Source organism: Diadema setosum, chromosome 3 (assembly GCF_964275005.1).
Source record: "Diadema setosum chromosome 3, eeDiaSeto1, whole genome shotgun sequence".
Taxonomy (NCBI): Eukaryota; Metazoa; Echinodermata; class Echinoidea; order Diadematoida; family Diadematidae; genus Diadema; species Diadema setosum.
Window position 1 is genome coordinate 12740893 of NC_092687.1, and position 72089 is coordinate 12812981.

At 37.1% G+C, this 72089-nt stretch overlaps 2 protein-coding genes and 1 long non-coding RNA gene across 3 annotated transcripts; all 3 read right to left on the minus strand.

Annotated features, from left to right (window-relative positions):
• Nucleotides 1-15341: 15341 nt before the first annotated feature.
• Nucleotides 15342-39938, minus strand: LOC140247042 (transmembrane emp24 domain-containing protein 5-like). The gene is made up of 5 exons (XM_072326336.1): nucleotides 39377-39938; nucleotides 37973-38070; nucleotides 37406-37475; nucleotides 34262-34381; nucleotides 15342-15726 (listed from the first exon to the last, which is right to left on the minus strand). Exons 1-5 carry the CDS (start codon nucleotides 39536-39538, stop codon nucleotides 15508-15510), a joined length of 669 nt encoding a protein of 222 aa, XP_072182437.1. The 5' UTR covers nucleotides 39539-39938; the 3' UTR covers nucleotides 15342-15507.
• LOC140247041 (uncharacterized) lies at nucleotides 30899-33332 on the minus strand. Its single transcript, XR_011902585.1, has 3 exons — nucleotides 33208-33332; nucleotides 31247-31401; nucleotides 30899-30943 (listed from the first exon to the last, which is right to left on the minus strand). It is a non-coding gene; the product is annotated as an uncharacterized lncRNA (long non-coding RNA).
• A 4994-nt stretch (nucleotides 39939-44932) lies between the features above and the next one.
• Nucleotides 44933-47746, minus strand: LOC140247043 (histamine N-methyltransferase-like). The gene is made up of 3 exons (XM_072326338.1): nucleotides 47551-47746; nucleotides 46176-46496; nucleotides 44933-45324 (listed from the first exon to the last, which is right to left on the minus strand). Exons 1-3 carry the CDS (start codon nucleotides 47744-47746, stop codon nucleotides 44966-44968), a joined length of 876 nt encoding a protein of 291 aa, XP_072182439.1. The 3' UTR covers nucleotides 44933-44965.
• Between the last annotated feature and the right edge of the window lie 24343 nt (nucleotides 47747-72089).

Genomic DNA, 72089 nt, shown 5'->3' on the forward strand with positions numbered 1-72089 from the left:
TTCGCCTAGTCACCAATTTTGCACATCATTCTCCGTGTAACTTTTTTCCTTATGAGTATCATTATAGTTATCTACGTGTACATCTCTGATTTGATCAATTCATGATCCTGGACATCGGATTTTACTCATTTTTGTAACACAAGTTGAATTAATGCTCTGCGGATACCATGCCGACTCGCGGGCAGAACACAAAACTTCAAGCGGAAAACCCGGCGCCCCAGTGCTTGACGAGCACCGTACGCGAGGAATTACACAAAGCCATCGAAGACGACGAAACTATTAATAAACTGGTGAGTGCCATCAAAGAAGCAGTAATTTCTGAACTAACACCAATCATAACTGATAAAGTGGCTGAATCTTTTAACGCAACTCTCGAACATGAATTAAAGCTACGTGACGACCGAATTGCTGTTCTCGAAAACAAACTTAAATCAGTGAGCCAACAAAATGAGGAAGCAGAACAATATTCTAGGAGAAATTGCATAATTTTTCATGGAATACCCGAGACAGAAGGAGAAAATACTGATGAAACTATTATAAAGCTATGCAGGGAAAAGATGAATCTACAAGTTGATTGTAAAGATCTTGATAGGAGCCACAGACTAGGACGCCGAAATGGCGGAAAACCCAGGGGGATCATAGCTAAATTTGCGACCTACAACTCTCGTGACAGAATCTACCGGGCAAGGAAAGTGCTCCGGAATAGCCAAGGGACCCCTGTTTTCATTCATGAAAGCCTCACCAAAACGAGAAGTGAGCTTTTCTGGGCAGTCAAATCATCAGAAGCTGTAAAGGTCGCTTGGACCCAAGATGGCCGAATCTATGCACTGCTTAAACAGGGGGAGAGAAGGGTCGCCATTAAGAGCAAAGACGACCTCAGGAACCTAATGGGAAATTCCTAAGGCTGTGCAAGTCCGTTAAAGTTGAAATGAGAACGCAACTTGTCATTGATTCTGAGATGGAGCTCACTAAGCGATTCCCTTTTCACGTCATTGTCTATATATTGCAGCCTATCTTGGGTTATTGTTGGCATGGAAAGTCATCCTTAATTACGGTTCTTGCTCATCCACTGGGCCCTGCCAGTGAACCTTTTTCACATTTTTGTCCAGCCCAGGAGCTGTTACTTGCTCAGTCAACCATGTTCGCTCGTCAGTCCATGTATGGCTTGGATGCTAACAGCGGTGCACTCGAGTGGATCGCACCCCCCCCCCCCCTCATTCCGGTGTCACGGTCGATCCTTCGACGAGTTGTTCTCGTCCATTGAGCTCTGCCAGTGGAACCTTCTTCACATTATGTTCAAGCAAAAGCTATTACCCACTTAGTCAAGGGCATCAAGGATTTTTTTTTGTGTGTGTGTGTGTGTGTGCGTATATGTGTGTGGAGGACGCCAGATTACGCGGAACCCTTGGATGCCAGCGAAATGCCGCTTTTTGTGACCACGTGATCATAAACGCGCGGGCTTTCGCTCGTCAGCCTACTCCACATATGGTTACAGCAGTGCACTCGCCTGGATTGGAACCCCCCCCCCCCCCCCCTGCTGAGTACACGAAAACCTGGCCACTAAATGTTATATCATGCTATCATCTGTTCGGCAAGGAAATGCCTTCTCTTTATCCTCGGCGCTGCTGCATTTCCGACCTTAATTTACCTTGCCAACTCATCGCAGATATCTTAATCTACTTCTCCAGTGTACTTAATTGTGCAATTATGATACTCAATGCTCTAAATGCAATATCAACTTTTTACATAATTCTAAATGTAATTATTGGCGAACGTAGTATTTTTTTACAGAGCAAAGGTAAAAAAGTGACTGTTATAATTTTTACCCCTTCAATAGGATTTTTTTCTCCTTTTTAATCACGTGAATTGCTTAAAGTTTTTCGTTGTTGTTGTTCTAATTTGATTTTCGTTACATAGATGAGGCTTGATTCTGCCGAATGCAGATCTGTTATTTACGTTAAAGATAATTCATATTGTATTTTTTTTCTTTTTTGCAATTGGAAGTCTGAAATTGTTACTGCCTGGGAAGAAATAAGGCTACATTGCTGGGCACTATAACAGTTATCCCAGCATTCTTACAATTTGTTTCTCGTACCAGCTTGATAATATATATGTGTATACTTTAGTTAACAGTAGGTTTTTCTGTACGTGAATGTATGCGTGTGTGAATTGCAATGCTTCTTCCTCTACTCAGTCATGGTTGTGTGTAAACTGTGTTTCAGATGCCCTGCCATTTAACCATATTTCCGATGATAATGAATTCTCTCTATCTTTACGCAGCTTTTTTCACTTGTCTACTGAGATTGACATCAGCAAAATACAGTCATTAAAGATTAACCCTTTTACTATTAATTCCGTACATCATACAGACAATAATGAAACTGCTGACGCACAGAACTATTTTGAAAATAATTGTGAATATATGTTTATTGAAGACTTTCATACAAAATATGCAAATAAGTGTTCGGATTTTTCCCTTTTCCATATAAACGCAAGAAGCCTTCAGAAAAATTTTGATTCTTTTAACACACTTTTATCCTCCCTTGATTTTAATTTCAGTGTTATAGCAGTTTCTGAAACATGGTTTAACACAAAAGTGAATTTAGGTTTGTATGATATTGATAATTATTCTCTTGTTCATATTTGTAGACCAGCTGGAAAGGTTGCGGTGGTGTAGCTCTTTATGTAAGAAATGAATATCAGTTTGTATTACGAACCGACTTATCATGTATATCAAACAATTATGAAATGCTCTTTATAGAAGTTAGCCTTAATGACAAATCTATTGTTGTTGCATGTATTTATCGTCCACCAAACACTGACATATCAGATTTTACTTCCAGAATTAACGATATTTTTGAAATACTGGAAAATGAAAAGAAAGAAATCTATCTCCTGGGCGACTTCAATATCGACTTGCTAAATTCTGGTTCCCATCACAAAACAAATGAATTCTTAGACATGATGTATTCTTTTCATTTTTTTCCAATGATCACAAAACCAACTCGCATCTCAGCAAATAGAGCCTCTTTAATTGACAACATATATTCTAACACCCCTGAAAAAAAAAAATTACAGCGGAATCATCTATGATGACCTTTCTGATCACTTTCCAGTATGTGGCATAGTAAAAAACAGAACAAGTATTAAACATAACATTTCAAAGAAAAAAGAAGTACGTAAAAGAACTATTAATGATACAAACCTTTTGTCATTTCGTGAGAAACTAAAAAATGTCGATTGGTCAAATGTAAAAGAATGTATAAATGTTGACGAGTGTTATAACACATTTCTGGAAAAATTTTATGATATATATGATGATTGTTTTCCTTTTAAGATTATTCATGTGAATAAGGTGGATAAGTGTAAGAAACCTTGGATTACTAAAGGTATTCTTAAGTCTATAAATCGTAAAAACAGATTATATAAAGCAAGTTTAAAGAATCCAGATACAAAACATAAGACTGCTTATAAAGATTATAAAAATAAACTTACAAACACCATTCGTTATTCTAAATATAGATATTATAATGAATTGTTTTTGTCTGTAAAAGGTGACTTAAAGAAAACATGGTGTTATATAAATATTATCTTAGGTAAGAAAAAACATAATTTAATGCCAAATAATATGTATTTTGATAATTGTAAGTTTTCCTCAAAGCAAGACATTGTGAATTAATTTGAACTCTTATTTCATTAATGTTGGCCAAAAGTTGTCAAAATCGGTATGCAGCCCATCATATTCATTCCAAGAGTTTGTTTCATGTGAGAACGCTGAATCATTTTTTGTTAAACCCACCACTATTTATGAATTGTTAAAATTGTCTTCTTTTATAAAAATTTCAAAGGCAAGTGGGCCTGATGATATATCCCCTCGTGTTGTCAAGGATTGTATACATTACATAGTTGACCCCTTATGCGATATTTTTAATAAATCTTTAAGCACTGGCTTTGTACCCGAAAAATTAAAGACAGCGAAGATTGTACCTTTGCATGAAAGAGATGATCCAAAATATATTGATAATTATAGACCTGTTGCTCTTCTTTCAATTTTTTTCTAAACTTTTAAAAAGACTTATGTATGACAGGCTCTATGAGTTCCTTACTAAAAATAATATATTAATTTCTGAGCAATTCGGTTTTCGTAGAAATTATTCTACTTCACTCAGTGTTATTTGTTTTACTGACTACATTCTTCAAGAAATTGACAAAGGTAATTATTGCTGTGGTGTATTTATGGATCTCTCAAAGGCGTTCGACACCATCGACCACCACATTCTGCTAACGAAACTACATCTCTACGGAATAAGAGGCCTACCTCTACAATGGTTTGGTAGTTATTTATCAAATAGACGGCAATATATGGTGGTCGATGGTGTCGAATCCACTCAATTAGATGTAACTCTTGGCGTACCGCAAGGTTCTGTACTTGGGCCCCTTTTATTCCTTGTATATGTAAATGACATAATCAATTGTTCAAAAATTTTGAGATTTTCACTTTTTGCAGATGATACTGTGGTGTTTTACTCTCATGAAAATGTTACTTCACTTGTACTTACATTGGATAAAGAACTTTGTATGTTAAATGAGTGGTTTAAATGCAATAAATTGTTTTTGAATTTTAAGAAAACAAAGTATGTTTTGTTCCATTCCAAAAGAAAGAAAATACCACAAAATCTTTCTCCAATACAAATAGAAAGTGCTGTTATAGATAGAACTGAATCAATAAATTTTTTAGTTATTTTAATCCATGAGTCTCTCGATTGGAAGTGTCACATTACAAACATCACCGCTAAAATATCGAGAAGTATAGGAATTCTATCTAAACTTAAATCTTTTTTACCAAGAAAAATATTGCTTTCTATTTACAATGCTTTAATATTACCTCACCTTAACTATTGCAGTGAAATTTGGGGCAAGACATACAAAGTTCATATTGACAAACTGTTCAGATTACAAAAACGTGCGGTACGGCTTATAACAAAAAGTGATTTTCGAAGTCCGAGTCTACCTCTTTTCATTAAAAATAAAATCATTCCTATATTTGAACTTGTGCAACTTAATGTATTGGTATTCATGTTTAAGTATCATAAAGGGATACTCCCTTCCATTTTTCAAAACATGTTTAGAACAAATTCGTCATTCCATGCATACTCAACCCGTTCTAAAGATAATCTTCGAGTTCCAAGTTGTCGCTTAACAACAAGGTCTCATTCTATTCGATTCACAGGGGCGCATGAATGGAATTTAATTTCTTCTGATCTTAAATCCAGTACTACACTTACTCGTTTCAGAACCCTATTCAAACGTATTACATTAAAAAAACTATCATCCTTGACTGAGTAGACTTCAACAGCTGTACTTTTTCTTCTTTCTTTATCTTTGTTTCTTCACCCTCTTACCAATCTCTTGCATTGCATTTTTTACTGAGTGTATGCTTGCGTATGTCTATGTGTATATTGTAACGTAACTACTTATGACAGAAATTTCGATATATGCTTAATTGCATTTTTGTTATTGATTGCTTGATTGCTGCAAAGGGGCCCCATAACAAGCACTAGTTGCTTACAAGGGGTCCCGGCCTTTGAATGTTATGTCTTTTATAATGTGCACTTCTTTATGTTGTATCATACAGTTGAAATTGAAATTAATGTCTGGCGACTTTTAGTTGGTTTTGTGAGGCAGGGTCACATTTGTTGTTTTGTTTGTTGTTGTTGTTGTTGTGTGTTTTGTTTTGTTTTTTGTCCACTGATATATGGTGCTTAGTTTTCTCTTCAAAATGAGAATAAATTCAACGCAAATTCATTTCAATTCAATATCAATTATCATACTAAAATCAAAAGTCATTTCTTATATCCATGATTAAAGTCTGGTATTTTTGTAATCAGTAAAATAATCCAAATATTTCTTCAGATATGGTGTGATTTCATATTCTTTTTGACGAGGAATGTGTCGGATGCAAAATTATCCCTATCAACAAACCCATTAGGCAAGCAGTATCCTGCACCTCAGTGTAAAGAAAGTGTACCTTACCTTTGTCAGATTTAACAGGAACGTGTACAAACGAGCTACCAGAGGCAATCAACAAAAGTGACGATTAGGCGACCAATCAAACTTCAGCCGAGAGAGCCTTTGAGTCAATTGTCTGGACGCGGTCTTCCCTTCCACAGTTACAGAATTATTCATAATCCATATCGTGACCGATTCTTATTGACCCGTACCAGCATGTACCACCGCACATACTTGCCATACAAACCACAATTATCCTAATGATCCACTTGAACACATGGTAAGAAAAATTCAGCCAATAAGCGGAGGGTATAGTTCTAGTAGGCGGAGTACATTAGGTGTAATTTAAGGGGCTATCATCATCGCTATGGGTGTGGGAAGAGAGTAAACATTCAAAAACAACGGACATTCAATATCAGAGTACAGTAGGATAGGGAGACAATAGATAATTTAATATACCTGACTACAATATGAATTGTCCTCAGCTTTTGAAACGCGATTGAATTCCGAATCGGCACAAAAGAGATGGGAAATTCCTCACCAAAGGACGAGTAAGGTGATACGCATTGGGATGATTTGATATCGGTCGCCCGTCATAACACGTCTTAAAAGAAGACAGGCAAATCAAGGTAGTATAATATGTTACTATTAAGTCTAAAAGAAATTATTTATTTATAATGCTTCATTTTTGTGATGACAACCTAGGTGCTGTAATAAATCTGGGTTAATTCATTGAATGAATTAAGTGAAAGCAATCTAAGTGGTTGACTGAAATATGAATTGACCTCAGGATTTGAAACGCTATTAAATTGCGAATCGACACAAAAGAGATGTGAAACTCGTCACCATTTAGGACGATCTCGATGATACGCAGTGAGATGATTTCATATCGGTCGCCCGTCCTAGATAACTCTTAAAAAGAGACACTGCACGCAAATGAAGGCAGTACATTCAGTAAAGTATCTTGTTATTAATCTAAAAGTGATCACAACCTTAAGGTTACATTATTTTCGTTGTGGAATCTTTTTTTTTTTTCATCTACAGATTATGACATGAGATGGGATGTTGGAAAATGTCATTGTAATAGATCAAGTCATTGTTCCGATATTGGGTTAACAAAATATCTCAGGAAGAAAGAAGAATGGAACTCATCGGTTAGACGGTCTGTGTGTGTGTGTGTGGGGGGGGGGGGGGTCCTGAGATATTGCTCGCATATGATTGTCAACTTTAAACGTGGATGGTTTGGCAGAAATATGTTTTGTTTTGTTTTTATCACCGTACCTATTTTACAACTCGGTCGGCACTCCCCTCTAGCCAGGTATTGGGTAACACGGAAAAATGTTAAACAACTAACTCTTTTTTATCCAGTGGGCGTACAAATTCACATAAAGGAGGATTCTTTTGAGATGAAATCAAAGGCACCACTAATATGTAGCCCTACCGGTGATTACATCGTGCATCCATTTTCCTTTAAAAGGTACAAAGGAACCGTGTCATACCATATTGCCGTATTTCATTTGATCATCACTTATCGACTTATGAGACAATAGATAATTGTATATCAAATTGACCGCTTACCACGAACTGGGTGCACGTCACGAGACCACTACCCATGAATCATACAGCCCACAAGTCATACAGCTCACGAGTCACACAGTAACTCTCTAGTCATACAGCTCACAAGTCATACAACCCACAAATCATACAGCCCACTATACTTATACAGCCCTTGAGTTCGACATCACGTAAAATAGGCTCAAGAGTTATAGCACCTATTAGACATTCCAAGAGTTCTACCCTACGTAAAAAAAAAAAAAAAAAAAAAAAAAAAAAAAAAAAAAAAAATCACAGGACTGAACTACTTAAAACCCCACGAGTCCGTTACTTCGTTATAGGGCTCACACGGGTAAATAATTCCCCATAGAGACGTGTGTTAAAATTCAAATTTCAAAAAATTCTGTAAAATAGGTGGGAGAAATGAGGTATTTCATCTTCACTAACCTGAATAAGTGAGATATTACCTTTCATCCACCAGATTGCCAGGTTGGGTTGTTCTGCTCTAATTCTGTCCAGGGGTCCGCAAAGCCAGACTACGAGTTCTTGTCATTAAAAAAATCACCTATTTTCCGTACACGTACCCAATGAAATATAGTCCCCTCAAATTCCATCAGAAAAGCTTTCATCTTCCAACCAAAATGCAGTTTGTAGAGGAATTCATACTCAATATCTACAGCTATTCAGTTTTTTGCCAAACTACATCATTGATTTTTAATTAATTTTTTTCTTCATTTATTTTGGTATCTTTGGTACGAATTTGTGAAGGGGTCTGGGACAGTCCATTTTATTTACAGGTGTGAGCCCAATAGAGGCTCACGAGACCAATAGGATAAACAGCGCCATCTGTAAACCCACTTAGAGTGCGTAATAAGCCAGTTCGGACTAAATAGCTCATGGGCACATTGGTCCGAATGACCTTTCTTTTTTCTCAGTCGGTTAGGGGCACTTCACTCGCTTTCAGAGTGACATAATGCATAAGCTTTACGTAACGATTTATGGTATTCATCAATCCTGCTCAAACAAAGAATGAACTTGCAAAGACCAGAATGATCCGTCAAATCCGCATCAATTCATTACCTTGCACTGAATGTATTAACAACCTCTGTCTGTTGATTTGCCAAATACCACTTTTGCTGTAAGGTGGATGTGCTGGCAAGCAGCATTTATAAGGATTACATGAATAATCATTACATCACAGATGCTTATCCCTGTGAATTTAAAAAACCAACATGCCTGTTGGTCCGAATGACCTTTTTTCTGCTCATGCTCAAAGTGGAACTCCGAACTGGTCTATTAAATAGGGTGTACTGATAGTGGCATAAGGAAGATACGTGATGGGAAAGGGGAGTTGCTATAAGGTGTCACCGCATCAGTTGTCCCTCCCAATCCCCTGGAGTTCTCAACGTCTTTATTTGTGTACATGTGTACGTGTGTGGGCAAGTATATAATATATATATATATATATATATATATATATATATATATATATACAATGTATATATATGACGAGTTTGTTTGCAAAAACCGATAAGTCCATATTTGCCAAACGAATAGAGATATTTGCGATTAAAGGTAAAAATAAAAAAAATAAGGAGAATAATAAGAAAATTTTTGCTTCTTTTGACCATAACTTCAAAAATGTACCTTTACATGTAGTAACCAATATATCATTTAAAAGGTATTATTTTGTATTCTATGACAGAGACCGTACTTCAAAATCTTCAAAAATGGACTTATCGGTTTTTGCAAACAAACTCTTATATGTATATACATATATATATAAATATATATATATATATATATATATATATATATATATATATATATATATATATATATATATATATATATATATATATGTATATATACACACATACATATGTTTAAATGTGTGTGTGTGTGTGTGTGTGTGTGACCATACATCACAAAACCAACAAAAAGTCGCACGCACTGATTTTGTGTAAGTACTAAAAGTAGGTGAAATGGGTCAAACTACAGTGTAGTCAATATTGAGTTTTTGATATTTTTTAAAGAGCAAGTCGTAAATGGAAGAAAATATTAACAAAAGGGGTAAAGGTTGAGGTTTGAAATTCTTTTCAGATGTGACAGTCAGCTTGACAGTGCACCACAAAACGAACTAAAAGTTGCACCATGATTTCACATGAGGACTCAAAAAAGGTGAAAAGGGTCAACCAAGTCAATATTGAGTTTTTCATATTTTCTGAAACAGCTACCCTCCTAAATTATTCTCAAGTTTGGGATCACAAAAAGAATAGGAAAGTGCATTTTCAGAAGTTTTTCAACAACTTTTTTTTTTTTTTTTGTAGAGTAGTGAGATCAGGTATGTCTTGGAGGCCCCATTTCATTTCTTGATAACCCTTTGCACACTCTTCACTTTCAAGTCTAGTAACTTTTGACGAGATAACGCTACTGCTTTAAAAGTTGGCATTTATCATGGACAGAATGTATTAACATAGCATATCTAATTTCAGTCTAATTTGATATTTTTCATTGTTGTTGCTCCAGTGGTTTACACCCTATTTTTTCCTTCTTTTTTTGTTTGTCCAACTCATCACACAGCCAGTAGGGTTTGGTGAAGATTAAGCGCTTGAATAGACCCCGTACTTCAGAGCCTTCCAGAGTGTGTGCTTTCTTTCCAATAATTAGATAGGTTAAGAGAGTCCATTTCAATCAAGCTATACAATTCTTTAAAGATTAAGAGTCTGCTCTTTCAGAATCTGCCCTTAACTGAAAAACATGTCTGGCGACTTTTTGTTGGGTTTGTGATGAAAGGTCACAATTTGCCTCCCTCTGAAAAATGAAGTTTGTAAGATCGCAACTGCTAATCAGTTACTTAACAAACATGTCGGAAAAAAAGGAACCACGGGACTCGAGCCTGTCATGTAATGCTTTCCGGGCAGCGACACTACCACCAGGCTAGTGCTGTCGGCAGTGACACGATGAACTTGGAAGAAAAATATCCAAGCTACGAAATTCCGACATTGTTATGTTAGGTAGTCCACGGCGGACAGGGCATTGATAAGTGCAAGGGAATATTAAGTAGAGAGGGGTGAAGGTTGAGGTTTAAATTTTCTTCAGTTTGTCTCCCCCTGGCAAAATAAAATTTTGTAAGATTGCAACTGTTGATCTGTAATTCAACCAGGGTTGGAAAAAAAAGGAACCACGGCACTCGAACCTGTCATCTACTGCTATTTCTGGTGGCCGGCAGTGACACGATGTTCCTGGAACAACAGTGTAATACCCAAGATCGGAAATATGCCAATCCTATATTATGCTCTATTAACTGAACAATCCAAAAGTTACAATTTTGGCCCATTTTTTTTTTTTTTTAGATATTTGGGTGTCAAAAGGAAGCAAGTGCACAAATTTGCATTAAAAATGGCAAAAGGAAGCAAGTTACAATCTCATGATAATCACTTGCTTCCCTTTGCCAAATCATTTATATTTACACACAACTTAAAATAAATACTTTGGCAAAAGGAGGCAAGTAACAACCTTATATGATTGTCACCTGCTTCCTTTTGTCATTTTTTTTTAAAGATTGCTACAAATCTATAATACTTTGGCAAAAGGAAACAAGTTACATTCTAATGTTATGATTGTCACTTGCTTCCTTTTGCCAGATTTTTCATGTTTGCTAGAAATCTGAATTACTTTGGCGAAACGAAGCAAGTTACAACCTCTTGATATGATTGTCACTTGCTTCCTTTGGCCAAATTATTTATATTCGCACACAGTCTAAAATACTTCGGCAAAAGGAAGCAAGTGACATCCATTATGATTGTCACTTGCTTCCTTTTGCCAATTTTTTATGTTTGCTACAAATCTATAATACTTTGGTTAAAGCAAGTAATATACTCATGATATGATTGTCACATGCTTCCTTTTGCCAGATTTTTCATGTTTGCTACAAATCTATAATACTTTGGCACAAGGAAGCAAGTTTTATACATAATGAGTTTCTATGGGAATATCAGAATTCTTCGAATTGTCATAAATACATCACCATATGACTTAACAGGAATACCGACATTATTACTCATCACAAATTTCCATGTTAAAGGGCCTTCCCAAAAACATATTTTCTTCATGTGTAGCATTTGTACTCGATGTCACTTGGTTCCTTTTACCAATGTAGGGCAGTAATTTTTGAGAAGCTAAGACTGCCCTTAACACTTGGCAATGCATTAAAGATTAATGCGTAGCCCCCCCCCCCCCCCCCCAAAAAAAAAAAAAAAAAAAAAAACACCGCAAGCATATGGCCTAAAGGCCGAAGACGCTCATATCGTTTTTTTCTAAACCGGTTTTTATTCACAAACCTTTTGTTTTTTCACATGATGTTCTGTACAGCATCAATCCTTCTAAGATGGAAGAATGATTTATTAACTTAAAACTAAAGTTGCCCATTCATAACATGTTAGCATAAGCGTAGGCCACAATCATCGTTTCTCTTGCACTTGGATCTCAATAGATACAAATACGTAAAACATGTCATGAGTTACAGCATAATACACTAAGTAAGTATGTTAATTCCAAATCGTTCACTGTATCAAGTTATTACGGTTAATTTCACCTTTTAGCAGTAAGGTAGAAAGTTCAAACCCTGCATATGAGAGTAGTTAATGGCGGCACGCAGAAGCATGTACGGTACCATGTAGGGGCCTACATTGGATTCAAAGTTATTCAAATCAGTTTCAACATAGATTATATAATTGTGACCGTGCACCTCAAAACGAACATAAAGTCGCACACACTGATTTTGCGTGAGGACTGGAAATAAGTGAAATGGGTCAACCTAGCCGAATTTGACTTTTTCATATTTTCTGAAAGAGCGGGTCTTCTTTAACATTATGCTAAAATTTGGCATCATAAAACGGGCAGGAAAGTGTGTTTTTTTTAGCAGTTTATCTCAAACATTTTTGGTAGAATAGTGTGATTAGGTGTGTCTTTGGAATCCCTTTTTCATTTCTGAAAAACCTTGTCCACACTCTTCACTTTCAACTCTAAGAACTTTTGAAAGGGTAGTGCTACTGATTTGAAAGTTGGCATTAATTATGGACAGAATGTGTTAATGAGGCATGCTTAATTTCAGTTTAATCTAATAATCCCTTCATTGTTGTTACTCTGGTGGTTTACTTCCTGATTTTTGTCCCAATCATCGCACAGCCAGCACGGTTTCAAAGATTAAGCGCTTGAATAGGCACTGTACTTCAGAGCCACTTTTCTCAGTTCACACTTTTCCTGAGTTTGTGCTTTCTTTCCAGTATTTAGATAGGTTAGGAGAGTCCATTTGATTTGAGTTATACATCATTTTAAAGCTTAAAGTCTGCTCTTTCAGAATATGGTCTTAACTAAAAATTCATGTCTGGCGACTTTTTGTTTGTTTTGAGGTGCAGGGTCACAATTGAACAATATCAATAACAAAAAGAATTTGCGGAACTTGGATCAAAGTACATTGTGTATTGTTACAGCCTGTATCAGGTGTCCTGTTAAAGTACGTCATATTTACGGATGATACACTGTACAGACAGACGTGCTAATATATTCAAAGTTTATGCATACATGTACTTCTACAAAATGGTTGGTCTACACAGGTCACTATTCAAACACATCTCTCACCAAATCATTCGTCAATACATCTCGAGTCCGAATCATCTATCACATACATCTAGCAGCCCCTACATCACTCCTCCGAATATTCTTACAGGTCAAATGCAATGAAATCTCAAATTCACCTTTGACCTGTGACCTTTTAAACTTTCTCTACATCTTTCAACTTCAAATAAAAATGGTGCAGCAACCAGCAACAAGACGACTGCTTTGTGTTAATTCCATCTGCTGCCGCACAAGTTACATCATACCATAGTTTACCATTCAACCCCTTTTGTTTTGAATGATATTGCCTCAAATGTAACAAGTTCATTATTTCATGATCATGGATCACACACAAACGCATTAACACATCTAGATAAATTCACTCTGTCTGACGTAGAAGAGGCACAATAGAAAGGACAAAACTACGACAGATCGTCGGACAAACAAACGAAACAAACAGGACAGAGGCTGGGCTGACTGACAAACTCCCAAAGATCACATCATTATGTTACAGTGCACTACCGTTATAACGAACACGGTTATAACGAAATTCCGGTTGAACAATGTAAAAATCCGAGCCGCAATATAATCAGCTCCATGTATTTTTATTGTTTATGTGTTCGCTTTTATAACGAAATTTCGATATAACAAAAGGAAACTGCCGGTCCCATACCTGACAGACGGAAATTAAAAAAAGAAACTATACAGAATACGAAGAGCATAAGTACTATGCATGGTTTAAGGCACTTTTGGCATCAGACAATAGCGAGCGGTAGATCTGCGACGCGAACGCTAAGACGAATTCAAGGCAAAACAAATACAAAAACAAAAACAAAAACAAAAACAAAAACAAAAAAGCCTGTTGACTTTCCTGGGACATTACCGAGACGTTCTGTAGCCTGATATCGAGCCGGAACTGTTACAGCTTCCCTTTCATGATCCAGTGCAGTTACATACGTAATGAAGAGTAAAATCGCACAACGGGCTAAGCGCCCTCTTTAGACACTTTGAAGTAAGTCCATCATCAGACAGAGCAAGATATTGTAAATTCCTTCTGGTGATAACAAACTTCTTACATAACAAGATACATTCTTCAATGACGTTATGTTTAACACATCTAAAATTGTGTTACTTCGCTAGTTACTTCCTGTTTCCTGCAACATTCATCCTAAATTCCCTTTAACTTGATGAGAATAGAGTTAATTCGTTTTGCAATTAAACTCTCCACATTTTACAGTAGTCGGCAAATATTTGCACTTCAGACATACGTCAATCTATGGTGCTGGACCTTGATCGCTAACCTGTAATAACTCTGTTTTGTTCACAAAACAGTCCCCTCATGTTCAACCATGTCCGGCATCGCACGAAGATGCTTTTTAAAGGGATCGTACAGTTATGGTTGAGACCTAATTTCAGGTTTGTAACATTTTTTTGGTGAGATGATGAGAAACCACTTATAAAATGTGAAAGAGCATGTAGTTCTATGAGGAATTCAACGTTTATTTGATGAAAATTGGTTTTGAAATGGCTGAGATATCAAAAAACAGCAATTCTAATACAGTGTGGGACCCACACTTTATTACGATCGCTTTATTTTACTTTGTTTTTGGATGTTTCAGTCATTCAAAACCCGATTTTCGTCAAATAAACTTTGAATTCCTCTTAAAATGGTATGTTCTGTACTATATCATAAGTGTTTTCTTGGTATCTCGCAAAAAGTTAAAAGCCAAATTCTCATCTCCACCAAAACTGTACCATCCCTTTAAACCTTTGACGTTGTTCGCTGAAAGAAAAGTCCTGGTGCACGGATGGACGTCACTCGCAGCTTCCTGTATGAAGGCGTATAATATAAGAAGTTCTTTCAGAATCTCAGCTAAAATCAAACAAGTTGATCGCTGCTGCATGGAACGAACTACTAACTACTTTTAAACTCCAGGCAAGTGTGTGCTAATCTCCTATGTGCATCATCAGTTCCGCACAATCCTTTCTATTCTACAAAAATTTTGGACATTGTCAATTTCTTTTTCGTTTTCTTTTTCATTTCTTTTCTTCTTCTTTTTTTTTTTTGCTCAATGCTGGTATGCATTTTTTCTCTCCTTCGTCAGCTTCTTTTAATCAGCAACTTCATGAGTTAAAAAAAAGACCACTATCCAAAAAAAAAAAAGTGAAAAAGCTGTTGTTTCTTGTTTTCATATTATATTCTTATCGGAGACACAATTTGGGCGTGCCTCGTGGTTTGTTTGTTTCAGGGCAGTCTGTCGATTGGCTGTAGCAACGCGTTGGCTCCCAGTGCGCCGCGTCCATCGGGTGGCTTGCAGTGTTCTATCATGTCCTCACTTTGCCCGTGCCGCCGAACAAACTTCGAATCATGACAACCTGGATCAAAGCGGTCAGAAGCATGACCACCGTGTTGACCACTGACCAGAAGCTGACCCGCTCGAAGTTGCGCTCGGCCAGATAGCGGTCGCGGAACTCGATGTTGCGCCACTGACGCTGGTGCTGCTGAGACTTCCGGAGGTTGTCACTGACGATGTCCAGAGAAGTCTAGGGAAAGAAACAAGACGTGAACTTGTACTTTAAACTTTGAACTTTTTAAACTTTCCATTTTTTTTTTCTGTCGGTCTGCTGGGTGAAACAAGACGAGACTTTGGACAATGCTAACTGAGAAATCAGTTATTGTTGAATGTCCCTATGATGAACTGTGAAATTGAACTTTGAAGTTTAACTTTACTAATCGTCCGTTGAGAATGATAAGGGCGTTAAGTTGCCACAAAACCCATAGTGTTCAAGACAACTTAACGCCCTTCTCATTCTCAACAGACCCCTGTCTACCCCTGACGAGGCGTGAGATCCCATCAATATGAGAAAGTTTTACAAAAGAACAACATACACAAGAGTGAATATACAATTTATAAACAAGAGTGAATAAAACAAAAACAGAACTAAGGAAAGCAAGACCAGATGGCAGTTCTTCGTTATATTTTCTGAGAATTGTGTTGCAATGGTGTGCTCTTGGATTGTTTAGGGATTGCTCTACTCTTAGCAGGATTGATGCATCAAATACTTTGTGTGGAATTCTTGTCTCTTCAATAAAAATGTTGCAAAACCTGAGCTGTCATTAAAAAAAAAAAAAAAAAAAAAAGCAGAAGACACAAAACACATACGAACTAGAAAATAAGCTCATTTCGTCACATCGTAAAATTTTACTACCTCATCAATGCGCTTGTTTTTTATACATTCCTGTATTTGAGCAGATTAAGCCAACAAAAAAAAAAACACACAAAACAAACAAAAACATGGCATCACCTGAACAGATCTTTTATTTTCCTTGTTATTTCATGGTGATATTATTGATGTAAAAAACAAAATGTGTCATTCTTGTCTTTTCTAGATCTGCTGCGATCACGCTACAATTGTATTTACCTCCGGGTTTAATGACAAAAAAAAAAGAAGAAGAAAGAAATGAAGTGTGTTGTATGATATAAAAGGCTAGAAAGACACAAATTGTGTTATGACTGCAGCGATGACAACAGAAGTTACGTTCAGACAGTGATTCTTAACTTCAGGCCAAGCTAACTTCGAGGACAAGCTTGAAGTCAAGTACGGTGCGGCAAGTTTCACGTTTTTTTTTGTTTGTTTTTTTTTTCGTATCTTATTTTTTCTTTAATTGACAAATGAGAACATCAGTTTCATCACCAAAATTGCCGACTTCATGACGAAAGAGACCATGCGACACTTGGCGCCCCATAAGAGTTTATCCTCGAAGTTACAGCATGTATTAAGGATCACTGTCTGAACGTACTAAAGTATGAGTTGTGAAGTGGGCACACACTATTTTGGTTATAGCAGTCAATCACGTTATGTAATCCATCACCAAAATAATGCCACAGATATCAAGGCTCATAACACTGCACACCCTGGTAATCTAGCTGAAAATGATGTATGCGAGATACAGAGGTCAACAATTTGATACTTTATCCACAGTCATGGGCAAAGTTCATGTCATATATACTTTTCTCATATTCATCTGTCATTATTCACAAATCACTTCCCACTTGCCTATTGTGCCTACGCAATGGTTTTCTCCATTTTTTTTTTTTTTTTTTTTTGGGGGGGGGGGGGGTTCTTCTCTCTCTCTCTCTCTCTCCCTCTCTCTCTCTCTTTATGGGGAGGGGGGTCAGGGGAGGACTAGTTACAAACTATTAAAAGCCTAAGCTAAAAGCTTGAAATCTTGGGAAAAAATTAGAAAGAAGTCAGGAGAGTCCTGCGGGGACTTTTATCAGAATTCAAAGCAGCAAAGTGGAAAGCGCACAGAAATGCGGTTTCACACACATCTTGAAGTGGCTTTCACGTACAGAGTGAAAAATCATAAGAAACTGATTAAGAATGTCGCATTAAAATAAGACTCAGAATAAAACCGGTGTTGTGCACAAGCGCGGGACAGCTGTTTCTATTGTTCAACCCGGGAAGCTGTGTCGGCTCGAACGTTCACATCGCAAATTCAAAGTTCGATATAGTAACGGACCTGCACTGTTACTATCCATTTTCATCAGGACAGCTTTATACACAGGCATGGCTGCTGCTGTGCAGTTTCCAAATTCAGGAGTAGCCCGCCCTCTCGGGGTAGACAGAGAGGATGATAAGAAGGCTGCACGACTAATGTGCACGGTTTAGCAAGCGCGCCATCATTATACAACCAGGGATATGGGTGGGGAAACTCATTGGGGGGGGGGGGGGGTATTTTTGCTGTGTTGAATGCCTCTTACCAGGTAAAATTTATTCTTGAACCGGGAAGGGGGGGGGGGGGATTCTATATTGCTATTACTCTTCAAGGAGACACAAAAATATGTTTGGTTTTGTTTTTATTCTTTCACTGATATACCGTTGACCTTCATTGGATGAGAAACTTTACAGCAAATGTAGAGAAGATTACTAAAATTACTCTTTCGCAAAAAAACATGCAAAATTTTAATTTGTATCACGTCCTTCAATCATTGCACCTGTTTTTATGAAAGATCTGCAATTCCGCTTGTTCTGTTTTACGGAGTATTTTACCTAAGTCAACTTGAACTAGGCGTCGTACCGCACTCCAAAAAACAGCTCAAAAAGAAAATGATATGTGCTCCAAATTAAGTGGTCACTTGAATTTTCATTTCCTTCCACTTCCCTGCAGCCAAGAGTTAAATAATAATAATAATAATAATGAATGATGATAGAAAAATAAAAATATCCCTTGTAATCCTCAGTTACAAGAAAATAAAAACATAAGAAAGGCTTAAAAAAAAGTCCCTTTTCATTGATTGACCCCTACCATGTGACCAGCACGGTGAAATAATGGATCCACGTGCGCATAAATTTACCTACACATCACGCGATAGAAGTGGAACAGTCTCAATGGCACTGCAAACAAAGTTGATCTACCCCACTGATCTCTAATCCTCATACCAGGACTGAGGTCGTATAGAGATCAGTGATCTATGTATACACACACACACGGCACGAAAGAGGATGGAACAGTTCACACTACAGAGGTCAAAGATCATACCATGATATCCTTTAGTGAGGGATGATGGGAAGGATGACAAGGTTACAAAATGTAAGTACAGCTGTACGTGGCATAAGCAGGCAATGCACATCATTGAGATCTAATGTTTGATGATACTGTTTTATGGATTTTTCCCCCACACAGCAGTGAGCTGTCTAGTTGCAATCTAGTTGGTTTTTTTTTTTTTTTGGTTTTTTTTTTGGTTTTTTTTTTTGGTTTTTTTTTTGGTTTTTTTTTTTTTTTTTGGGGGGGGGGAGGGTTTCTCCTTTCTGACTGCATTCCAATTTGAATGTCCCTGAGAAGCATTAATTTCACAAGATAACCAATCAATAGCTCCAAATCACTTGAAAGGATGGAATGTTAAGAGTTCAAGACTGTGGTCCTACTGTATGAGGTTAAATCTTTTTCTACCTTATTTTACCATGCATTATACACTTAACAATTAATTTGCATCCACTGTACATGTTGTTGGTTTTTTATTAACTTTAATATCAAACATGGTTGCTAGATGTTTTTATACCTGAGTCACTATAGATATTATGAGTGTTACAAATGTAAACAACTAAACCAGAGATAAACATAACACAAATTGATATCTAAAACCGACATGTGTAAAAGAGAGAGCATTGCCTTATTTCCCGAAACTAATGTGTGTGTGTGTGTGTGTCTGAAGTGTGTGTGTGTGTGTTCAAAGAAAGTGGAATGTTCTTTGTCTTATTTTCTTTTTTACATGTTTTTGTTTTGTATTGTTTTTCCTTACATGTTTTTGTTTTGTTTTGTTTTTCCGTTTGTCTGTCTGAGGGAAGACTGGGGGAAAGACTAATGCATGATACAGATTAAGACCAAGGGCAATTACACACAAACAGACAAGTAAACAAACCAATGTGATTATATCATGATTGTATAATGCAAACATTGCAAGAGAATGTTGTACAGTGCACTCCCATTATAACAAACACGATTATAATGAAATTCCAGTTACAACGAAATAAAAATTCAGGCCCCAACATTATCTTCCCTCTGTTGATTTATTTGTTTACATTTTCGGTAATAACGAAATGTCGATACAACAAAAGAAAACTGCCGGTCCCGAGGACTTCGTTATAATGGGAGTCCACTGTATATAGGACCAGGAAACACACACAAAAAGAGAATGATCTATAGAAACAAAAGCAAGTGGCACATGTGCAAAGGCTTGGCCATTTTTTCTGCTACCCGTGTGGAGTATGATTATGACAGCATACATGGATTCATCACTTTGCAAACTAATGATTTGTATGCAAGTACCCTCATATCATGCATGTGTCCGAAAATGGTGCGGTAGTACTCTTCGCTGACTTTTTGTCTCATGTCTTCCCCAGCATTTTGCTGAACAGTGAAAGAAGGAAGGGAAAAAAAAAGGACAAACACTTAGTAGAGAAGACAATGGGGGAAAAGGAAGAGCGAGGAAGAGAGAAAAATAGAAGAGAATGAGTGAAAGATAGAGAGAAGGAAAGTGTCATGGTATATCTATGCACTTTGACTGTGAGTTTTGAAAACATGAATCTCTGATTGGGCTACAAAGGGTGTGCTAACCTTGTTACAAACACTGTATGTGTCAGTATTCTGAGGTCTGAAAAAGACCATACACTGCAAATTATACAAGAACTAGAAATGTCGCTTTGGCGACTGGTATGCCTCCGCCATAATGCATGATTTTCCCAATAGGTCTAGATAGTACATGTGGACACTGTGTGATTACATTTTCACAAAATTGGCAAAATATTGGAATGACAAGTCTGTCACAAATGTGTTGAATGTTCACCTTCCTTGACGTAGGTTTAATTGGATGAATAGGAGAGCATGTATCTAGGGATTTAAGGACTTTAACTTGACTTTGACCCACACATACATTTAGGCATTGAGTAATTTTTAAGATACAGGTGTGGAGAAAAAGTGCAATTTCTGAATTGAATAGTAAATTGTTACCATTTTCATCTGGCCCTTGACCCTAAAATTCATAAGATAATTACTTTCAGGTACAACCAGAACATGCATAATATGTACTAAGTTTCAAGGTAACTTGAGCCACTTCCGAGATATGGAGGAAAAAGTTAGTTCAGCACTTTCACTTGATCTCTGACCTTTTGACCTTTGAGGCAAAAAGAGAAAAACAAACTTTCCAGAGAATTTCTATTAGGTTACACACGCATACACCAAGTGTAAAAAAATAACCCTGCTGGCATTGCATAAATATGAGGGTAATAGTAAAATTTTGAAGTCTTGCACTTGACCTTTGACCCCTGACCTTTGACCCCATGAACCCTACATTCTCTAGATAATCACTTCCAGTCAGTACATGTATATACTATGTTCCATGAAGATACCTTGAACAATTTTCCAAGGTATGGAGAAAAAAAAAAGAAGTTTTAATATTTTTACTTGACCTTTTGACCTTTGACCTTTGACCTCATGACCCAAACTTTCACCAGAGAATCTTAATTGGGTAATACATGTATACACTAAGTTTCAAGAAAATATCTTCAGGCATTCAATAGATATGGTGGAAATAGTGAAATTTTATGTATTTGACCCTGACCTTTTGACCTTTGACCTTTGACCTCATGACCCAAACTTTCACCATAGAATCTTAATTGGGTAATACATGTATACACTAAGTTTCAAGAAAATATCTTCAGGCATTCAATAGATATGGTGGAAATAGTGAAATTTTATGCATTTGACCCTGACCTTTTGACCTTTGACCTCATGACCCAAACTTTCACCAGAGAATCTTAATTGGGTAATACATGTATACACTAAGTTTCAAGAAAATATCTTCAGGCACTCAATAGATATGGTGGAAATAGTGAAATTTTATGTATTTGACCTTTTGACCTTTGACCTTGAGCATGTGCACCCAAAAGTTGATAGGCACAACTTCACCCCCTAATACACAAACATGCCAAGTTTCATTAGGATACCTCAACAGGTTTCAATAGTTACCTTGTCCACAAAATTCATTATGGACGGACGGACGGAAGGACGGACGGACAACCCGAAAACATAATGCCTCCGGCACCACTTCGTGGCGGAGGCATAAAAAAAAATTCCATTCATGAAACCAAAAGTGTTTTCAACAGAAAATAATGGGAAAATAAAGAATGCAACATAAGTTAAGTTGGCATCACAGGATTACATGGGGGCAATTCCATAAATTTGTCAACCAGGGGGTCAATTTTTCAAAATGAAATTATCAGCACAAATTATATATCATTTTGATGGGAATTGTTTAAACTGTTCAAAAATGTAAATTAGAAATGCACTTAACCAAGGTCAAGGTCACAGGAGTGATTTCAATGAAGCCATTTAACAACTGCTCTGGAACCACTTTTATAATCCACTATTTCATTTGATATTTTTTGTGAAGGAAAAGAAAACTTTTCAACTCACTACATCATTAAATATGAAGGTAATGAATCACTTTTTCCATATCCATAGGGTAGAGAATGTGAAAGTGACAATTTATGTTGTCTTCTTTACTCTTATTTTATGCATTATTTCAATGTACGTCCGAAACAAAAAAACACCTTTTTTTAATCTTACATAAAAACTTGAATGCTAGTAAACTACAAAATCTCAGTGCAAAGCAAGTTTTTGTTGCTTTTCAAATGTGTAACTTTAGAATTTTGCAATTATCTCTAATTAATGAAAAAATATGTGTTCGGACGTACACTTTTTTATGTACGTCCGAAACAACTTTTATGTACATCCGAAACACTTTTCATGTTGACTTCTTACTGTGCTCTGGAACCCATTGAAAACAATCCTATTGAGCTTAAATGTTTAAGGAATACATTTCTGTGTCTAATCCTCTTGTATAAGTAGGTTTATAATTAATATTCAATAGAATTTTAATTATTTATTAAATAAACAAATTCTGTCCATGTATGTGTGCACACAAACAAGTTAGGCTGAACGGAAAGCGTGGTTTGAAGTTGATACTGTGGAATGTATGAAAACCACCAACAGTAGGGAATGGTCATATATTAAAATTCTGAGAGAACATTGTTTAGGCAATGTGTCTTTCCAAGGACAGATATTGATTACTTGCTTACTTGTGGGACATAGAGCAGAGAAGGTGGCTTGTTGTATGAAATACCCTCCTATTTTGGCCAAGACTGAGTATTTCAGCTTCTTATCACCTTGCGTTCACATTGCAATACTACAATGTACTGTTTCCTACCATTTTTGTCAGGTGGTGTTTACAATCCTAATCTTGTAACTTAAAGTTATCATCTGCATCTTCATGCATTTTGATTACAGATTAATGGACACACAGCCTGCAATTTAGACAGCAATATACATCGTTACGACCTAAGACCTCATAGACATACAATGTTCAATTCACTTCGGTTAGTTCCTAAACCTTTTGTCAATTTTCTTGACAAAGCTATGATGTATATCCTGTCTTCTTTCAAAATCGGTTTCATGGTCTACTGTATCTATGTCATATCATATTTTTTTAATTTAATGATTTAATTCAGTGCTGCACACTGGCACTGGTCCGATGGTCTCCAGGACAAGTAAAAATTACTGTCGGACCAGTAATTTTTTAAAGGAATGAACCAGTAAAAGATGGAAAAAACTGGGTACCTACTGGTCTGACAGACCAGTCCGACCAGTAGAAAAAATGGGTTAGTGTGCAGCCCTGTCTAATTTGTGATTTACCTTCATGCGCTTTAACCATTCATTTGAAAATTACAGACTGATGTTGCTGCCGAAGGAGTACTGGAGCAGGTCATGCCATAAAAATGGTTATTATAGTGTTAGTGATTTGTAATAATAAGTATTTCAGAGTGAATAAGATTTTTCCATGAAATAAATTATGCAACAAAAGTACACTGCATAGAGCCCATTGTTTAGCAGGTACTCAATAACATTTCACTCAATCTAATATTCTACATAAAAAACAACATCAAAAGGCCTTTGATTACCAGAATATTCCAAGCCTAATGCAAAACTGTCCCATATGTTACTTTCTTCATACATTTTGTACATTACCATGCGTGTTTCTGTGAGCTTGTTCGTAATGTTTAAATTACACTGAATGTTGTGTATACATAAATCACTCATAAATTGAATGTGACCATGCAATTTTTGCTTTGCTCTTTTCAGAGAGTCTTGAGAACAGAGTAAAAATTCATGTAAAATGTTCTGGTCCAATACATGTACTTACTGTTGAATCAACATAAAGTAATCAGCAAATGGTTTCTTTTGATTATTTTTTTCCATATTTGTAAAGGTCGTTGTTTACTAACTGCAATATGCTTTAATATAGACTAGGGTTTAATTCTAATACATGTATTGGCAAAACAGGCCTATTTTTTTACTCTTATTTCCCATTTCAGATGGCAAAATCAAATAGCTTTGACTTGCCCATGAACAATATCCATTGTGTTAGGATTACTCTACTGTTGTCTGTAAAAAATGTATTGTTTTGCCACCATGGTATACATAGTACATGTAACAGATATCTAGTCAGTATGTTACAAACAGTTATTGGCTACTTCATGTAAATCTTTTGATTTTCCACAAATTTTATTTTTCTTTCTGTTTGTAAATAAATGCATCTGGTACAGTACTTCGTTGACCGTACATTATTTTGTACCTTTATCACATTGTGAAAAAAATAAAAATAAACAGAAATATAATGTGTCTATAGTTAATATAGTAATTGGTTACCTACAGATTGCAACACATGTGTTTCTGTTGCTCTGGCCAGTAAGTTTTTAGGCTGTATTTTGTGTTATAATCACAAAGTTTGATATTAGAATTCTGGTTCTGTAATACAAGTACACATTATATACATGATGTACTTATCATGCCTGAATATTGTTACATGTATTAAGGCAGCTGATAATGCACAGACCCTATGTATACAGTATTTTTCATGTTCTGAAGAGGTTTTATTCATTTACACTGGTAATGCTGACATGATAGACAAGTGCTATCATCTGAGAAGGGCCTAAGATGAATAATAGTTATGTAACAATTTTTTTTTTGTATTTATTATAAGTGTTGTTGAGGGTGTACATAGTGTACGTCCGAAACGGCGGTCGTGTACGTCCGAAACTGTACGTCCGAAACAAAAAACAAACATAATAATTACCATGTTAATTGTTTAAATTGCTAATTCTTTTTACATTTCTACATCATTCCACATCTACTTTAACTGATATAATGTGAATTTTTAGAAAAATATTGCATACTTCACAGAACTTTGTGACTGAACTTATGAAGTCAGAAAATTCACTTTTTCTGTGTACGTCCGAACACATGCTATTTTTTAATCATTCCAAGGTCACTGAGGTCTTGACATAATTTTTTCATAGTTAATTGTTTTCTACTAACCACTTGTCATATCATGGCCAGAAAAAAGTTTCATATTCTCAATCTTTGTATGTTTGGCAGCTTATTAATGTGTTCAAAATGTACGTCCGAATTTATGGAATTGCCCATGGGGGAGGGAGAGGGGACACAGTTCTCCACGACTTGATATACTGCTATCTTTGATTTTCACCTTTCCTATTAAAGTGACCCTATCTTTCTTTGGCAATGAATTTTCTCTAAGTATGTTTTATGTGTCATGTACACATCCCATAAAACTATGTATCAAAATGATATGGCAAAACAAAAACTAAATAAATAAGCAAAGAGATACAATGTCACAATAGTTCTAAAAAAATCATATTATGCATGTGTGTAAGTACATTTGTCTGTGTAGATAAACATGCAAACACATTTTTTCTCATTATTTATTTCATTATTGTCACTCCTTAATTACTTATTCTTTTGTAAATGACAGTCAATCCCTTCAAGACAGTGGAATCGTGAGCAGAGAATAAGATACAGCAAAACTAAGTGCACAATGAAAATGTTACGGAAAAGTATGATTTTTTTCTTTTTTTTATCAACAGAGAATACAAAATTAGTTTTAAGGCCATTCCATGTATGGTGAGGCAAAGCAAATGTACAGAAGGGATAGGATAGTTTCTAATGGGTTGTTTTACACAGGTTGGGCGATGATAGAAAGGGTGAGCCCCCACCCCAGCATGAATATTTCTGTTCCAAGATTTTTCCACTGAGTAACGAATACTCTCTTAATTTCTAGGATTTATTTTTAAGTCCTAAGGATTTATTTCTTTAAGTCCTAGCGGACTGTAGATACGGACAGAACCTTAGGACTTAAAAGTAAGTCTTAGCTAGGATTTAAAAATTTAAGTCTATGTTCGACTTAAATTTCAAGTCTATAGGATTTATTTTTTAAGTCTTATTAGATTACATTTAAATCTTTCTTAGACTTGTTTTTAGAATAAATCCAGCTTGGATTTAAACGACAAAAGACTTATTTTAAGCCTTCCTTGGATTTATTTCAAATAAATCCATCATGGATTTAAAATCAGACTACTGAAAATGACAGCCAGTTGATGCACTTTCTTCACATGTAAAGGTCTATTTATTTTAACAAAATCAAACTGATGCATTTTTCACAAACATCGATAAGTTACAAAATATAGAGATGATTGTCATACACATGTAGGCTCCAGAAAAAATGAAATACGACATGATGAAAACAGAGCATATTTTGCAATAGTATCAGATGGTCACATCTTCACATTCATGTTACTGATGCTTTTTTCACTGTGTTCTGTAAACAAGTTACTAGACGACTGGAACCTTCATTGCCAAATAGATTACTTTTTTCACGTTTTTTTTAAAATCTTGCAAGATGACTCCATACGACTCGATTCACTTTCATTTTATGTATTTCTTTCCCTGGTGAGCATCGTTAAGTCGTAAGATGGAAACTATGAACAAATATAAGATTATATCATAATGAATTCTAATAACTTAAATTTTAGAAATGATGCTGTGTAATAAACAATACAGCCTCCATTAAGTTGACGTTTAGATTTACACGATTTGTACGTCCCATGCATGCAATTTAAAGAATTATTTTTTGGAATGATGCATAGTATAAATTTAATCAAGAGGGAAGTAAAGGCCAAAATTAGTGTAATCAAGAGAAGAAATTTCCCTACACAGAATGGTGTAAAGACTATGAAAATCAGCTACGAAATAAGGAAGATATGCCTCTTTTCAATTTCACACATTTCCAGAAAACAGATCTTGTCCAGTCTTTATGAACGTCCAAATGAGGGAATTGATGATGTCATTCCTTCAAAATATTTTTACACTTTTCACCTGCATGTATTTGCATATTCATGTTTTCTGAAAACGTGTTACATTTCCTTATTTCTTACCAGACTTTCCTAATTTTTCCACTATTCCATAGAGAAAATTTACAATTGAATCCAAACTGTATTACATACAACAGTAGGGAGCAAGATCTATGTAAACTCTGAAGTAAATTCACCTTAAAACATTAAGAAGCTCAAATAACAATTAACATTCTAAACTTACTTCTAAAATTCCTTGAATATCGATTGTCTGAAATGGATTTACATAAGTACATTTCCATACTGCATTTTGGTAGTCAAAATGTTTGACAAAAGAATATACAAATTCCTGCTTAATCTATTGATATTTAAGAATCCATCTCAACTGATGACAGGGAACCATCTCAAGAGACTGTTCAAGTGAGATGGACCACTAGTTTCTTAATTACTTTGATGTCATATCTCGTAACAAAGCACTATGTTGAAGTGATGCAATCTGAATTTTTAACTAGAATTATCACTCATTGTGATTAATATACCCCCACCCACAACTGAGGGAATTAGCTCAACCAGGATTATTTTTTCTTACTTTTTAATAAAGAAAAAAATTACCATGGCAATGCACTGTTCCACCTCTCAAATCAAGTGCTCAAAAACTGAGTGAGCAAGATAAATAAACTGACGATTTCTATGGTTTTTAATTTTACTAAAAATTGTGTAACCATGGCAACACAATGTTGGACATAAAAAAAAAATGAAGTTTGCACAACTAAAGGCCCTATATCATAGCCGTCATATGTGCCAAATTTCAAGCTAAATGCTAAAAGGGTGAGGGGTTTAGTTGAATTCACATTACTGTATCATTTTCATGCAAAATATACTGTTACCATGGCAACACATTTTCCACACTGACAAAAGATTTTTTGCACATCTAGGTAATGCAGAGGTAACATGTGCCAAATTTGAAGCCAAAATGCTCTGATGTTTGTATGATTTTCATTGAAAATGCACCGTTACTATGGCAACACATTGTTTAACAATGATGAAATATGAAGTTTGCATATTTCTGAACTACAATGGTTGCATGTGCCAAATTTCAAGCCAAATGCTCAAAGACTGAGGGAGTTACCTGAATCCAAAATATTTTTGTACGATTTTCATTCAAACTATGTTGTTACCATGGCAACACAATGATCAACAATGACAAAAGGTTCAGTTTGCACATCTACGTACCATAGTGGTCAGGTGTGCCAAATTTTAAGCTAAATGCTCAAAGACTGAGGTTGTTACATGAATCCACAATATCTTTGTATGCATTTTAGTGAAAAGATGCTGTTACTATGGCAACGCATTGTTCACCATTGATGAAAGATTAAGTTTGCACATCTATATGCTAAAGTTGTTGCATGTGCCAAATGTCAAGCCAATTACTCAAAGAGTGAGGGAGTTAACTGAATCCACAATATTTTTGTATGATTTTCATTCAAAATATGCCGTTACCATGGCAACACATTGATCGACACTTACGAAAGAATACGTTTACACATCTACATACCACAGTGGTCTGTTGTGCCAAATTTCTAGCTAAATGCTCGAAGACTAAAGGAAGTGAGCTGAATCCACAATATTTTTGTATGTTTTTTTGGTTTAAAAAAAGCTGTTACCATGGCAAAGCATTGCTCACCACATTGTTTCCATATCTATATACCATAGTGGTCATGTGTGCCAAATTTCAAGTCAAATGCTCTAAATTTGTTTAAGGTGCCCACCTGCGCTGAATCTATCCTTCCTCGTGGGTTCAAGCACATACTTTGGCTGGAAAACCAAAGTTTATTTCTTTATAAATAGAGAGTTTCATATTAAAGTGTTTAGCCACAACGTCATAATGAAAATAGCAACAAATCAGCGCTCAATAAATGTGATGGACAATGGCTCAACAACACTGTGGGAGTGATGAAAATTAAGTAATCTTTGAATAATTACAAAAGTGTTCAGGGGAACTTAAAACTTTCTTCTTTCAATTTAAATCAATGCGGATCTGGCATTACTTTTTTTTCATCATCAACCAGACATAATATACAGAAAACAAGCCAAAGATGAACAATAAATAAATTGAAACTGGACGTGTATAAAAACTTGAAATATTGTTTAAATGTTCACGTAGCAATGCAAATGCAAAAGTGAGGCACACACATACATGATAGTACCTCTAAAGGTAACATTGCGGCATGAACTTTCCTTATTGTGTTATTTTCATTTAAAAATGCACACACAAAAAAAAAAATTACAAGGAAACTTTACTACAACCAGGGCATGACAGATATGCTTCTTGTGTGCATGGATTTGTAGCTCAATATAAATGGAAAAGTGAGGCACACATAACATAACTCAATATCCATGAGTCAAACATTATGCATGATAGTATCTTCAAAGGAAATATTGCAGCATTTTACCTGTGTTACTTTGATTTAAGAATTCACCGAAAATTAAGAAAACTTTGCTGCACATCAGGGCAAGTCAGATATGCTTCTTGTGTGCATGAGTTTGTGGCACAATGTCGGAAAATCTTACTAGCATCATACACTGACGTGTTCTTGAAGTTCGTGGCTAATGCCCAGAACGAAGCCCTCACTTGGGATTGTAGTAGTACATGAATATGCCGCCACAAAATCAAAGAATGCTTCAAGCACCCAAGCATATTTGACGATGAAGACACAGTGGGCTTTAAAGAGTCTGTCAAATTCTTGCTTCTGGTCATCTCCAGCCTGGACTTAGTATGGTCTCGTCCAGGATGAGAAAATACTGGATGTACGTCTAGTCACTCCATTATCTGACTAAGCAGGGCTGGCTGAAGGTGGCATCTTTAGCATCACTGAACTTCGCGCTTCTCGCTCGTGATGTATACGTTTCGCGCGGATCAACTTGGCGTTTCCCGTTTGCTAGGGCTTTCAGGTGGGAGAATCTCCAGATCAGAAGATGCTTGGGGCTGGGGTTGGAGTCTCTGCATCAGCAATGCCATGAACATTGGTTCCTACCTGAAAAGAGATTAAACATGTATAGCACTACTGATATTTCGAACTAAATTTCACTTGAATCGTTTGAGCAAATGACAAAGACTACAATTATTATCAAATAAACTTTGCATTACATAGAGGGAAGTTAAGTTCTCAGTGAGAGGGCACTCTGGAGGGAAAAAATATTAAAATATAATTTTACATATTGATCTTAAATACAATATTCATCACATAACTTTTAGTTTGTGATGTACAAGTAAATATTTCTGATATATTTCAGAACATATTATTTTAAAACATTTTGTCTCATCTGGTAAACCTCAAAGCCTTGAAAAAAATTCCCAGAAATCAGATTACTTTTTGCCATCATTGGGGTGGGGCCTACTTGATATTTACATGTTCCAGACTCATAAGATATTTGATATACATATTATTACAAATCAATAGAAGTGAGCATGCATTTCTAATCCGTAATTTAATGAATTTAAAAGAAAACTGTCAAAACACGGTAGATACCCCTACACAATACTCATTGCTGAATGTTCTAAAGTTTGTTTGAGAAGAATCGCTTCAAAAACACTGATATATCAGAGAAGAAAACTTTGCATTTCTCACGACAGCATGAGAAATTCAGATTTTTAAATTCCACCTGTTACTGAGTATACTTGCAGATTCTACACGAGTCTTGCTTTGTAAGATACGAAGCTAAAATATTCTTCTCTAAACATGAGCTGGTACTTAAAAGCCCAATGAAACATGCATATTGATAATTCTCAAAATTGGAAGCTCAATGATTTGATCATAAACTGATTTCAAGTCTATAAACATTAAGCATATACTGTACTTACAGGCACATAGTCATTCTGCACCAGGTACTGCTGGGCATCCCTCGGGAGCATGAGAGGTCCTCTCCCTTTCTTGTACATGGGAATGTTGGGTCTGTGAAGCATCGCTGCAAGTAGTGACATTCCACAAAATTCCTATAGAATGGAACACAATACAAAATATTTTTTTTTTCAACTTTAAGTATTTCACACATTCTCTTTAACATATTAGATATGACGTATTGTATAAGCTCTGACAATCCCTAACATTCGGTTTTCGACTTATTATCAATATCAGTCTATGAAGAGCAAACTCGTACACATTCACTTTCCTGAAAGGTGTAATAGCAATGAAGCATAAACAAATGAGTAAGTTTTACTCTTACACTTTGGACAGAAATTGTTCCAGTAATTATAATCAATGCCACAAGATCTATGAGGATTGGCGGAAGGACTTACTGTCTCCATCCATGTCTTCACATCTTCTTACGATGTCTTGCAACTAAGGGTAGTTTCGCTTGGCAAGTGCAAGATTCTATTGACGTAAAATGGCCCCCATCTGTTCACCATCTCCTGCACTTTTCTCGGTACAACTGGGCAAAGTCCGCATTGATCTGAAAATAAACACAAAAACTGTGAAATATCAGTGATAAGGAAGTTGAAAATGAAGAACAGAAACGCTTGACAAAAAAAAAGGAAGAAAACAAATATGCTTCGGGGGTATAAACGGTCGCCATAGCCACATTTTTAGATTTTTATGTAATTAATTATTTCTTATTGGTCTCAAGGGTTGTATTTCATGCTGGAGGAAAAAATGAGACCGATATCTCTGATTTTGTTTCAGATGTTATCGTTAAAATCAATTTTTAGAAATACCAGGGATGTCTTGCATATCTAAACACCAAGAAGGGATAGTCCTGACAGAGTACTTCTTGGAGTACAAATTATACAAATAACAGGTAATTTGCATTCCCTTTATCTTAAAAAATATCAAAAGTAAAAAATAAAAAAAAAGGCCTCATATATTGTAAAACTTCACTACATTCTCTCACTGGTGTATGTGATGCTTAAAGCATACATCTCGGCCAGAAGTGTAGATCTGTAGAATTTTTAAGTCTAGATCCTTCTACTCAAACACAGATCACCACATTGATTATGCTACAAAGAGAAAGACTGGAGTAGAATATCTTTATCCAGGTGCGAAATCTTGTTCCATTGCATGAGTTAATCCCATACATTATTTGTTTCATACAACGCCTTCAACAATAACACTAAGAGACGTACTAGTTCAAGAAAGAGTCTTGAATTCAGTGCAGAAATGGCAACCATAAGGCCTAGGTGTCCAGGCCTACTACTGAGTGGTAGTAATAGTAGTAGAAGTATTTTCATGGAATGCAAATCAGTAGCACAATCACATGTACGCAGCCGAGTGCAAGTAGCATTGAAGTTGATTATTCCAGTAAAATGAGTGACATGATGCACGCTTGATAGTAAGAGTGTTGAGTGCACACGCCAAAGGTAATTGTTTATTGTGACATCAGACTCAGTAGACCTAGTCATGCAATGGAACAGAAACTGTTTATTAATTGTAGACCCCCTATTTTAATATGGGAGTCAATGGAAATTGGTGATGTCAGCCAATATGGCCCATGCGATAGAAGTTTTTACAGTTCAGAGCTTGACGCCACTGCACTGGCATTGCAACATTGGCGCCCTAAACCCTGGGGCGCTCATCACATAGCCTCAGGGGGCTTCGTGTTTGGGCTGGTCGCAGTTCTATTTTATTAGTGCCCATAGGGTCTACGTACTATTGGTGGCCTATAAACCCAACATTAAAAATAAAACCCATCTAACAGCATATGCCCTACATTTTATCACAGCATAGGGCATGATAAGGCCTAGAACTGTGCCTTTCTACGTAGAAATTGATAAATTAAACCTTACAAGAGTGTAGGAAGGGGTGAACTGACACTAACTTGTTACTGTTACTCAGTCAGTGTTAGACGACAGTTGAGTTAGGCCTACGCTACAGTAGCCTGTCGTTATGCCCATAGCTTTACCTTTCAGTCAAGACACCAACATCGTAAATCATTTAGGTCTATAGGTAGAATGGGCTCTTTATAAGAGTCCCTGTTACACTTGTACTTGCAGTTTCACCGAGATAGAGCCCCCACAATACTAGTATATCCGTTAGCCTACATGTAACTTGCTACAATGTTTGGATAGACACATTAGCCATGAACAGCTAACGTTAGCACTGGCGCTTTCAAAGGGATGGACAGCGCTGTATACAGCGGCAAGGCTCAAACTCGCCAAAAATGTAGGGCGGTTAGTGCACATCTTAACATCTTTTATCTTTGGTTACTGAGTCCCAGAGTTATCAAACACATTCTTAAGCATTCATACAGTAATATGCTCACCTTTAAGCAACTTGGTCAAGCTTCCGTCAGATCATGCCCTCAAAAAACTCCGGCCTGCATGACTTCTGCCTTCAAGACCAACTCAACTGTTCGAGTCAATAGCGTTTGTTTGCAAATGGTCGATGGTATAGTAGACGTCGACTGTGCACTGAATGTACAATATGTGTGTGTATGACTACGCTATCGCTAGCATCGCATGAAGCAAAGTGACGGCCAGCGCCAATTCCGGTTTTAGGCGGTTCAAGATAGCGCATGACGTCATTTACAAGTCATCTGATTGGCTGAAAGTTTAAGTCTTTGTTAGATTTAGATTGCGAACAGCTTCGACACTCAACTTTTAATCGAAGCCACCTAAAATAAGTCTTAAAGACTTAAAATATTTTAAGTCGTAAGAAAGATTTAAAATTTAAGTCCTAGAAATTAAGAGAGTACAAAAGTTGAGCACGACGCATATCAAGTCTGTAAACGCGGGACACTTTCCGCCCTGAGGAAATCATTTGCAAAAATTCCCGCAACTGCAGGTAAATTGCCTAGAAATCAAAATGTGTGATAGGTCTTTTGTTCTCAAACATGAAAGGTGAGCGTGTGCGTGTTTAAAGAAAGTTTTGAAGATTGCGTACAGGAAGTCTGAACACTAGAAAGTTTTGAAGATTGCATACAGGAAGTCTGAACACTCGGAACCGAAACTTTGCAAAATTTGCCGTGTGATCAGTCCACACCTGCTTTTTGCAGGCGGTGTCTCCAAAGAATGTGATCACTGGGATGTAGTATGTGTATGCATTGTAACATCACAATGTTTAGCTGTCTGACTGGCCGCAGTATGTTCTTTGTTAGGCATATGTGCACCAGTAACAAGGAGATTTTACAGGCCTGGGGAGTGTAAAATCTCTTTCACCAATGATCGTACCTTCATGAAATTGAATGGACAAGCACACTTCAAGAAGAGTCCTTAATGTCAAACTTCAAGAAGTTTTGCCCAGGTGTAACTGTAGCTTTAGAGGAAAAAAGATTGAAATGAACACATGATGTATCAAAGCCTCCACTAGATACGAACCTGAATTTCTTCCAGACGTATTTCCAGATCTTCATCTGCAGCCACCACTCCGTCCATCCATTTGGGTACGTCTACTCCATCGTCGTCCTCATAGTCGAGTGCCAGATCAAAGTAGACGACCTGTGTGAGTGGTGGGGGGAGGGGGGATGGGAGAGGGTCAGTCAGAGGCACAGAGAAAAAGACCCGAATGCAGAGAACCACTGACACAGAAACATGTGTCTCAAAGGTATCATATCACAGACATCTCAGTATCGCATTTGTTGAGTGCATTATACATGGATAACTTTTGAATACCCAGTACATGGACATGATAGTTTAGCAGCATCTGCACTTTGAGATGATGGTGTGAGATGTAAAGTGCTGTGAAACAACTTGTAGTTGTTTTTGTTTTTTTGTTTTTTTTTGTAAGAGCGCTGTACAAATGTAACAATTACATTGTATTGTACCACATTGTATCATATTGCACTGTATTGTATTGTATTGTATTGTAACACAGCCATTCTCTATGAACACACACTGTATAACGTCTAGTATCAATCAAGTTGAGAAATCAGACCAAAAAAAAAAAAAATGCAGCCAATTGCTTCCTTGGTCTACAAAATAAATGGAACTACATGTACAAAGATGTACATAGCACAGTGAGTTATAGCATATCACTTTAGTAACATACTGCAACATTTTATTTAAAAAAAAGTTTTGAGTGTGAAAGATGGGGTCATGAGAGTGGAAAAACTATAGTACATTATTGATCATTTTGTGGTTTGTAGGCAATTATAACTACCCCTTTCACACATAAACATTCAGCAACAGGTGCATCTATTGATTTTTGCAAAAAAAAAAAAAAAAAAAAGTTACTCTTGATGAGTCATCAATAAAATACTCAAACTGACTGTAACCAGGAGATATCCACTGAGTTGTAGGGGTTGAATGCGAATTCAAATCATTGTCACATTTGCAGTATGTATGATGCCTGATTAACCCGTTGAGGACGAGTCCCGAGTATACTCGGGCAGGTGTCTATGGGAAATGCGTGTTGTAGCAAAATCAAACCGTCCTAAACGGGTTAACATCCCAAGTGTTAGAATATGCCCAGCATCTACTTTCGTTGTGTGTGTGCCCGAGTCAACTTTGCAAGTTCATTGACTATTTCAAATGGAGGAGCTTTTCAGACCAGAGATTAAAATATTCTTTCCAAGTTTTTAAACCCTTCTGTGCCAAGGATTTTACACAGCGTGTACAACAATTTCATTATGAGGAGGTATACATTTCATGCCACTTGATGCTCAAAGCACACAAAAAATACAGATGGAAGCAATGGATACACTACAGGTACACTGTAAATGCTGAACAACAGACTCATGTGTTATACCGTATGATCAGCTGCAGATCCATTTACTTTGTATGACACAAATAACTGGAAATTACTTGTCAACACAAAATTGGACAGGTGTTTATTTAGTAGCAACTTAGACTCCTCGAACAGGAACTTTTTGTTTCAAGATAACACACACACAATAGTGCCGAGCCTACTGAATGAATTAACTACACATACAAATCAATATGAAAGAGATCTGGTTTAAAAGAGGGAGAGACAGAGAGACAGAGAAAGAGAGAGAGAGAGAGTACAAAACAGGATATTTCACACTTTTAAAATGACTGTTAAATATGGTAGTGCGATTAGACTTCTAGCCAGCAGGTTTGATAGAATTAAGCATAGCCTTAGGATAAATTGTACATGCAGAAGTGAACGCCCGACAATACATGGGAAAGGCCCAGCTGTTCCCTTTGCCTCGTCACCCATCCCCCTGGGCAAACATCCCGGCTGCCACGGAGCACTATTGACTCTTTATTCTCGGCAAAGATTAAGAGACTGCAGCAAACAAAGATTAAGCAAACAGAATCATTGCTGAACATCTGGAAGCTACTTCAGCAACTAACAGTGATTTCTACAGTCACTGCTTACTGACATGCACTACTGGTCCATATTTCTAATGCATGTCCATAAAAGTACTTGATTATTCTATCTCATGATATTTACTACTTTTGCTGGTCTGCATTTCTCAGCCTTTCACAGTATTGCCATGGTTTGTATTGTTATGAACAATCCTTGATTCAAAGTTACTTTTTGTATCTTGAAATAATTGTTATAAGTTTTGTATTTTGTTGCAGGACCCCAAGAGTAATCATGTATAAACCACAAATGGGTCTTTCCTGGGTAAAGAATGGTAAAATAGATAATACATTAAATCATTAAATAAATAAATAAATAGAAAGACAGATAAATGAATATATCTAAATAAACTTTCTGGTGACACTTCTCTGATGGCCTGTTCAGACAATCAAAATCTTCCAATCTGAAATGTTGGTATCCAAAAGGAGAAATGTAGCGGCCTGCTACAATAGGAAACATTTACAATCCATACCAATTAGGCCACCAAATGATTAAACGTGTTGGGCAACCAGACTTCCACACACGTTTTCATTTTGGAGGTCCAATCGAGCAACTCATGGGTTGTTATCTTTCCTTTGTTGCGGACCGCTCCAGTTCTTTTCGGGAAACCAACATTTCAGATGGAAAGATGTTAGCAGGCAGATTGGGAGACCTGAGAAAAGAGTTAGTGTCCAGCCCTGACAGCATGTACACGTCTCGGGAGTATTTCACAATTAAAAGCGAAGTCAATCTTAAAATTTTTGATTAATTTGAAATTATGGAATGCCACTGGTTTCCCTGTTCAGTTCATCAGCCTTTCAGCATCCACTTCAAATTGCTATTGATATTTACAAAGGAAATAAATACATTCTTTGCCATTTTTTAAGTATAATCTAGCTGCATGAATGATTAAAAAAAAGTCTTTAAAATTTTCATTTTCATATGGAAATCAAAACAACACTGAAGACACATCTAGCATACTCTAATTTTAAGCTGATTGTAGGTTTTTAAGTTTTTAAGTTAACCCATTGAGGACAGGTTGATTTTGCTACATGTACAACAAGCATTTTCCATAGAAACCTGCCCAAGTATACTCAAGACTCATCCCTAAACAGACTAAGTTTCTTTGTGAAATACCCTCCTGGTAGAACAGCATACAGGGCCTACTGAGTGGACTGAGTGCATTTCTTGGAGAAAGCGATGAAATGGCTTACTTTATCTGACATTCTGCTGAAAGAGTTGTCAAAGCAAAAGAGGTAGTCTCCCGTTTCTTGGAGATGAAATCTGGAGAAATCAATGAACAAACAACAAATATTTTACTGGACAACATCAAAAATATGAAAACAAAAAACACAGACAAAATATAAAGAAAGATGACTGCTTTACTATAGAGCAATCATTCAGTTTGTGTCATACCTTCTGAAAGAAGGTTTTCCTGACTGTTCACAACACAAGTGTCAACTGTGCAAAAGTTTGTCATGATGCTGCACAGTAAAATGCAGACAATTCCATACATTGCAAAACTCTATATTCTTAAGTTAATTCTTATGCAACAAAAGACATTTGGTATGGAACTTCCATTCTGTCACTCAAGCATAAAAAAAAAACTGTACTAAATACAAAGTATGTAAAGAAAAATTACTTGAAAAGAAAAAAAAAAGAAAAGAAAAGAACATAATTCCTGGTTGAAACCTGTTTGCAAGGAATCTATGAAAGGGAACCTGCTATCCCCTCAATAGCCTATATCAAAACTTGATTGAAATCATTCTGTCAATGCTTACGAATATATTCCGTCTGGTTTTCTTGCTTCTGTTGCCAGGGCTTTATTTGTTGGCGACCGCAAAATGAAATTGATATCCAAATCTCCGCCTTCGAGCACCTGAAATAGAGTTCAAAAAGAAAGAAAACAGCATTGTTATGAGAAACAGACCACAGACAAGAAAATGATGTGCCACAAATCAAAGACAGCGCGAATTCATTAAAAAATGGCACAGAAAATAGTGTCACTTTGAGCAATGAATCTGACTTCATGTAAGATAAAGAAGATCTAACTAAACTAATAGTCTATCAATTTGGACAGAATCACAGACTACTGTAATCTAAACATGATATATTCGCGGCATGAATTTTTCGTGAATTGGAGCCGACGGCCTTTTTTTGTGGCATGAAATTTTCGCAAATTGCCACTGGCGTTCAATGCATAGTGTAGATAAGAAATTTCGCGTGCATTCTAATTTCGCAAATCTTGGCGCTCGCAAAATTCACGAAATTGAAATGCATGCGAACATTCCATGTTTTACAGTATGCGTAAGACTCGGTTGTGCAGTATTAAAGTTCACACACTATAGCGCCGCAGGCTTCACTACTGTCTCATTCTTCTCCACAAAATAAAGGACAAGGTAGCCATCAACACAGACCATCCCCTGACACCCATGGCCATGAGCTACACAAACACAAGAAATTATCATCCATAATAAGCATAAATTCAAATTTATTCCTGCATGGTAACCCCAGGGGCTCAAGTCCTTGTGCACAGTTATTACACCAAAATGCTTCGCGTTTGGGCTGGTCGCAGTTACCCACACGGTAAATATTTACAGTACATTTTCTAGAGAATCTACATACATTTAGAGTCTACACTGTAAATTACAGCTATTAATGTTATTACCAGTATCTGTATAGGCCCTAGTTGTCTAGGCCTACTGTACTAGGAGATCAGTGTAAATTTAGATCTAGGGGCTACAAACACAACAAATCCTGTTGAAATAACTAGTAGAATGTTGACTTGCATTAGGCCCTATTAATCAGAAATATCTTCATCTCCTAATGATTTACCTTCTTCTTTTATTCTAAACTCTAAGCCGTCAATCGTCACTGATTACGAAGATATCATCGACCCTAACACTAACACAGATTACAATACAAGCTATGCCATGGGCATGGCTATATGGATGCTTTTAGTTGGGTCACCCCATTTCCGTTTCTATAAGTACCCTATATTCTGTCAATTCATGCTAATATATTACTGTAATATCATGTGTCAATATGTAAACAACAATGTAATGTAAAATGGAAATGAAACGAATAAATTCAAATTCAAATTCAATTCAAATTCATGCAATTGTAACGCCCCTTTTACCAACATTGAATCCAATATATCGGACTGATAAAAAACAAACATTCACCTGGAACTCGAATTCCAAATTGAAATCTTCCTTCATTGCTTGATGAAAACATTCCCTCTTGCCTGGTGGCACGACGACCGTCATGTCATGCATGATCCCTGATGAAATTTCGATTAAAATGGCGGTGATAAAGTAACTGAAAAATAGTCGTAAATGATCCATTTTGGAAGAGTTTCTGGGTGAGTTTCTGTAGCAGGAAGTCCACCGCGCCGGTCCGGTATGTGTGTGTGTGTGTGTGTCTGTATACTATCTGTGTTGTGTGTACGCGTTGTCCAATGAAGAAGCAACACAACACACATGCTGGTTCTGTGGCCTTCTTACAGTCGTTTTACCCAGTTCGACTAGCCGACTGCATGAAAAATGCAACGATGTTATGGTTCTGCGTGGTGGCGATTTCATTAATATTTTACATTATTTATTTACTCTTTTTTTTTTTTGGATTTGCTGCTGTTCGAAACAGTGATACAATCATTGTTGATTCTTTAGTAGCATTGTATTTTCGATGGTTTCTTATTTTCTTTACAATGAACAACAACTTGTATCGTGATACGGTCCGTGCTAAGTATCAGTGATTGATTGTTAAAAGGTGGAGGAAAATATGTAGGCCTATCTGTTCTTCTATATTCAATGATTGTGATTGCATTCGCTGTTTCTGGCTCAGAATTTCCAAAGCTTTTGAATTGATATAAAAAGACATAATATCAATTATGATTTTTTTTTTTTTTTTTTTTTTTTTTTTAACTGCCAAAAGATTTTGTGGACATTTTGGTTTCTCAGGGTAATGTAGTTTGTTTTTTGTTTTTTCTGCTCACGGACAGCAATAAATTTCAGAAATCGCATGGCACAACCTTTGTATTGTCTACATGATGTGAAATTTATAATGTATTCAGTAGGTTATATTTAGTGGGTGTAATTTGCCCCATCATAATGTATTGACAGAACTTAGACAGGCCTGAAAGGGGAAGAGGTGGGCACTTTGCAGAGTGTTACGTCTCTCTTGATTTACTTTTTCTTGGATTAATCTAATTTAATTACATCTTTTTTTTTACCCTTTCATTGAATTTCATTTCATTCATCCCGCCCCTTTTACCCTTTAAATTGTTAATTATATACATTATTTAGTAGCTGTTAATTAAGTTGATATAATGTAATTAGGCCTGATACTCATAGTGTATTGTCGGATGAAATGCAAATGTCAATCAACATATCAGTGGGACTATATCTTATGACCTATCATTTCTGCATAAAATCGATAGCAATCGGCCGGTTTTTTTTTTTTTTTTTTTTGGTGTGTTTTTTTTTTGTGTGTGTGTGTTTTTTTTGTTTTGTTTTGTTTTGTTTTTTTTTTTCCTGAGCATCGATTTCTCCAGTCGTTTAGACGCACTGTGGTACAAACAGGCTGTGGACTTTCAAACCAAGGGCGAATAATGACGTTCGAATACTACGCCCTCCCAATCCATAATGACCATAATTATACCAGCGTTCCATATATGCTTTGCAATGTTGTGTGTAATCATACGTCCCCTTTGGAGATATGCTGGAAAACACTCTGTCCCTCGGATAAAACATAAGAATAATGGAGGTTTGTGGGGCCAGGAAATGTGCAAACTTCGGAAAATGTGCCAGCGCTCAATCGGGCACTCAACTTTGCCATTGCCGGAAAAATGTGCAAATGCCGCCGGGTATGAAGGCTAATGTGGAAACCATTCACTTTACCGATCTATTAAATGTGTACTACCGTATTAATGTGGATGGAAGATAAACTCTCTCAAAACTGGGCATGAAACATTACCCTTTTTATTAACAGTTAAACCTGTCATAGCGACCTCATGTCTATAGCGATCACCTGTCTATAACAGCCACTAAAAAACGATAATCTCTTCCAGAGAAAAAGCATGTTAAAGAAACTATTATAGCGGCCCCTCTTTATAACGGTCAGTTTTTTGTCTCTCTTATGGAGTGGCCGCTATAGACACGCTGAGATTTAACTGCATCTTAGAGCTACCACCTGTCTATATGATATCGGCCATCTACCCTGGATTTATCATAAAACTTTTTATTTTTCATTAATGTGCTAACTAATATAATTATGACTGTTTTAGCTTCATATCACTTCTAGTTCCATGGTAGACTTTTTTTTTTAAATTTAACAGTTGCCCCTTCGAACACACACACACACACACACACACACACACACACACACAAAAAAACTCTAGGGGTGTCACCTGCCACGTTTGTTGAAAGTCTGTCGTAACATTTTAGAGAGAGGTTAAAAAAAAATGTTACATTTTTGACCATCCCCTCTCCATCCCCGAGCCTTGCATCCCTGGATCTGACAACTTGAAACTATGTTGTACAGTCTTCAATGCCTTTATGCACCAAGCTATAGCTCTATCTTATTTGGTTGAGGAGAAGAAAGACACCGTTCATAAAACCATAGTTCTGGGACTTGGAGATGCTCCCAGCCTCCCACCCACCCACCCCACCCCCGCCACAAAAAAAAAAAAAAAATCAATCAATCAATCAATCAATCAATCAATAAAAATAAATAAAATAAAATGGGAGGGGACTGATTTAAACAGTCTAATTTAGATCCTATATCACCTTGGTGCTTCATGCCAAGTTTGATGAAAATTTGTCAAGGATCTTAATGATGAAAATATAAGTGGTAAAGGTTCGTGCATTATAGTTTGGATAATATCTGAGTTTATCTTCCATATTTATACACAATATCGGTGAAGTGCAACAACTTAATTTATTTCGTGACGTTTGCACATTTTCTCGGCAAGATCGAACGTTTGTTGAATTTCCGGCGTCATGTCTCAGAGTGCACATTTCCCGGCTGCGCAAGATCTGTGTATGAGAAAGTCACATAACTCATGCAAGTAAAAAATCCTGCTTCGTTCATTCACCGCACAGAGCAAAGTGAAACTCATGCAGTGAAGAGTTCCCTCCTCACATCCAACATCCATGGATGACCAGCTAGTGTATAGCTGCATGGGCTATCCAGTCGTGTTTTCAGATACAAAACCAAGCAAGCAAGCAAGCAAACAAACAAACAAGTAAGCAAACAAATAAAAAAAATAAAAAAATAAACAAAGATACAAAGAACATGCAGCAAAAATAATGCTGTTGTGATAGACCATGCGGGTTCGTCTGGAAAGTAATGAGCAATCGCCTTCAGTTCAGTTCAGTTCAGTTTTATTCACCATCATGTCAGGAGTATACAATAAAAAGGCACACAAAGATACATAATTATATACATGTACAAAGTAACATAAAAAACCCAATTAAACTTGATGGTGGGAACCCCAGGAGAAGCAGTGCTTATAGATAGGGGCCCCAATAATGCTTAAATATTAATATACACGTGAAATAGAACAAACAAACAAACAAACAAACATTAGAATCAATATGCATTTCAAGTTTGTCTGTATACATTTGGCTCGGTATAGGAAAGGACATTCAATTCAATTCAATTCAATAGTTTATTTATTTCCATCATCACAAAGAAAGAAAAGAAAAAGTTGACATAATCCAAAGTGATACAATTTTTTTTTCATTTCTCTTACACTCGTCCGATAAAGGATTTTTTTTTTCAATACAATATAAAGTATATTATACACGAATGGTGTCGTAAAAAGAAACAATGCACTTTGTCATGGCAACAAAAATAGTAAATAATCACAATGATGGAAAACAGTGTTCCACTAAAAAAGCCACGCTTGTAAAACGTGGAACACTGGAACAAAACAACAACAGCACCAATTTGTTATACCAAATAGACATATTCATTTCAATTCTTCTATATACTATTGTACATTTTACTAATTGATATAATGATGTTGATACTATAAACAATACTTACTAGGATTTTAGGATGCAATCGTATAAACTATATAACATATCACATTTGTGGCACAGACACTATGGGGCCAGGTGTGCCAGGAAAATTGAATGGAAAAAGATATGCAATCGGCCACAAAAAACATAACGACGACAACAACAATAACACAATACACAGAAATAACAAAATTTGAGGAAATGCACTCAGACAGATACTGGACAACGAAGAACGAGGAAAAAGTAGCAGGGAAGAATAGAGAAGGAAAAGGAGAGGGATGGAAAAGGTCTGTGGACACACTACAAAATCTCAAGGAAAAGTGAAACATGACGGGTTTTTCCATTAAACAGAATTAACTGGTATATTTAGAAAACAAATATTTTTTGAGTTTATACTTAAATGTAATTAACTTCACATATTCTTTTAGATCATTATCTAAGCTATTCCAAAATCTGGGTCCGGTATAAACAAATGTATTTTGAGTGTGTACAGTTCTAACTAAGGGAAGATGAAATTCTTTAGATTGTCTAGTGGGATAATTATGTACGTGGCTGTTACGGTGAAATAAAGAATGAAATATTTTGGGTAGATGATTGCAGTTGTAATTAAACATAAATTGACCAAGTTGTAACAAATACAACTCATTTATTTTCAGAATTTTGTGCTCAAGGAGAAGCTTGTCAGTATGTGCTCGGATATGAAGGTTAAATAACAGCACATGATTCATTGATAACAGCACATGATTCATTGATACCACGGCAAACAGCAACGAAAATTCAGAAGAGATGAGAAAAGAGAAGAAAACAGGGTGAGTATAATATTGGAAAGGCGACAGTATGTACACGAGAGTTAATTGGACTTGAGAATGTGAACTAGCAAGCAATCTTGTGAGTACAAAGTGATTTGAGTACGATGGCAATATAGATTTGTTAACTTTTCCTCGGGAGGCGCATGTTAAATGATAATAGCTTATACGTCGTCTGAGTTTCCTCAATTACATCATTTTATCAGTAACTTTTGAGACTTTATCTTAAGGAAGGTAAAGACGGCATGAGCTGTATTGTGTTTGGCCAAAAAGCAAAGTGATTATCAGAAACGATAATTACGTCTATTAAGAAAATCCAAAAGTCTAGAAGAAACAAAAATTTCAAATAATTTTAAAGGAGGGGATAACAAAAACATTCATGGTCTATAATAAAAAATGTCCCTATCCCCTTTCTTAAAAGTTAGAATAACCATTAGATACTGTTTTCATAGCCACGGGGACAATACCATCACTTACACTTTTACGTCAGCTTTGTTTCCGCTCCAAAATAATAAAAATGATAATAATAATAACAATAATAATAACAATAATAATCATAATAATAAATATCTTACTCACATATACAGCTTTGGTAGAAATTATAAGGTGAAAAAAAAAGGAAAAGAAAAATCTATTAACATTCTGAACCAAACAATTTCACGTCTGGAATCGTATATCTAGATTTAAAAAAAAAAAAAAAAAAAAAAAAAAAAAAAAACAACAACAACAACAACAACAACAACAACAACAAATGAACCCACAAACAAACAAACAAAACATTGATAACTTCATGAGACCCTCGGGCAACAGAAAGGAAAGGTTTCCAACGAGCTTATTCACGTCATAATGTTGTATGTTTATGCCAAACAAATAATGATGATGTTCACATAATTATCATGAAGCAGTAAGACGGAGACGGGTTAATCCAACTATCACAAAATTAATGAGAACATTTCTGAATAATCACCAAGTACTCTTCAGCGTTAGCGCGAGAGCGGCCCGATTCATCCCTTGAGGTGTTGTCACGCCAAAACTCCAGCACCTCTTCGACCAACGCCTCAGGAGCTGTTTGACGGAAGTAGCTGGTCATTGTGAAGAAATCTAAAATCTTGTTTCCGAAGTCGGACGTCTCGTCAAAGAGCTCGGTGACGTCTATCGTCAGCTGGAGCGGTATCTTTATGACGTCACATCCTCGTCTCTTGGCCTCTCTGGTGACGTCATCGATCTCAATATGAATAGGACCATCTTGTCGATAAAGTCCTGGGATTCCCTTTCGCAGCTTGGCAAAGGCACTTTGCTCTGGGTGAAATAATGATTCATTGTAAAGACAAATCTTTACTCACGTTCATAAAATATTCGCGTTGATAATGTACTCTTGCTAAGACTTCAAGTACCATGATAATGTCAAGAATCCTGATGATTAGCAATTGCTATACAAAAAGTTGAAATTCTAGCAAGAATTGCCATCGTTATAATTATTATCTTTCTCGAAGAGAGACAGAGGGGTTGTCCAGGTGTAACATAATGTTAATACACACCTCTTCACTCACAAACACATGCACACGTTCCATTTCCCTCAACATTATACCCTTATTTGATATAGGAAAACTAACGTCACAATCAGCTGTCTGTGAATTGTGGTGTTATGATGTAACAAAAACATTTTCCTCGATCCTTTTCTTTACATGTATCTAAGGCATTATTTACCATTTTGCAGATGAAATAAAGACCCAGCTCTACTGCTTCAAAATAGTTAGAGTTAGGGATAGAATCAACTTAAGTAAAAACTTTAGTCATTATAATGTTAGTTTAACACACAAAATGTGAATAACAGTTATAATAAAAATGTTTCTACAACAAACCGTCTACAATATGGTTGAATGAGAAAAAATGGTGATAACTCGTCATAATGTGAGGTTTTAGTGCATTTCTTTTAAATTATAATATGATTAATGTAGGATGTTTTGTGACCTACACATATGCATCAAATGTGATAACTCGAACATTCTTTAAACCACTGCTCCCATTGGTAATCAATACCTTTAAAAGGGGCAACGGAATGGTGATAAGAGCACATACTGAATAAACAAAATAACCATACGCTGGATTGATAAAGGAAGAACAAAAGACCAGAGACTGATGACATTTACCGGAGTTGAACTGCAACAGGAGAATCCCGTTTTCCTTCAAAGAGGACAGGAGTTGGTCCATTGATTCTTCAATTTCACCGAGGTAATACATGCAGTGAATACCGCTTATGAGGTGGAACTTTTCTTCCTTGTCCCCACGTCCGTCAAGATATTGACGTAAGGTGCAGTTGAAGAACTTTGCATCAACCTGCGGAGTGATTCCGGCACTTTGTAGATTTTCCTCATACGTGTGAAGTAGACTCGAACTTGGCTCTATTGCGCTGCTTGATATCTTCTTGTAAAACGCCATGAGAGTTTTCATGAATGCTATTTCATGTTTCCCTGTCAGAGAAGTCAACATGGTAAGGGAAAAGGGAGAGAGAGTATCAGAGAGGAGAAAATTTCCGGTCATTATGAAGACAATAAATGCATAAATGTTGAAAAAAAAAAGACAAGCTAATACTCATTCAAACTGATCCTATACCCCTATTCCACACAGGGAAAGACCTCTGAAAATGGCTGGAAGAAGGTAAATCTATTATAATTAGCAGATCTGTCAATAATCATTGAGTGAATTTTCCATGATCTATATAGTACAGTCCTTCATGAGTCTTAAGAGATCTTTCAGTAAACTTCCTGGTCTCCATGGTCTCCAAAATATTTTTTGTAACGGTTCCAAACAGTCTTTCAAAGGTCTTTCAGATCTCCTTCTCTCGATGTTCTTATACTATTCTTTCAGTTGTCTTTTAGCCCTCAAGAGTTACATTTTTTCGGAGAAAAAAAAATGCCAAATTTTCGTCAGATCAAAGCGGGTTCATTACAAGGCAAGTCTCTCAGAGATCTGGTCTGATCTCTCAAATTTTTCAGGGAGTAGCCAGATGGTCTTTCAGTATTACATTTTCCGATAGTCTCATTGTTCCCTCAGGTTGTGAAGACTGCTGAAGGATCTTTCCATGTTTGGTTCTCTCTGTGGTCTCTCAAGGGACTCCGTTATGTGGACGGGGACCTAGGGTATCATTCTTCTGGTTTAATTATAGCCTCCAATTTCTTCTGAATGGGGGAAACTGAATTTGAGCTGACGTCATGCGACATGCGATTGAAATTTCTTGCACTTCACATGCAATCATGAGGACTATTCTTCCCTTGAGAAGACGCCAGAAGCTAAGTGTTAATCGGCGAAACGTCACATGACTATTAAGTTCAAATTCATTTTTTTTTTCATTCAAAAGAATTTGAAGATAACACACGTGTATTTGGAAATATTTTATCTGTTTCGAAATAGGACGAAAAAATTCTGAAATCTCGAATGAAATTAATGAAAAAAATGAGATAGGAGTATTTAGGTTGAGTAGATATAAGGCAAAGAAACATGATTTAAGGAGAAAATCAGACAAACCTGCTCCAACTCCGACACCCAACATGTTGAATTGTTCTTCAGGTGCAAAGACTTTCTGCAAGCTCCCTAGAACAGATTTTTCGAAGTGATATGTGACATGATGGTAGACGGCATCCTTCTGGGCAATTCTTGAATATCCTGTCACGTACACATCCTCGTAACGTGCCCGATTTGTCGGCAGTGACTCAGGTTCCATAGTTGACCTGCTTCAACTTTTTCCCCCGTTTTCACGTAAAGTTTGTTCTTGTTGTTGTGTTGTTGTTGCTGTGTGTGTGTATGTGTGTGTGTGTGTGTGTACGTGGTCCCTTACGGTGATGGTGATTACAGTGATGAATAAAAGGAAGAGAACGAAGAGAAATCTGAGGAAGTGTCGAAGAACGAACGGATTGCAACATAAGGATATTGCTAGAATATTTGTTTCATGAGTTGTTTTTAGTCAAGTCGTGTATGATTCATAATATTATGAGTAACTTATTGTGGGAGAAAAAAAAAACGAAGAGAAATCAAGACATTGGCTGATCCTAGAGACTGCAGTCCCATTGTGTGATCGTGTTCTTTCTATCTTCACTTGGGGTTTCGGTATGATTGCACGTTTTTCTTGGCTACCCAGAGCCCAGCCCTGTCGACTGCTCTGGCCGCAAAACTTGAGATAAAAGTCGGTACATGTACCATGGGAAGGTATAGGGTTGGGATGCGAGCGGAGAGACGGTTATGGGCAGGGAAACTGATGGCAGAAAATGTTTCACTGAAGTATTATAAAGATTTTAAAGAGAGCGAGGCACAGTGAACGTTGTAGGCCTATACATGCACAGCCTTCACCTCAAAATCTACGACTGTTGCATGTTCAGTAGTCTTGCAACCACCGAAAAAATAGAGGCTTACAATATAAATATATATATATATATATATATATATATATATATATATATACACTATATATATATATATATATATATATATATATATATATATATATATATTTGTATATATATACATATATAGACAGAAGTATTGGAACAAGTTCACTCGGTTGACAGCAGGTTCATCCGTATTTTATTGCTACTCGGAGTTTCATGCCACCTTCATTGAAGGTAAAATAAAATGAAGGTGGCATGAAACTCCGAGTAGCAATAAAATACGGATGAACCTGCTGTCAACCGAGTGAACTTCTTCCAATACTTCTGTCTAAAGCTCTTCCTTTGAGGATATCGAGCACTCTTCATAGAAGAATAGAATCACCAAGTGTATAAATATATATATATATATATATATATATATATATATATATACATAGGCCCTATGTATATAGACCTACATAATTATGAAGTATTATCTTACGACATAATATGGGTCTAGATAATGCGTTATTACCTTTGCGCCTGTTTTATGAATGAGACAAAAAAAAAGAAAATAATAATGTAAACCACCGGAGCAACAAAAATTAAATGATTATCAGATTAAGCTGAAATTGAACGTGCTTTATACAAATTCACAGCAGAAGCATAATCCTTTAGAGTCGAAAGTGAAGAGAATAATGTATAGGGTTTGTCAGAAATGAGAAAGGGACTCTATAAGACACACGTAATCCCACTATTTTACAAAAAGGTGTTCGAGAAAAGTGGCCAAAACACAGTTTCCTGCTCGTTTTATGATTCAAACCTTTAGTATGATGCAGGACAAGACAATTTTCACCCATTTTCAGTCCTCACGCAAAATCATTAGGCTTACACAGGGCCGGCGCAGCCGTGGGGGCCGTGGGGGCTCGGGCCCCCACACTTTTTGTGCACCATACAAAGGAATACATAAGGTGTCACCACTTTGTTAGCTCATGAAACCCGGAAGTGGGCCCCCACACTTTTGAAAACACTGCGCCGTTCCTGTACATATACGACTTTTTGGTAGTTTTGTAAAGCACGGTCACATTATGTATGATACAACAGCAACTCACCGCAAGAGATTTGACAATGCACCTTTCCTTTCGATATTAGCAGCGCATAATGTGCTGGGAACACGAATCAAATGCAAATACTGACAGTCATAGTTCTTACATGCAAGTCAGTCCTCTTGCATCCTTTTGGGTATAAAGTCCAGTGCTCTTAAAGAACATTACTTCCTGTGGTACCTACATAGCGTACATAACCAGTGGGTCTGGGTGCTGCAAAAGGGTGTCTCGTGTGTTACGGTCTTAACGTGTAACTTGGTCTAAAAGTGTTACTCGATGCCTAGGTTTCTGAAAATATGTCCGTCGCATACAAAGAGATTTTCCCCTACTCTTAGGTCGCATAGAGCGCCACCTGTGGTTGTGGATTACTGAGTATACATTTATGGACCAGGGCCCCATTTCATAAAAGATGTTAAGATTGCAACACTTGCTGGAGTGGCAACTTCCAATAGCAACAGCCAATCAGGGAGCTGTACGCCTATTCTTGTTGTTACCATGACAACTGACATTCCAGCAAGAGTTGTTATCATAATTATCAATTTTTGATGAAATGGGTCCCAGGGCCCCGTTTCATATAAAGTTGATAAGATGGCAACTTTTGCTGGAATGACAAGAATCCAGCTTCCTGATTGGCTGTTGCTAATGGAAGTTGCCATTCCAGCAAGAGTTGCTATTCTAGCATCTTTTATGAAATGGGGCCCAGTTCTTTCTATCGTCTGCTCACTCACCACCCGTGGTTTTGAGTACGTTATCAGCCAGTTCTTTCTGTCTGCTCGCTTGGTATAAAGATTACCTTCTGAAAGGTTCGAGAAGGAATTGCAGAGAATTATTATTGTGGTGTTTGTTCCTGTTTTCATCGCTATTTGAGTGTCAGTGTCAACCACGTCCAGGCAGAAAAACCAGATGATGAGGGCGTAGAGAGGTTCGTCGAATGGCAAGCAGATGGCACAGTCACTGGCGCACCCAGGCAGTGGGTAGATGCTGGTGCCAGCGATGATGATGACCAGCCTTTATGGTAGTGGCATTGGCAATGTTACTGTCACTGACAATAATAAGGGAGCTTTAGATTTGCGGCGCGGACGCTTGAGACGACGCTTGAGCTGGACGTTCTCCTCTCTCCCTGCGTCGTGTTGCAGAGTACCTTTCTTCTTCTTCTTTTTCTTCTTCTTCTTCTTCTTCTTCTTCTTCTTCTTCTTCTTCTTCTTCTTCTGGTTTAGTCTGTATCCTTCAAACTTGAAGATTCTTGCAAACTTTGGGTGTGTGTGAGTGTGTGTGTGAAACGCAGTGGTTGACGTGCATGGTGCATGTTCCATGTTCTTAGTGTTCTGTTGAAAAGGGACATTTTGTGATTTTTCTGTTCTGGAGCGTGGGATGACATAACCTTGTGTATATAATATGGAGAGCTCTTGGAGGTGCGGCAACTGGAATGATGTAGGACTGGGTTGGGAAATTTGTGCAGTGTTGGTGGAGTTTGTACATCATTATGAGTCCGGACTCTTCTCTACCTTGTTGGAGGGAAGGCCATCGGAGCTCTTCCAGCATGGATTACACGCTGGACCTGTTGTGGTATCTGTTCAGTGTGAATCTGGCTGCTCGTCTTTGAAACATTACAAATTCTCAACTTCCATTGACTATAATATAACGTTGATTAGTCCGTACCTAATATGACGACGAAAAAATAATGGCACGATCCTCTTTGAGGAAAAACAACGTTTTGCCACTAAATATGTAGTTGTCCTGAGTAATAAAAAAAAAAATACTAATAATAATAGGTTTACATCCCGAGTCTAACTGAGCAATGTTGTGTGTTATCATACCGTCCACTCTCGTACGAAGCTAAAACACTCTGTCCCCCGGATAGGACATGGAAGTTATGAAGGATCCATGCGTACGAGATTCACAACTCATGCACGTAAACGAGTGTTCAACCCGGTGAAGTAGTGCCGCCTCATTGCATCCAACTGGACCTTGTGGACGACCAGCTGGTGCAGCTGACTATGACCTATCCAGCCATCTTCTTAGATCGAGCATGAAACAGAATCAACAACACAATATGTTCAAGACCATTTTTGTATTTATTGCAATTCTTCCGTTTTAACTCTGATGAGAATAATAAGGGCGGTAAGTTGCCACTAAACGCCCTTCTCATTCTCAGTCGACGTATCTACTATTAATGGTAAGCCTATCATTATTGTTGTTACCATCGTCAGCATCACTGTTGCTATACTACTAACACCATCAATGTATTGCTGCTATTGTTGCTATCAGTATAATTCCATTTTGCTGCAATCATCACAATTATCATTATATACTTTTATCATGATTACAGCCACTTCAAAATGTAAAGTTATCGCGTTTCGTTTCTAACCAACCTTGCATGTTCGCTCAATCGACACACACTCAAAATGCAGAGTTGGAACAAAAAGAAATCTTGTGAATGCGGAGAAGCCTGAGACTTTGACTTGCTGTAGACGCCACAACTACAGTCAAAACAGGCAATGGACAGACATTTTTTTTTTCTTGTTCCCTCCCTCCACAGTATGCTTTCATTTATTTACGAGAAGAGAGGTACTTGTGCCCCGTGCAAGCACGCGACAAAGAGCAACCAGCATTCTGCTTCACCTAGCGACGACACGTTTGAGGGACTAATTAACTAGCATAAAATGCCGCCTTTTTTTATTTTCTTGGGCTTGTGGAGAAAATTGTCACCGTGTTTCAGTATGGGATTGCAGGCGATTCTTTACAGACAATACAATAATTCAATTAGAAATCCTTTGTTTATATTTGATGATTTGTGAAATGTTATTGCCAATGTTATTTCTTTAACAATTTAATATGCAACATAATACATTTTTTATGGCATGACGAGATAGCTCTAAAATCTTATCATTATTGTATTCTTACAACATATCAGTGTTATTATCTTAAAGGGAAGGTAAACCCAAAGAGCAATGTGGATTGAGTGAAAGCAGCAACATTAGCAGAACACATCAGTGAAAGTTTGAGGAAAATCGGACAGTCGGTGCAAAAGTTATGAATTTTTGAAGTTTTGGTGTTGGAACCGCTGGATGAGGAGACTACTAGAGGATATGACGTATGAGTGGACAACAATACAAAGAAAATATAAAGGAAATTCGACAAAAATTCACTTTTCTAGAATTATGAAAGAGCAATGGACCAACCGCTTTCAGAAAGCAGGGGGAATAATTGCTACCCTTAACATATGTCAATATCAAGTTGATGGAATTTGTAATTTTCATGAAAAATGGATTTTTATAGTATTTTCTTTATATTTACTTGGTATTCTTGTCCACTCATACGTCATAACCTCTAGTAGTCTCCTCATCCAGCGGTTCCAACACCAAAACTTTAAAAATTCATAACTTTTGCATCGATTGTCAGATTTTCTTCAAACTTTCACTGATGTGTTCTACTAATGTTGCTGCTTTCACTCAATCCACATTGCTCTTGGGGTTTATCTTCCCTTTAATGTGTGTGTGTGCTTCTGCGGAAGAATAATGATGCAGTTTCAGTGAAGTCATTAGATGTCATTCCGATTCCCTGTAATAATACATGGTTTTGTTAAAATCAGTTTAATTCATACTTGTATAAGAAGAGTAATGAGAAAAATCAAGCTCTCGTTTGATTTTATATTTCGATCATCTTCAGTTTCGGGGACGACCTTGCTACTAGTAACATTAAGCCTAAATCGTCACAGCCTTTCTCAACTTGGGTAATACATTTCACGTGGGGGCACGTCAATTTGAAGAGAGCAGCATAAGCACTTAAGATACTACCTGAGATAAAGAAGACCTTACTATCATTATCGTTATTATGTTTATTATCATTGCTATCATTATTATTGTTATTATTATTATTATTACCATTATTATTATTACATTAGCTGTACAATGTCATGTATTATCACTTCTGGTTTGGGGGGGGGGGGCAAAATCTCAACGGGGCACATTATATTTTATGTGACGATGTGAGATCCTCGGCGCTGGAGCGAAGCGAGCCAAGGGGAGGGGGGGGGGTGGAAAGGGGGATCCCCCCCCCCCCCCACTGTAGGGAGCTTTTGTAAAACAGGGTACAAATGTCGCGTTTATAGACCATTTAAAAGCAAATTTCTAAGGAATTAAACATAGTGAAAAATAATCAGTGCGAAGGGCTATGATTATTACTTGGGAGTACATAATAATGTGATGGTGTGAGATCCTCGGCGAGGGAGCGAAGCGACCGAGTGGGGGGGGGTGGGAGGGGTGATATCCCCTCCCACGGTAAGGACTTTTTGTAAAAACAGAGTATAAAAGTCGCGTTTATAGAGAATTTAAAGCAAATTTCTAGGGAATTAACATATTGAAAAAAATCAGTTGGAAGGACTATGATCATAACACGGGAGTACATTAATAGTGTGATGGTGCGAGATCCTCGGCGAGGGAGCGAAGCGACCGAGCGGGGGGAGGGTGTGGGAGGGGGGACACCCCCTCCCTCGGTAGGGACTTTGTGTAAAAACAGAGTATAAAAGTCGCGTTTATAGAACATTTAAAAGCAAATTTTTAGGAAATTAACATATTGAAAAAAAAAAATCAGTTGGAAGGACTATATGATCTTAACATACGGGGGTATATCATGTGATGGTGTGAGATCCTCGTCGAGGGAGCGAAGCGACCGAGCGGGGGAGGGTGTGGGAGGGGGATACCCCCTCCCACGGTAGGGACTTTTTGTAAAAACAGAGTATAAATGTCGCTTTTATAGAGCACTTTAGATTAAATTTCTGAGGAATTAAACACAGTAAAAGAAATCACTGCGAAGGACTACGATAATAGCTTATGAAGACTTTTCATTTTACTATATACGGGCAGAACGAGCGAGCCACTTTCACTTTGCAATTTATCTGAAATGTACTCATTAAAAGCTTAAACATGATCGCATCGTTCGAACAATAAAAAATATTCTTATACTGCTAGAAAGCAAAGAAGAAAATGAAAAATGTAAGGTTTACTAAAGGTATGTTTCAGCGGGCACACTCGAGGACACGAGGCTACCATCTATATACTAAATTTACTCATAAGTTACTATTAACAGTGTATAGATACAATAATGCATGTTGTTAGTGTATTATTTTTTCGCCCCGTTAGGGGCGAAAATGTTTGCATTTTCAGTTATGAAATTACAACATTTAGACAAGAAATATGCCTTTATTGTTCATTTTGGTATTTAAATCAGTGATTAATGTTTACAGGGGGCACTTGGGGGGGGGGAACTCGTTTTGCCCCGCCCCCCCCCAACATTTTGTTTGGGGGCAAGTGCCACCCCTGCCCCCCCCCCCCCCACCCCCGCTTCCGGCGCCCTTGATCACTACTAATGTATAAGAAGCATCTCTCATTCTCTCTTTAATGAGGTCGTGGGAAAAAAAGAAAAAAATTACTGCGACAAGGCGATAATACAAGACTTCTTTCATATGCATTTTCGGTCAATAGATTTAAGGTGTTTAGTCACTAGGCATGTAAAAGTTCACATCGGAACGGAATGATATCCCCATCCCTCAAAACGCACACAAAGAAACAAAACAAATCAAAACAAAAATAATAATAATAAGAACATCAACAACTATGTCATCATGACACGAACACGAATTCTTTTCCCTTGGATTTCAATCATCTTTTCCTACAAAAGCCACTGAGACAATAATGACAACCGTTGTGTTTACTTTGTTATTTTACACCACCTCCAGTGCTAGCTCGTGACCATGTACAGCTTCGTAAAATGTGGCACTTTAAAAACCAGGCCCATTTCTATCTATTAACTGCCGACTTGTTTAAACAAGGAACACATTTAATTAAGGTGACCATTAAAGCTGTATATTCGAGAGGAACAATGGCCGCGCGCGTGCGTACAAACTCTTGAATTTGCGCTTGCATTCAGTACGACGGAATTAGCGATCTCTTCTTCGCAAGACATACGTTGACGTGATTGTTTGAGCATTTTCCAGACTATGTTTGCTCGCCAAAAACGCTACACTGCTGCGTGAATTACAGAAAAATAAGACTCATGTCTTGCATTCTCTGGATGCGTCAGTCGTAGCGAGGTAAGATGGCGGATGAAGGGGCAAGGATTTGAGAATTTACAAGTTTACTTCAGGAGGAGAGATCGCCAACATTTTACTGGACTTGTGTAATACACGTAATACATGGGTCTCCCAGGGCCTGCGAAGCAAATTTTGCTACGAGCGAATTCGTCTGAATATCAGTGTTTATAGATTACCACGGTGATTGACTAAAAGAAAACATCGCGACCTATTGTATACGTCCTCAAGGCGCAGGCAGACAAAAGTCCGTCAAAACTATTTGAAAGACGTACCGAGACTGGTCTGTGACAAATATGGAAAGGTGAGATATAATTCTTTAATTCGAAGTTCTATTTTCTATCTTGCAAATGATACAATATGGAAAGTTCTAATGGTCTTTTTTTTTTCCTTTTTTTTTAATTGGTATAATTTCAACCCTACTTCTCTGGTAAATTGAACGTGCACTTAAACAAAGAAACAAACAATGAAAATCGTATATATATGTTATATAGTTTTGTATTGTTTCTGCAACGAAGGATTTATTTGAGGAGGTTAATTATTACTTCAAATTTGTATATATACCCTGTACTGTTTTGTATTGTTCGTGCAACTAAGAATTTGTTTGACAATGTAAATTATTATTATTATTTTTTTTTTTTTATCAGTGAATGCGAAATCAGTTTCGTCTCTACTTGGCGCGTTACCTGAACGGTAGTTATGTGTCTTAATTAGCACACTTATAAACAGTTATAGAAGAATAAATCCATTACATCGACAGGTCAGGGCAACATTATTCAGAAATCAAATATGTTAAGCCAGGATCATGTCCTTTGACAGAATATTCCATGGTTTGTTACCTTGCTTTTTACACCAATCGGGTACATGTAGAGAGTAAGAGAAACATATCAATGACTGATTTGATATCGTTCAGTTTGATTAATGTTATCTAGATACATCATTGTTCCCCTTTACGGCTGTCTGACACTCTGCATGCATAATACAGTACTTAACTTCCTGTCCATTATAGGTATTGTATGGTAATTTTTCGCACAATATATTTATTTGATTCATTTGCGCAGAAGGGGTCAAGATAATGCTCTATATAAGCTCATGCTTAATTGACTTAATACAGTTCGATCTCGATTATCTGGCCTCCTTTTTTCCGGAAATCTCTATTATCCGGACGCGTTCACGCAGTGAAGGACTTTTTTTTTCATCCAAAAATTGAGAAAAAAACGTTGACATTCATGGTTCTATTTAACTAATTTCATAAGATGTGCATGATAAGTTTCTCCATATGTATGATTTTCACATAAAGATACACTTTATTTTTGTGAAGAAGGGACTACAATTTTGCGCAGGCTAGCATAGATTACACCACCGTTGCGAGGTACGCTACCTGCCTATAGCTGCACGTGCACTGGGACGGCAGCTTGAACGGCAGCTATATACATTAACATTGTGTCTCCTATATCCGGCCAATTCGCTTATCCGGATGAGCGCCGGTCCGGACATGGCCGGATAATCGAGGTCGAACTGTACTTAATTCACGAAAACAAGAGATAGTGTTAAGCCTACATGATGATTGTTTGTGTTGTTCCATGCAGTTGATTATGTAAACCAAACACGTGTATTTTTTCCGGATGGAACTGAACGAACAATGTTGTTGTTGGTGGTGGTGGTGGTGTTGTAAAAAGCCACTGCATGAGGATTCAAAGTATACCTAGAGAAGTGGTTTTCGACAAACACCCTATACAGTTACTCTATGTTGTAACACACGCGCACATAGACACACATTTTTCCACTAGGTTTATTCACATTAAGATTGTCAGGTAATATCTGTATATGGAGAATTTGAATGTAGCAAAACATACCATCGTCATTTTCTTTTATCTTTAGGTGAAGTCATGCTCAAACATAGGAAAATAAAACCTTTTCGATTACACTCGTTATACACAACATACATAATATTCTAATGATTTACGTTGCTTGCCTTTCAGGAACTCATTGTATATAAACTCAAATATAAGGAAAAAATGATGTAAATGGATGCCTAATGTTTTTGCATTTTTATTTTAGCTTACATTATGCCATGTCAATGCGCATGATGTTCGTATACACTCATACAATAAAGCTGGAGTTTAAACAAGTGAAACTAAAGATGGTATATGGTTTCGGTTCACATGCATGGGGATTCAGATTATAACTTCTTTTGAGATCAAACCACCTATATGAAAAAGTAAACAGCAAAAATTTTAAGACGAAGCAAACTTTATTTGATTAAAATCAGTTTGAAAATCACTGAGGTTCTAACAAAAGGAAGGTCCCACCTTTTATACAGGAACACTTTGTTTATACTTCATTTTTATATCCTAATCATCTCAGAATCGATTTTCATCAAACTTTTTTATGCTCTTTGAATAATTCATAATTATGGTGATAATATGTCACAAAAATGTAGAGCTTTATTCCTCATCTGAACCAAAACAATTTATCATCCCTTTAACAATATAGAGGAGTGATTAATTCAGCACAAAGCTTTGAAACTTTTCTTATCTGTCGCCTCGGTAATGCTAGTAAAATTGGCTCTTCGAAACGTGTCGCCATTGCTGTAAATATTATCGCTGCGAAAACAAGATACGTCGTGTAACTTACGAATCTAACATGCGTTTCCGTGGTAACTGGTATAAGTCTGAGATAACAGTATCGCTTAGCTTACAGATAACGAGATTTATCTGAGCATCGGTTGAATTGATTGTTTGTTATTTGGCCGATGTCAGCATGACAAAGTTGATAAATACCATGCGTTTGTTCATTGATGTTTTGCATGCCGACTAACGTTCAGTGTTAACTTATTACGTGGGATTATCGTTCGTACAGTATGAAACTGCATAGATTGAAATACCAGCATTTCCTTGACATAATTTAATGTTGTGCTTATAGAAGGTCAATAGAATTCCCGAAGCCCCCTAAATGATAATATCATGCTTGATGAGATAGAGTAATGAGAATGATATTCATATCGTGAGAAAGGAGTGGAGAAGAATGACAACGAAAGAATTACAACAACAAAAAAATCATCCATAGTTATCATCGAGTTAATTGAAGAGGGAAGGTCAAATGGGAATTTTGAATAAAGCCTTGGTGACGTATATGAAACGTCTAATCATGTAAGAGACCTTGGCTATATTGTGTGGGCTCATTTCTTAACATTTTGATATCACTGCACGTGCCACGTCTAATCAGTGAAAATTTGTCACCACGCTTTCAATTTGTGCAGAACTGCGTCACGGGCGGATTCCTACAGGAGAGTCATAGATGTCATTTCAAAATTGCCAGAGCAGCGAACTGATAAAGAGATCGACGAACTTTCACCTTGGTTTCGGAAAAAGAGTGATCTCTTCAGAGATCTGGCACAAGGTGAGATTTACTTGATCTGGAAAACCTTTTTGCTCTTTGATTTCCTTTAAAAAAAAATACCATTTATTTTTTTTTCTCTGCTGTAATTAGGTTTTCTCGTGCGTACATTCATGTATTTCTTCATTTTCATTCATTTTCATTTATTCTCGCTAATACTTTCATTCAAACACCTGCTCAGCGATTTGTATCTGTTTCTAAAGGCAGTTTTCTTAGTTTTCGTGTAGCAATTTAATGGTTTCCTTTAAGAGTATAAATGTATTATATATTACAAAATTCAATCAAGTAAAATCTGAACTACGTATAGCATAATGTTTGCAGATACCTTAAAGATGATATAACACTATTTTAAGCTGGGAAGTGAGCATTCTTTTGTTTTGTCACACAAAAACGGGTGTTGTCAACACAGAGTAGGAAATCTGTAAAATGTCTTTATATCGGCAGTGAGAAGAGACTTACGAATTAAAACAAGTTTCTTAATAGATGGATTTCCTTGGATTTGACTGCTATACTGTCTTTTTCTAATCAGGGCTTACCAGTGCTTTATATTGTGATGGATGTTGGAAATATGTCCGTTAGATTGGCTCTGTATTCTTCAGCTGACCTTTGACCCTTTCCATGCGGATTACACCTGTTAATTCATTCAGTACAAAGATATTCATTACCGCTGAAAAACGTGATAGGGTTTCACAGTGGCGGATCCAGAGGGGGCGCAAGAGGCGCACTCCCCCTTCATTTATCGGTAAAAAAAAGTAAAAAAGTAAAAAGAAAAAAATGAAATGAAACCCGGAAGTGGCACCAGAAATATTAGTTGCGTCCCCCTTTACATAATTTCTGGATCCGCCCCTGTTTCACGTCTGTTGACTGTATAGCTGTATGGTAAGACAATCTTTTCTTTGAAGTTTTTATCACCAGCCACAAGAAAAACATCATTGTCACCGACAACTATCACAATTAATTCAAATTAAATCTTGTATACCTATTTTGTTGGTGTTTTTGTTTCACTTTTCGTATGTCTTTTGAAATATCACTGCGTTTCAGACATTCTTCATGACCTCGTCAAAAACTGCCAATTCCAGCGATTCAACGAGAATGACGTCATCATTAGACAAGGGGAAAGAGGCGATAGGTTTGTGTCAAGACGTTTCTGTGGTGCTTTTATTGTGACTCTGGTTGTACATGTAATTTGTGTTTTTCTTTCAACGATCTCACTATAGAACGTTCACACAAGAAACCAACATTAAAATGACGGTTAAAATTATAGGCTGGGTATTGATTTTTAGAATTCATACTAAAAAATGAACGTTAAGTTTAGAGTACATTTGAATCAATTTCTAGCAGGATATGAGTATAATGAACATTGTTAAAATGAACATTAACATGTATTCATCTTGAAGAATTTAATTGCAAAACGGATTAAGCGCCATTTTTGTAAACATTTGAAAGTAAGTCCATTATAGATATAAGAATATGAAATCTTTCCAATGATAGCCTACATTACAAGGGATATTCTTGAAGTCATGAGTACAGATAAATAATCTCTTATCATTTTCTTTGCTTTCTAGGAGATGTAATCTCAAATTGATGAGAACGGATATGACCCGTTTTGCTATCAAATTATCCATGTATCCATTTGTATCTATGCTATAAAATCGTATGTCTGCCGTTCTTCAGTTTTTACACCATCGTCTCAGGGGCGGTTGGTATCTTTGTGGCCACGGATGATGACGCGGAGGGGCCGAGTCAACCCGACGAGGATGACACGCCGACACGGAAGGGATCGGCCGCGCTAGGGGCGTACATCCGGTCTCTCGGTAAGATTTCGAATGACCAACTCCTACTGTCAACATTTGCTGACATCTATTTTACTGTGCGAAAATGTTGATGTAACAATATTACTACACAAATCGAATAATACCATTTCGATGTGCTGGAGTGGCAAATATTATACCATCAATCAATCATAGGGCAATAAGGAAATAATCTTATTGATTTGATCATCTCTTCTAAATGACCTTTAAAGGGGATGGCTAGTAACTGATCAGTGGGAATGCTGGGGGATGATTGTTCCAATCCTTGAGGGATTCATTTGAGTACATTATCTATCTATTGTTGTGTGAACAATATTTGTTCAGAATGGTCTCATATTCAGTAATGTGCAGTTTAATGTTTCCAGGTTAGCATGCCTGTACAGTGTCGGGTCGATCGTTAACGGCCCGTTAACGATCGCCCCGACACTATACAGTCATGCTAACCTGAAAACATTGAACTACACATTACTTGAATGGGAGACCATTCTGAAGCAAATAATTTTCTCACAACAATAGATATAATAGTTCTCTTAAATGAATCCCACAAGGATTGGAACAGTCATCCCCAGCATTCCCATTGATTCCCACTGATCAGTTACTAGCCATCCCCTTTAACTGATATTGTTGCCATAGCCATTAGCCTGTCACTTTTATTATCATCATTATTTTTTGTTGTCATATTTTTTTTCTATATCTAAGTACAGTGCAGTTTCGTTATAACGAGGTTCTCGGTACCGCCATTTTTCTTACAATGTTATATCGAAATTGCACTGGAGGCGAATATAATAGAATGTGTAGATGATAATTTCTGGACCTAAGTTTCGATTTCGTTGTAACGAGAATTTTGTTATTTAACTCTGATCGTTATAACGGGAATGCACTGTGATATTGTAGCAGTAGATTATAATCATTATAATTGCAGGAACTGGGAAGAGCTTTGGGGAAGTAGCTCTCATCGATGCCGGAAGTATTCGGGGAGCTTCGGTAATGGCCGAGGAAGATTCGGACATGATCGTCGTCGATCGGAACCTGTATACGCGCTCGCTGAAAGCCGCGCAGAAGAGAGACCTAGAAGAACGCATGTCCTTTGTGGAAAACCATCCCTTGTTTCGGTAATGTGCTAGTCTAACATTCAGTCCGTTTGTGACCAACAAGACGATTCCCGGTTTGGCGAAATACATGCTGTAGGCCTATCTGCTCAAGATACGGTACATTGACTCTTTTGACTGAAAGCTGTTTGAAATAGAGACTAGAACTTGAATGAAGGGAATGGCAAAGTACTATTAAAGGGCAGTAATACTGATGATTCTACACTATGTGAAACACAGTGTGAAATCTTCTTACTCTGTAAAATTCGAGCGTTTTATCATTGTGTACACACTGTCAATGATCCATTCAAAGTGTGAAACAGAACAAAACATAACAAACTCTCTCTCACCTCTTATTTCGGAGTCGCAAGCTTGCATTAGAGTGTGAAAAAATATAGCTAGGTAAATTATGGCTATATTGAGAAAACACAAACTATACTTACTTTTGGCAGATTGTCTGCATCCTCCCGCGTGAACGTACCGGATTCGTATGTATTTAGGAAACCTGCGATTTTTTTTTTTTTTTTTTTTTTTTGCTGCATGTTGATTTCAATGACATTTGATTATCTTATGCTGTTTTGATACTGTACATTTTTGTGCACTTTGTCTTAGTTTGTTTGCTCTTTTTGTTCACATCGCAGGACATGGAGACCAAAGTACAAGAATTACTTGGCGATGGGTCTGGCGAGGAGGGCGTTTCGCTATGGCAACCACATCACTTACCAAGGCGATGACGTGAAGAAGATTTATTTCCTTCTGTCCGGCCAGGCCTTAGTGACTCTAGACAGAACTGCGCATGCGCGCCGACGGATCGGTTTTGGCGCCAGCCAATCGGCGCGCTCTGACGCGCAGCGATCAAGACTATCAAGACGCGAAAGGTAAGTGGCCATTCAAAGACTGACAGACAGACAGATATATCGTCCACGTGATTAAAATTTATGTGCGCATAACGACACATTTGATATTTCAGTTAGGTCTTGTGAAAGAGATGAGTATCAAAATGTTGTTATTGTTGTTTTGCTCTAGTATGTCAATTGGTGTCCGTCTTTGATAAATCTCAGCTTTATCAATTTTCATTATAAGAAACTAGCGAAAATCCCGGCCCAATAATATAAAAGCTAGAGAAACTCTACATTTCTTGCCTGGTTGTTACAGGCAATAAGATGGGAGGGAGGGGTTTGTAAAGACTTTGGATTTGATATGAAATTCACTCTTTACGCACAGACGGGGGGGGGGGGAGGAGATATTGTGCGTGTGTGCTGATGCATCTTTGTGTGCGACTGTGCATAATAATCGTCTTTTGTTTCTTTCAGCATGTTAAGATGAACACATGTAAGTATGATACGCCACACTTGGAGGAAAGAATGAAAGCTGTATATCAGGCTAATATGATCTTGATTATAATTATGTCGAATTACATAAGGGACAGAGAGTAGAGGAAGGAGCTGTAGGGAGAAGGTCTAAAGGTAGAACACTAAAAAGAGATAACGAGAAAAATAAATCACTGCAAATTTGGCTTCGATTAACAGTCAAGGGGACGGAGCAAATTTACCCTGGATAAACGTAACCCCTCCCCCTCTCAAATTTGCAGGGCAAATATGCAAAGATGTATACGGGATCGGGTGTATTATTTTTTCACATGAGATGAATCCCTTTTCTGTGGCAAACATGGCAAGTCGTTCAGTATTGTCATGAAACACAGGAAGAAGAAAAAGGTGGATATTGCCAGATTAATCTGTATTCTATATGCGTGAAATTAAATTCAAATATTCTAAGAAAATAATGTTACTGAAATATTATGTACTCGACACTGCTATGTTTTGTTCGTAATGAATCCGCAAAAGACGAAAATTTTGATGTCTAGACGACCGGTCATTTTGTCCAACTTTTACCTAAAACTATAAACAAACGAGCAAACAAACAAACCCATAAACAAACACTTTGAACTGACTTGTGTTGTATTATCGTGCCGCGTGTTACGTGTTTTAACTTGACCTCATGTGGTTTTTGATGAACAGCCCAATTATGCACCTCACACGTCATGTGAAACGATTCCATTATTTTACATGTGCCCTGTGGTGTTCTGGTTGTCGGCAGCACTTTCTTACACGTGGTGTGGTGGATTTTTTGACGGAAAATGGGACAGAACGAGTAAATTTACAACTATTTAAACTTTGAGACATTGGAAAACTTAAAGTTGCCGACTTAAAAAAATCAAATTGCTTAGGCGTCAATTGAGTCGAGTCACTTATGTTGCATGCTTTAACGAAGGGTTTTCTTTCCTGCTGTTTATGTGAGCTTATTGATATATGTAATTGTTGGTTCGTTTTTAACTTGACTGACAAGTTTCTAACTCATTTTTTTTTCTATTCTTTACCAATAGAAAGAGATCAAATTCTGCCCGGAGAAACTCTTGCATAGAAGTGTGTCTAATTGGGGAAAGGGCCATCGTTGGTAAGTGAACAATAAGTTTAAAGGCGCACAAACCCAGATTCGTGAGAAGCCGCTGTTTAAGCACGCACACTCAAACATTTCATGTACATAATTCATTCATTCATTCATTCATTCATTCATTCATTCATTCATTCATTCATGTTTTATGTTCACTTCAAATCAATATACATGTACATAGGTAATACACACGTCAAATGATCTTGTAACATATAATACATCTTGTTTCATAAAGGACTTGGTGGAAATGAAAATTGAGGGATTGCTAAAAAGCGAACTTGTATAGTGCAGTCCCCTCACTTTAATACTCGCGTTACATTAGTAGAATACATCAATACATAACTTTCAAAACTACAATACATGTACCGTACAAGTTAATCATTGAAAGTATACATTATCATTAAATCGATGGTAACATGAGGCATTCATGTACATACCATGCCTGACAATCTTTGAAATGCCTAAAAGCGCACATCATTTTTTGTTTTATCAAATTGCATGTGGTATAATCCAGATAATGAGTTCATAATCTCGGTCTATGTACCAGGTCTTTCTCTCCCTCTTCCGCAGGGGCCTATCTTCATCATTAAAAACAAAATAGGACAAAACAAAACAAAACAAAACAAAGCAAAGACACTCACTGGGTTTACAGTATTTATCTCAATTTTGGAGAGACGTTTGTTTTGGGGGCGCTGTGGCATAGTGGATAAGACTTCCGACTCCCGAACGGAGGACCGTGAGTTCGAATCCCGCCCAGTACTTACATCCTTGGACAAGATGTTTTTACCTACAATGTCCCTCTCGACCCAGGTGTATAAATGGGTACCTGGCGACGCTAGGGTAATAATGATAGCAGGGCCCTCTGGTAGAGCAGTGGCAACACTGAAGAGGCTACCCTGGGTAAATAAGACCTTATTATTATTATTATTATTATTTTCATCTTCTCACACACAAAATTATGTTGTATGAAAGGAAAATAATGTACTTTCACATTGTATCAATAGTTTACTAGGTTTATTTTCTTGTTTTAAGAACACTGGCAGGTTATCTCTATTTGCGAATTATCGTCTCATTATTTCCTTTGGCAACTGCGTTGTACTGTGTTGTTCAAAATTACAGCTATATTTCAGACTTCAATGACGTCAGTTTGTGCAATATCAATATTGTTAATTGGGAAATTAAGTCTATAATGTGAATGAATGTGAATCTTTCGATATTTTGCCCTTCTTTGAAAGATGACGAAAAAGAAGTTAAGAAGCAAAAGAACACACGTCGAAAATGTAACTCGCCTGCGCTTCTGAATAGTTAGTATATCATTATGATGCATGCAATAAAATTATTATATAATATAATATATTATGATGTAATCTAACATAATTCAACATATATAAATTTTTTTCATTATTATGTTCACTCTTATTTGGGTTGTATAGCTGGCGTGGGTGCTTCCTTAAATCCTTGTCGATACTTGAAGCGATCGATTTACGTATCGATACTACTTGTAATACGTAGCATAGTCACACGGCCATGGTCGCTATTTTCTCTTAATCTACATCATCAGGAGATATCGAAGCTCTATGCGGCCTGCCTGAACACACCCACACGATAACGTGCATCGAGCCCGTTCACACGTACGAGATGGAAGCGCGCAGTTTTCACAAGCTCGTCATGCGCAGACATGCGCAGACGGTGGAAAACCTGCGCTTGACTGTCGTATATAAGCTGGAAAATCGACTGGCGCGATTGAGCAAAACAGAGGTTTGTTGGCGCGTGTTGGGTGAGCGAATAAGTAAAACATCTGATGAGGACGGATTCTATCGGTATCGTGTATCGAGATACGGTACGATTGCGGTTAGTCCATTTTATACTCGAAATGTGGCAGCCACAATTCAAGACTAAACCCTCGATATTTCTAAAAGTGTAGACATCAACATGCTGACTTTGGATCCATTGGACATTGTTATGTCCATGCTTGCTATGAAACTTTTGTGTACATCACCTCGTCTGCACTTACATAGCAATAAGAGCGGGCATGTGTGCGTTTTATTTGCATATAAGCACACTCCTGACAAACATAGCATAAGAATACAGAAAGATACTAATAGTAATAATGAATATTATTGGTGGACAGAATGATAGACATAATGTACAGACCACATTAACCATCATAAGTATGCGTATTTGTGTGTGCGCACGTGTGTGCGTGTGTGTGTGTGTGTGTGTGTGTGTTCATGCGTTTTTGTATTCATTCGTGTCGGGTTCAACTTTTTACTTTTGAAGTCGCGATAAAAACTGTCCTTCAAAGTAGAGTTGTTGAATTTGTTTTGCTGTTTTTATTTTTACAGTAGGGCCAAGTTCACTGAATAACAGCTCAAAACTTGATATTAATATAAAGCAAATGTAAGTTGGTCAAACCAGGATGATTCCAGTATCACAAATATACGAAACTACACATGTGTTTCAAACAATGCTATTCAGCATATTCTGCTCATATCATTTTCACTGATACAGATACCACTGTACCATCACATTCTGGAGAAGCTGATTGACAGTGGGGCCCGGCGCAGCGAAACGGATTCAATCTTTCCAAGTTTTAAGTCCCACAATGCACGTACGTTCACCGACTCACATGCAAACCACCAGGGTGCACGATCGTTCTCAAACCACAAGATAAAAGGAGCTAAGGAGAGAAACTGCGCATTACCTCGACGGACGAAACGCACCGATCTGCCAGAAGCGCTGGACACAGCGCCGAACCGTGGTGGCATGAGGACCTTAAAACCAAAGTCAACCTCTTTACCAGAGTATAGAGAGGAATTTCTGGAAAGTGGACAAAATATCTATCCACGACAGACAGCTAGCAGTACACGTCACTCTGTCGTCTGTGAAACTACACGGAAGGAAGTCGCAACTGATTTGACCAAATCTGCTTCCGATGGCGTTGACCCGACGGGTGATTCTCAGGGAGCAAAGAACAGAACAAACGAAACTGGCCATGAGCAGAGAATCAAATGGAACCTCCCGCAAGAAACGAATGGACCCGAGACTAAGGACGTGCCTCAGGAAAGGGAATCAAAGATGAAAGGTTCTGGAAATAAGACTAAGTGGAGAACTTCTCCCAGTGATGAAGCAAACAAAGGCAAAGCAAGGATAACATCCGACCGTGAAAACCAAGTGGAGAGCGAGCTCCAGGAAAATTCGGAAGCGAATGACCGAACAATAAGACGAGGTGGTGATTCTGGTGGGATAATTCAGAGCGAGTTGACCACAACAACAGTAGATTCCAGCGTCAAACTTCCCAAACTACTTGCAAACAACGGCAAAGTGGACAGGCCGAATACCCCTTTTATGTCGGCTGCGACTAGACAAACAGTGCGCGATCGGCTTCCACCGGCTACGGTGGGGACGGCAAAAGATGAGCAAACTTCTCGTCACCATGACAACGAGGATGATAACCAACACGAAGAAGTTGATGGTAACCTGGATGAGGAGAGTGATACCATCTCGAGCAGCGACTTGGAGCGAGGAGAAGATGAAGCTGGTGGTGCCTGTGTTAAAGACGAGGCCCGGATCAATACCTCAAGGAGGGGTTTCCATGACAACCGATTCCAGCACACCGCAGCTCTCTCCTCTCAGCTGGCATCTTTGCTGGACAAGAATGACCTCCGTCAGCTGACGTACGAGACATTCCTTAGTGTGAGGAGCGACATCAAGAAGTTTTTAAAGAAGGTAATTTATGCTGAATGGGTCATCGCGTCATAATAATCACATTGTCCTTTTAAGTATACGTCACAGAGCTTTTAACCCTAATTAGGCCGGGCTATTTAGGTAGATCATAGAGCCGGGGGGGGGGGGGGGCTCTCAGGCCCCCCTCCAGATCTTGGCCATTGACAGCGCAATCGCGACGAAAATTGGCACACACATTGCCTATGATGTAATCTAAAGTACCACAAAGTTAGATAAAAAAAGAAAATAATCATTTATGCTAAATTATACATATTTTTGCATAATGATGCATGAAATCAGATAATTTGGTATAAATCACTAAATAAAGCTCAAAATGGGCAATTTTTTTTGTGTAAATATTCTTTTAAGTGTCCTGAGCAAATATGAGAAAAAAATTGTGCCATCAGAAAAAAATTCTTAAGTATTTTATTGTTTTTTGAATTTCTTATGTATTTCTTTGTTTTTCGACTTTGTTTTTCATTGTTTTTTTCGATGAAACTTGTCCGCGACATTGTTCCAAACAAGAGTTATTATTGATTTTAATCAATAACCCCCTCCCCCAAATAATCATGCTTTTATGAAATTTGCCTGTAAGCGCAGTTTGCATTGAAATTGTACACGAATTCACGTTTTTGAGCAATTTTTGGTCTGACATGCACGTACATATCCATGCGCATATTTGGAACCGGGCGCCCGGGCATCGCAAATTTGGTGTCAAAAGATGCGTGAGACTCGAAAGAAAAAAGTCATGGAACGTCGCGGCGATAGCTTTTCGCGTTAGCGATACATTGCGCGGAACGTCGAAGGGGGGGGGGGGGGGGGTGGGGGCCTCCGAGGCCTAGTTAGGGTTAAGAGTGACATTCTTTTCTTCTTCTTCTCTTTGTGCAAGTGTCATACGAAATGAGTAGAAGCATGGAAAAGTATCTTTATTGTATATTACCTTGTCGGCTTTCGCTATTGTATTTTCGAATGCACTGTTTTTGGCAGCGTCTACAGACAGCTGACAGAGGCCGGGTTTTGATAGTCACCTATAGCCAAGCATGACGTGGAAGAGAATCGCGCAGTTGAAATAGGCAGCCCTGAGTGCACGTAATATAATGTCGAAAAATATATTTTCTGATAAGAGATTTGAAAGATTTATTCCTATTCATGCTGCCTGTTTGTGCTTTCCATTCTTACCACCGCACCGTCGTCATTGTCCAGGTCATCGAAGACACAAAGCAGTTCGACGCGGGCCGCTACATCGGTCGCGATTCCCGTCACATCAACTCCACGCTACCTCGCTTTCTCGACGAGGCTAGGGAGCTCCCGCCCGGAAGGAGCTCGGCGGAATCGTCACCAACGCACCGCATTCGGCGACATCTAATGGACCAGTACCAGAAGCAAGTGCTAGGTTACAGTAGCCGAGATTTTGCTGAAGGGGACACTCGTGAACGAGAAAGGTAATTGTACATGTATTTCGTTTTCTTTAAATCCCTCTTCAAAGATTATACTTACGTAATGAAGAGAGCTCACGATTTGTTGTTGTTGTTGTTGCTGCTGTTGTTGTTGTTGTGGTCTACTTCTACAATCGAGTTGATATGAAAACGCATGAAAACCGATTATGCCTACATCTCCTTTTTACTTTTAGTATACAGTACTATTTCTACAAGAATAAAATTTGCAGGAACTATTAAGCAATTAATTTTATTTGCTATTACAAAATGAGTTTTACGTCAACGCGCATGATTTTCAAATTAAGCGAGATCCTCTACGTTTTTGACTTTCTTGTCCTTCCGAGGTGGTCAAGACACACGAGGTCGCAATGGATATACATATATATATATATATATATATATATATATATATGTATATATATATATTTTTTTTTTTTTTCATGGAAAAGAAAATTCAAATGAAGGCTGTTGTTAATTGTATTATAGTACAAGCACTTAACTTTTCTTTTTGAGCATAAAGAGTATTAGAAATATATGATACCAGATCAGATTGTGTGAAATCTCATTAATGCATCTGACATTTTTGTTTTCAACGTCAGATTTCCTTCTATTTTTTCAAGATCTTTTTCGTTCCGCTTGGTAGCAGAATGCTTCTTTCAATAGTATTCAGAAAAGCAAGAGTGAAGTAAGAGACGTTCAACAATGAACCGGACGGTACATTGTGAACGTTTTTACTTTGAGTATCATGTCGAACAGTCAAGAGGGCGTTCTGCACAAAAGGCATTCAGGAACATGTTATTATAAACGCATTAAAGGTTTCCTGAAATACTATTAATGCATGTTTATTTGTATTGATTTATAATACCCTCAACATCATTTTTTTTTTTTTGCGGTGAAACGAATATACATTCAATATGATTTTAACTAATTTTCTTCTATTTTTTTTTCTTCAGATTATTTGGATATGGCCACAAAAAAAAAAAAAAAAATCCTTCCAAACCAATATTCCTGTTTAGAGTGTGACCTCATCTGTCAATCATTGCTCAAGTACCACCAAATGTTTAACAAAAGACATTGGAATGAACCTTCCCCAAAGCCTCGACTCAGCATAACTTGCATGTTCCCTCGCCATGTCTTTTGTTAGTCACATTGATATCACAGACATAATCAGGCCTATGTCTTTGTTAGTCTCAGAAACATGCAAGTTATGCTGTCAATGTCAATAACTTTCACCCTTTTTGGTTACTGAAATCACCATCTGGCAACGCTGGCATCTATCGTGGGCATGAACGTGGAATGCAAATACGTATGATTATACAACTTTACCAGGTCCTCTCACATTTTTCTTATTTCGTTACATCCAACCAGTCCTGACGAAAGCGCCCTCTCGCGGTTACTACCAACCCTGTACTTGGTCCATGCTGGTGGAAAGAGAAACCCAAGTGACATTGACTTCTACCGGAAGCGGAAGTCTAATGATGGATTCGGATCACCAACACGGGCTGAGAGTGTCAGCCAGAATCCCATGTGTCTTGCGTACCGAAAATTCAGCGACATAAAGAAGGTTAGTGTGCATTCTCAGAACACTTGGATTGCATAATATTTACCATTAGAATATGAAATGACTGAGGCTGGCAATACCCTAAGGAGTTTTGGCTGAAACGGGGGTTCAGATTGTAAGTTTTTGTGGGATGAGCCTAACCACTTAGGATTAATTAAAGAACGTAGAGGTGTCCAAAATGTATTGATGAAAATTGGTTTATGAAATCAATGAGATAAAAAAAAAAACAAAAATCCTAATAAAAGGTGGAATCTAAAGTGTATTGATGAAAATTGGTTTTTGAAATCAATGAGATAAAAAAAAACCCACAAACAACACGAAAATGATAAATCTTAATAAAAGGTGGACCCACCTTTTATTAGAACCACTTTGTTTTACTTTGCTTTTGGATATCTCAGCCATTTCAAAAAGAGAGTATCAAGAGAATACAAGGATGTCTGTTTGTATCAAATTCAGAGAAATTTGAGGGATAAGAATGAAAGATTCCTTTTTGCTGGCCATGGTCTTTAAAACGATTAAAATGCTGGCCTTCTCTGTCACACCGAGCTATCAACTATCAAGAGTATGATAATCTTGGTTTTCTCTATGAGTGAAATATTTTGATGTGTGTCTTGTGACTTTCTTGGAAAAAAAATACCAACTGAAGAGTTTATTCGCAAAAACAGATAAGTCCATTTTTGAAGATCTTGAAGTACGGTCTCTGTCATAAAGTACAAAATAATACCTTTTAAATGATATATTGGTCACTACATATAAAGGTACATTTTTAAAGTTATGGTCAAAAGAAGCAAAATTTTTCTTTTTATTCTCTTTATTTTTCTTGACCTTTAATCGCAAATATCTCCATTTGGCAAATATGGACTTATCGGTTTTTGCGAACAAACTCTTCAACTATAGATGATAATGATGAATACAATACTATATAGTGATAATGACACCAATTATAATGATACTGACAATGCACTATACTTAGCTTTATAATGATCTTTTGTCATTTTCTTTCTCTATTCTTCAAGTTCAAGTAGATTTTATCTCAT

What these genes read in the sequence shown, in the direction of transcription:
- LOC140247042 (XM_072326336.1), bottom strand. Translation starts at nt 39,538, where the DNA reads ATGGATCATTTACGACTATTTTTCAGTTACTTTATCACCGCCATTTTA. An exon ending in ATTTGGAATTCGAGTTCCAG is followed by an intron (nt 38,071 to 39,376) that starts GTGAATGTTTGT and finishes ACTCTATTTCAG; the next exon opens with GTGCTCGAAGGCGGAGATTT. An exon ending in TACGTCTGGAAGAAATTCAG is followed by an intron (nt 15,727 to 34,261) that starts GTTCGTATCTAG and finishes TTCTTTCCCTAG; the next exon opens with ACTTCTCTGGACATCGTCAG.
- LOC140247043 (XM_072326338.1), bottom strand. Translation starts at nt 47,746, where the DNA reads ATGGAACCTGAGTCACTGCCGACAAATCGGGCACGTTACGAGGATGTG. An exon ending in GGGTGTCGGAGTTGGAGCAG is followed by an intron (nt 46,497 to 47,550) that starts GTTTGTCTGATT and finishes CTTCTCTGACAG; the next exon opens with GGAAACATGAAATAGCATTC. An exon ending in CCTGTTGCAGTTCAACTCCG is followed by an intron (nt 45,325 to 46,175) that starts GTAAATGTCATC and finishes TATTTCACCCAG; the next exon opens with AGCAAAGTGCCTTTGCCAAG.